At 41.5% G+C, this 69,781-nt stretch overlaps 6 protein-coding genes across 9 annotated transcripts in view; 2 read left to right on the forward strand and 4 right to left on the reverse strand.

Annotated features, from left to right (window-relative positions):
* Window positions 1-4,409: 4,409 nt before the first annotated feature.
* On the reverse strand, window positions 4,410-22,935 carry kdm5bb (lysine (K)-specific demethylase 5Bb). Of its 3 annotated transcripts, XM_041945031.1 has the most exons (29): window positions 22,599-22,935; window positions 21,060-21,137; window positions 20,475-20,597; window positions 20,215-20,385; window positions 19,613-19,669; window positions 18,619-18,774; window positions 18,364-18,457; window positions 17,725-17,837; window positions 16,516-16,674; window positions 15,667-15,786; window positions 15,422-15,580; window positions 14,610-14,791; window positions 14,274-14,436; window positions 14,008-14,127; window positions 13,156-13,350; window positions 12,642-12,823; window positions 12,332-12,456; window positions 11,072-11,222; window positions 10,837-10,951; window positions 9,920-10,275; window positions 8,945-9,083; window positions 8,676-8,855; window positions 7,779-7,940; window positions 7,176-7,661; window positions 7,002-7,086; window positions 6,671-6,879; window positions 6,311-6,580; window positions 5,416-5,530; window positions 4,410-5,325 (listed from the first exon to the last, which is right to left on the reverse strand). In XM_041945031.1, exons 1-29 carry the CDS (start codon window positions 22,749-22,751, stop codon window positions 5,306-5,308), a joined length of 4,638 nt encoding a protein of 1,545 aa, XP_041800965.1. In that variant the 5' UTR covers window positions 22,752-22,935; the 3' UTR covers window positions 4,410-5,305. The 3 variants fall into 3 exon arrangements, with proteins under 3 accessions (XP_041800965.1, XP_041800964.1, XP_041800966.1); XM_041945030.1 differs by lacking the exon at window positions 5,416-5,530 and having other exon boundaries at window positions 22,599-22,933; XM_041945032.1 differs by lacking the exons at window positions 5,416-5,530; window positions 19,613-19,669 and having other exon boundaries at window positions 22,599-22,933.
* A 2,177-nt stretch (window positions 22,936-25,112) lies between these two features.
* tuba5 (tubulin alpha 5) lies at window positions 25,113-31,904 on the reverse strand. The gene is made up of 5 exons (XM_041945035.1): window positions 31,762-31,904; window positions 29,214-29,439; window positions 27,202-27,350; window positions 26,098-26,778; window positions 25,113-26,022 (listed from the first exon to the last, which is right to left on the reverse strand). Exons 1-5 carry the CDS (start codon window positions 31,762-31,764, stop codon window positions 25,732-25,734), a joined length of 1,350 nt encoding a protein of 449 aa, XP_041800969.1. The 5' UTR covers window positions 31,765-31,904; the 3' UTR covers window positions 25,113-25,731.
* A 2,082-nt stretch (window positions 31,905-33,986) lies between these two features.
* LOC121612265 (kelch-like protein 12) lies at window positions 33,987-42,065 on the reverse strand. 2 transcript variants are annotated; one of them, XM_041945033.1, is made up of 13 exons: window positions 41,771-42,065; window positions 41,562-41,672; window positions 40,769-40,995; window positions 40,289-40,442; window positions 39,386-39,603; window positions 38,353-38,502; window positions 38,116-38,230; window positions 37,925-38,031; window positions 37,646-37,841; window positions 37,331-37,489; window positions 36,043-36,141; window positions 35,772-35,958; window positions 33,987-34,970 (listed from the first exon to the last, which is right to left on the reverse strand). In XM_041945033.1, the coding sequence occupies exons 2-13, from the start codon at window positions 41,617-41,619 to the stop codon at window positions 34,844-34,846; spliced, it is 1,797 nt and encodes a 598-aa protein (XP_041800967.1). In that variant the 5' UTR covers window positions 41,620-41,672; window positions 41,771-42,065; the 3' UTR covers window positions 33,987-34,843. The 2 variants fall into 2 exon arrangements, with proteins under 2 accessions (XP_041800967.1, XP_041800968.1); XM_041945034.1 differs by lacking the exon at window positions 41,562-41,672.
* Window positions 42,066-42,129: 64 nt separating this feature from the next.
* ptpn1 (protein tyrosine phosphatase non-receptor type 1) lies at window positions 42,130-50,670 on the forward strand. Its single transcript, XM_041945720.1, has 10 exons — window positions 42,130-42,201; window positions 42,332-42,630; window positions 43,291-43,381; window positions 44,956-45,056; window positions 46,284-46,382; window positions 46,494-46,631; window positions 46,758-46,967; window positions 47,133-47,294; window positions 47,488-47,648; window positions 48,436-50,670. Exons 2-10 carry the CDS (start codon window positions 42,574-42,576, stop codon window positions 48,728-48,730), a joined length of 1,314 nt encoding a protein of 437 aa, XP_041801654.1. The 5' UTR covers window positions 42,130-42,201; window positions 42,332-42,573; the 3' UTR covers window positions 48,731-50,670.
* An 11,189-nt stretch (window positions 50,671-61,859) lies between these two features.
* Window positions 61,860-63,344, reverse strand: cebpb (CCAAT enhancer binding protein beta). Its single transcript, XM_041945721.1, has one exon. It carries the CDS (start codon window positions 63,157-63,159, stop codon window positions 62,284-62,286), a length of 876 nt encoding a protein of 291 aa, XP_041801655.1. The 5' UTR covers window positions 63,160-63,344; the 3' UTR covers window positions 61,860-62,283.
* Window positions 63,345-66,515: 3,171 nt separating this feature from the next.
* Window positions 66,516-69,781, forward strand: part of peds1 (plasmanylethanolamine desaturase 1) — a 5,891-nt gene continuing 2,625 nt past the window's right edge. The window contains exons 1-6 of the mRNA XM_041945722.1: window positions 66,516-66,699; window positions 67,706-67,825; window positions 67,959-68,050; window positions 68,157-68,301; window positions 68,387-68,599; window positions 68,727-69,781. The exon at window positions 68,727-69,781 is cut by the window's right edge and continues 2,625 nt beyond it. Of these exons, the coding sequence (XP_041801656.1) occupies window positions 66,564-66,699; window positions 67,706-67,825; window positions 67,959-68,050; window positions 68,157-68,301; window positions 68,387-68,599; window positions 68,727-68,848 (828 nt within the window). The 5' untranslated portion in view covers window positions 66,516-66,563 and the 3' untranslated portion in view covers window positions 68,849-69,781. The remainder of the gene's footprint in view (window positions 66,700-67,705; window positions 67,826-67,958; window positions 68,051-68,156; window positions 68,302-68,386; window positions 68,600-68,726) is intronic.

A 69,781-nucleotide genomic window follows, 5' to 3' on the forward strand; every position in this document is an offset into this window, starting at 1 on the left:
CTGTTACTGTTGGCACAACAAAGACCCACATCACAGACGCCCTGCGGATCACAGCCCACTGACTGCAGGGATTAGATGAGTTACTCTTACTGCATATCTTCCTCATTACACTGGCTAAATATGGAGCTCATGACGGATGAGAGGCCGTGCAGCATCAGATGACTGATGACTGCATGTATCATTTGATGTACTGCATACTGGGAGCAGCGTTGCTATGCTTCTTTAACAAAATGTTCCTGCCCTCATTCAAAACAAACAAATTAAAGAGTGATTACCACAGTCAAGTCATAAAATACAGATATGGAAGTTATAATTAACAGCTTTGACATAAGTAATCTACAAAGAAATCTGCAGTATCGTGTCAGTGTTGTCACTCTACAAACAGATCCTGTGACATAACATCCTGCCACCCCATTATATAAACTACAGATTACCCTAAAAACACACACACACATGCTATTTATTCTCATCTGACAGTTCGGTGCAGCACTGGTGAGTCACATTAACAGTGGTATAAAGTAACTAATTACATTGACTAAAATACTGTACTTAAGTAAAATATTAAGCCACTTGTATTTACTTTGAGTATTTTCATTTTATGCTACTTCATACTTGTACTCGAGTACAATTCAGAGAGAAATATCTTCTATACTTTTTGCTGCACTACATTACTTGACAGCTTTAGTTACTTGTTTAATTAGTAGATTAATGTTTTACATGCAAAAAAATGAAACGGCGTACTATCAGGTGATGGTATTTCTCCTTGTACTTCAGTAAAGGATCTGAATATGCGAATAAAAGAGACTTTAATAGATGAAACATACAGTTTATAACATGAGGAAGAACACACACCACGTCTGATCTAAAAACATTTAATAATCAGCTTTAGTCAGTTTCTGCTCCAAGAGTTCACCAGTTACACCAAATCAGTAACAAGATGTTCAGATTCAGGTTTAATTCCCTTGTTTTCAATTCACAATGTGTATTGATGAGAATCCATCCAATCCAATTCATGCAATTTATTATTTGCCAAATTTTCTACTCCTCATTAAACATCACAGCATCAAATAATGTCAGTTTCAAAAGCTTTTGTTATGCTGTTTGAAAGGAGGCCAACAACTGTAATCCCTGTAGTTTCTCCCTCCACTCTGTCACGATGTCTGCCAACCTGCTCTATTTGTCAAACTGGGATCAAGAGACGTCTGCTGGACAGGTGTGACGCCGGAGGAGCAGAAACACACCTGGACTGTCCATCTTTTGTGTGACTGCGGTCAAAGTGAGGGTCAGTCGAACAGAGAGCAGGAGTCTCACTGATGCTTCATTTGACCAGCTGGTTTGTGTGAGACTGAGCCTGATGCCTTCAGGGCCTCTTTCTTCCAAGTCTGTTGTTAGAGCTGCTGCAGCGGTGGTAAAGTATTCCGATCGTTTACTGAAGTAAATGTACCAATACAACAATGAACCATAAGGATACTCCATCCACTACAAGTAATAGTACTGCAATCAAAATTCTGCTGTAAAATGGCCATTAGCCTGGCCAATGGCCTGTTAATACTGATGCACTGATGTGAAAACAGCGTGTTGCCTTTCAAAGGGTCACTATGAGGGTCAGTGAGATGATTAAAAGAAAAGAGGAATAAAATCTGCTGCACAAATGATAATTTTTTCTAAATTGTTTCTTAACTTCTTTGTAAAATATTTGATATTTTCAACTTTTTGGCTGTCAAACAGCTCATTAAATGAAACCGCCTCTTTTTGGTGGAACTGTTCAAAGACATCTGAAGCATCATAAGCAGACCCAGCCACTGTTTTTTATAGGCGACCATAAGCCAAACAGGCTGCAAATATCTGGTCTAATTTCTAACTTTACACAGTAGTCTATAAGATTATTATATGTTTTTAATGCAAAATGTTATTCTAAAAAGTAACCATTAACTATAGAGTTTAGTAGAAAGTACAATATTTCCCTCTGGCATGCAGTGGACCAGGAGTATAAGAGCATTACATGGAAATACTCCAGTAAAGCACCTCAGAATGGCACTTACAGGAAGTACTTGAGAAGATGCACTTAGTTATTTTCCACCACTGGCTGCTGGTCCGCAGGATGTCTGTCAGCTCACTGTGAACTTGCTGCTGTTTGTCAGGAGACACCCAGTGATGGTTGTGCTGCAACCCGACAAGATCCAGAAGCTGCTTCAAACGAGAGAAAGCCAGTATGACTCGAGAGCAAGGTGCATGTTTCAGAAGCAGAAGAAGAAGAAACACTGAAAACATGAGGCAAACCTAACTTTAACAAAGATAATAGCATATCTTTAAATGACATTTTGAGATTAATACAGCTGGGATAATGACGTCATGTCACTTTTTGATGGTGAGAGGTTGTATTTTGTAAAAAGCTGCAGGCACAATGAACTGAAGCTTTTACCTTTATACTACGTTTTATAGTTTTCAACCAGACAACATTTTTGACGCTTGCCTTTATTTACTCAATCCCAAATTGTTTGTGCATTTCATTTAAACTTTTCAAAGTCGTCCTTTCTGTTCTGGATCGTTTGAGTTTGTCTTTAATCGTCCCTGGTGTCTTTTCTGAGATTTACTGGTAGGATTTGTGCTGTTTTATCGATATTTTATTCATATTCTCTTTCACTTCTCACTTTCGTTTCTTCCACTGTAGCTCCTCACAGTTTGGACAATTCTCACTTGCTGTGCATCCTCATTATTTCTTACATCCTGTCTTGCTCTTGCACAAAATGAATGGGCAATTTTCACAGCTGGAGAGCAGGTGTTACTAATAACATTAACAATGGCTCGGTTCCATTCAAGTGTCCCAGTTAGCCATGACAGTGTGACAGCGAGCCAGTGAAGCTGGAGCAGTTAAATGGAATTCAGTCATATTTAATTATATTTAATTTAAATTATTATTTACACCTGTGCTTTTACTGCTGTGGCATGTCAACATGACTTCAGTTGAAAAACGGGTCTGTTCCAGTCTTTTTTTATCCTCCTCTACTTCAGCGTTGTTCTCCTTTGTGATTTTTATGTAGGTCATGTTTTTACTGCCACACAATTTACCGTACAATCAAACCACTGGAGTCAGCATTTAGCGTGTGGCAGCATTATTGAGGCGTCTCAGCAGTCATGACTTCCTCTGTGTTTATCATATTTTGGCTTCCTCTTCTGGCTCTGCTGGTTTTGTTGTTGCTCCCCTCCTCAGCCAGAAGCAGATTAAGAGTCGAGCGCCTTAAAGGATCTCGCACCGTCAATCAAAACAGCAGAGACGAACTGCAGGTGGACAATGTTCATGAGAAGCAAATGACAAATCATGTTAATCTGTTGAGACGGCCACATGGTCTGTGAATATGTTGTGTGGGTCAGCTGCTGCAGGCCAACTGCTGCAACTGACAACACAGAACGCTGGAGGAGACTGTTCAATAGTCTCTGAATGTGTGAAAGGCTCTGCGGTTTGGCAGCCGCTTCCTGTAAAGGAATTCAAGTTTTCACAGTCAAGCCACATGAGATGTTTCACTCCCTGAGCTTCTCTTTCTGCTGTTAGACGAGGAAATTCCCCCCAAGGCGGTGGCTTTATTGACGTTTCACAGCGTAATTTTGATTATTATGAATAAAAACACTTGATGATCACTGCTGTGCCCTGAAATAAGCTCCATTTAAACACAGTGTACATGATCACTGCTCCTATATGAGAGGCGGCCTGAAGGATGCAGCTGGCATGGTTCATGGGGTGTATTTTTCACACCTGTCATAGATGCTTTATGGTCACACAGTAATGGATCTCCCCCTGCCAGTACCTGCTGTCATCTTCATCCTTTCATTCACATTCAGTTTTGAAGAGGAGGAGTGGGCTGTACTGTGCAACATGGAGCATTCAGACCGTCTGAAGTCTTAAAAACATGTCATAAATGCGTGCAGAGCTTTAGCTGTTAAAACACAAATATTGATTTTTTCCTTTAATTTGAAGTCAGTGGAAAAATAAAGTTTGTGACCCCACAGTCAGCAAAAGAACCCATTAAAGTCATTACTTCTTATTAAGTAAGCTGTGAAATCCACTTATGAAAAGCTGAGGAAGATTATCCATCAGACTGAACTCAAAGCCTCAAACTGCTTTTGTGAAATTATGTTTTGCCTGAGTGGTTTTTAATATTATTGCCATTACATTAGTCACTGGCAAGTGTCAATCTAGTACAGCCCACAGAAAGAAATCAAAGCCTCTGCAAGGAAACAATCTCGGCCTTTTGTGGTCAACATGTCAACAAAGATGATGAAAATAATTGGAGGAAATGTGCTCGAGACAGGAGGAAAAAAACTGTGACTGGAGTTCCCTTTGAAATCATGTTTATGAGGACATCTAGTGGTTTCTTTCTTCAATGTTCAAGTGAAAGGACGAGACTTCTCCATAGAACAAAAGGGCTTTATTCCACAATATAAACTTGTAACATCTTCAGCTACCCCGAGTCCTTCCCACAGTATCCTCTGCTGGGTTACACGCTGTGGCGGCACATGTCAGCATTGTCCTGCTACATCGCCACTGCAGAGCTGTAATCCACCCATCTGCGTAGCTTTCTGTACATCACACCATCGTTAAAGCACCAACACAACTCAGCCGAGATCAAGCCATTTAAGTCAATTCAGACAAAAATTATTGCTCAGATAAATAAACCTATTCTACAAAAAAAAGGGAATAATTATATTAAGATGCATGTACTAAACACTGGATTTCAAAGAAACAAATTGTAATAGTCATTTTTTGGGGGGATAGTGGATGAAAACCTTGACTTCTGTCCCCTTAGCTCTGGTTTAACATGCAAGGAGGTTCAGGAGAAGATAATAATAACCCTCGATTAACCCTGGGTGCATCGTGTTGTAAGACTCCTTCGGGCTGATGTAATGGAATCCCATGCAGCACACTTCACATCCTGTGTTTTTTTTCTTTTAGACAACCACAAACAAGTCATAAGAAGAAAGAAATATATATAATATATATGTAAAAATACAAAAAAATAACTAAAACATTATAGTTCTGGACAACAAGTCAAAGAGGAGATAGCACCGTTGTTACAAAAGGGTTGGACAGATGGGACGGGGTGAGGGGGGTACGGGTTCAGTGACACATCCAGACTGGTGGCTCCAACAAACGGACTGACGACTCTTCAGCCATCCTTCAGGAAAATCTCTTCATTTTCTCATGTGTTCATCGTTCAGTGTACACCTCATGCAAATGTAGTCCTCCTTCTCCGCCGTCTCGGCCGTAACGCCGACGCAGACTTGGTGGAACCACTGATTACAGCTGCCGTCACACTGGACCCAATCCACCTGCAGGCAAACACACGAGTTCATTCAAATTTAAATATTCAATGACTGATTTTTTTTTTTGCCACTTGGGGGCAGCAACACAACACTCACGTATCACTTTTTCAGTTGATATGGTGAACTCGTTAGCCAACAGTTGCTTATTTACACATCCAGCAGACGCAGAGCAACGGTATCGTTCTTCATCTGGAGTCGTGTTTGTGGCCACCTGAAGAATGTAAGGTCAATGCTGATCTTGATCTCAGATGAATCAGCTAAAACAAGAACAGCTGGAAGTGCAAGTTCAGTAAAAGCACCTGCAGTCATTTGAGCTTGTTTGATAAGAGCCCACATGAAAAGACAGCAAAGACATACTGCAACGGGGTTAAAGCCAGTAAGAGCCCTGAAAATAATTAAAACCCAGTGTGCATCACGTCTCACAGACAGAGAGGGCCCCCCAACCTCAACCAGCAGCTCACAACGATGAGTATTATAATTACGACCAGTAAAACAGTGTAGAGTAATAAACAGCATCCAAGCGCTTCACAGTGGCAGCTGAAGCGTGCATCTGTAAAATGTCACCATAATCCAAGACTGAGAGGAAAGTTACCTCAATATGCACATTTCCACAATGCAGAGGGAAATATGTTTCATTCTTATAGGAGAACATTTTTATTTTTTAAATGCTCACCGTATTACATGATATTTAAAAGCTACCGTCTCATTGATACATATTCCAAGACAAATGATAATACTGCTGCTGAGGCATCATAAAATCATCACATCCAACCAATCACCTTTCTGCCTGTATCCCTTGAGTTAGTTGCTCTTTGGATGCTTCTTTTAAAACAGCAGGTGGTCCAATCACAAAAGTGTTTCTCTTCTGCTTAACTCAACTTATTTTGCTACATGATTACACTTACTGTGCATATTTTAGTTTTACACAATGGCTCCCTGCAGTGGAAGCTAAACTGACCTCTGCAGAAACTATTTCAGACGTTTTTCTCACCTCATCTCCTTCTGGCAGCTGACACCTCTCCGCCGGACACACAGCCATTTCCTCGTCATCAGAGTCATCGGACTGAGAGAAGTCGGAGCGTGGAGACGATGAGGTCGAGGTTGGCCGGCGCTGCAGCTTCTTTTTATTCATCTTCTGTCTTTTGTGAGAGTGCTTTTTGTCCTTCCCCCTGCGCTCTGCGTCTAAATCTTCCCTCTCCAGATGCCGCTTTGCTTTCTTTTCTGAGCCAATCACAGTTCCCCTCACACCATTGATGCCATCCTGAAAACAGAAAGAACACAAATTAAAACTGATTTTGAGGCAGTGTCGAGGAGTGCTTTAAGCACTTCATTTGGCGTTAAGAGCTTGTACCTGGTTCATTGGCAGAGTGTTTCCCTGAGAGTTAAACTGCATGTGTTTGTCACAGTCTGTGGACGTGTCCTGTGGCGGCGACATGCATCTGTTTGTGTGCTGGCTGCTGGCTCTGTCCAATAAAACGTGGTACAGGCTCTGGACCTCCGGCAGAGACACCTGCAGCAGGAGCCCCTCCACCATCAGCTCCTCCAGATCCCGACTTAAGCCTGTCACACAGAAAAATACCCATAACAATCGATAATGAACAATTAACCACGAGTCACGCTTCCATATAATGTACAGAGGCTTCATTCAGTCACTACTGCAGTTAGAATAGGATGAGACTGACCCTGCAGCGGGATGCATCTCTGCTCGGTGTAGAAGACCGTCTGAGCATGGCTTGTCCTGTTCCACTCTGGAGTCAAGCAAGGAGCCTGTACCCAAAACATCAAATTCTAAACTTAACAACTGCAAATGATACTTTAACTGCATCAAACGGCGGCACAAGGAGATGAAGAGTGACCTGAGTGTTGTTTTGAGCGTCATGGCTGCCCGATGCCCAGCGCGTTAAGGTGGGAGGAGTCCCTGGCCTCTCTTCCAGTTCTGGTAGGTTACACGACTGTGAGATCTGCTGTGCTCGGTGCTGCCAGTTGACTGTCCTCTCAATCAGATAGTGCAGCGCGTCGCCCTCCGGCAGGCGCACCCCTATGTGCCGCAGAGACGCTAGCAGAGCGAGGACTTTGTTCAATGGGGGCTTTTCTGATCGCTGGCACTGTGGACAGAGCCATGGCTGTGTTTCGCAGGAGTCTGAGGGGTCTTTGACACAGACGCTGTGGAAGGCGTCCCTGCAGAGTTCACACTGTAGCATGGCACCCATGGGCGCCTTCTGACAGACACACACTCTCAGGTCCATGCAGTCTGCTGTGGGAAGGAGCTTTGATTCATTTGCTGCCCTGAGATTAGAGAACGCCTCCATCTCCCTCAAATGTAGCTCCTCCAGAGTTGCCAGCTGGTGAATAAAATACAGAGTCAGAACATTTCCTCATAACGACAGCGGATCAATCCCATCGACTCCAGCTCCTTATGTATTTATGTTTGCAGGCAACTCTTAGAATTAGACACTTACTGCAGAGGTAGAATCCTTGGTCTCTGAAAGCGCTTTTTCCACATCACTGACAGTGTTGAGCCTTGGTGTTTTCTTTTTGTTGCTTTTAGGTGATTCTTTCCCTTTCTTAGCCTTCCTCTTCAGGGAACCAATATTTCCAACTTCACACCTTGGACACAGGACCTGTGATGAACAAAATAACAGTCAGGCTTTTACATTAACAGGCCAAGATGTTAGCTGCTTTTCGCCAAAGCAGCTAACATCTCTGAAATATATGAAAACGCAAAACTACTATTTTTGGTGTTTGTGATTAGTGAGCGAGAGGGAGAGACAGAAGGACAAAAGCGAGAGTCTCTTCAAAGCTCCATCTTGTTCGCTCCTGCTCTGTATGAAGATAAGTACTTTGTTTTGATGCAGTCGGACTCATGACCTTCTGGCTCTCATTACATATTTTTATATTTCTGGTGTTAGACGCTGGAACGACTAAGAAACAGCAATTTAATCGCTCATAAATACTACACGTTAACCAGGCAGCCATTCTCAAGCTGCTGCGCTTCTGATCAAATCCTTTTTTTATTATCATCATTTGATAAAATGATCATAGATGCAGTTTGTGTTAGGGTATTTAAAAAGAGTCATCACAGAGAAAGTCACATTGTCTTGAAGCATCTGTCACCACATCTAAACGAGCTGCAAATGTGCAGTCAATATTCTTGTAAAATACAAAAAAAAAATGCTGGTATTAGAAATATGGCAGCTGAAGAACAGATGCTTCACCACTGAAACATTTCCAGAGGACGATAAAACCCAAAAGGAGCCCTAATGTAATCACATCCGGTGGACATGAGGAGTAAGTGAGCTGAACCCTCAAGGCCGCATGGTCTTACTGTTCATTTCAAACAATGTGTGGGATTTTACCTCCAGTAAGGTAAAAGTTGAGTCTTTCTGAAGGAAAGTTGTAGCTGCAGTTTCTTTCCATTCTTGCACTTCCACCATTAAAGACTCCAGCCTGTCTAAAGGCTCCAGGTGGACTTGAATAGCTTGTCCTCGCAGCACCATGTCAGAGAGGTTGTCCACCATCGGTTCGCCACCACTGGCCTGAAAAAAGCAGATTATTTCAGTGTTGCAATGAGTCTCAAATCAAACTGCAGAGAGAATGAGTCAGAAAATGTCAGGTGCGTCCTAACCTGAAGCTCCTCGGCTTCTTGAAGCCACTCTCGGGCTTTTCTGATGGTGTCTTTCAGGAGAAGACAGTTTGGGAGGTAAGCGGGGATGCCAGATGCCTTCTCAGCAGCAGCACTAAGAGTCTCTATGGAGTGTGGTGGTCTGTGGTGGGCAGTAAATCACAAATGACGTACTGTACATAATACACTTGGACACAATACCTGCATTAAGTTAATAATTCACTATGAGCAGAACTGTCATGGCATTTCCTTTTGACATCTTCACAGGAAGCTTTCTGACATTATTTTTCCAACCAGAGCTTTCAAAATGTTCAGAATATCCTACAAACACAGATTTTATAAGATACTTCAAAGCCTGCACTTAATTTTAAAAACAAGACTCTTTACATGGAAAAGAACTTGACTGAAACATCTTAGACAAAAAACTATAAAACACAATTCTAAACAATATTTTTAGTACAGTGAAACCCAAAAGTCAAAGCTGCAGGAAACTAAGCATGGAGAGGGAACATAAAACTTTGAAAAAATGTAGAAATTTAAGCCCTGACTTGAAATTAGTTTTTTTCTGACAATGGAGAGAAAAGATGCACATTACTGACAGCCATGCCATTAAAGCCTTTGAAAAGCACTTGTGACAGTTAATACTGAACAACACTGAGTACCAATGGAATGAGGGCAGAACTAAATATGATGCTCACTTTTTGTTGATCTTGTTGAATATTCTAGCAGCAGCATTTTGCACTAGCTGTAATTAAAATGAAGCAAAATCAGGAGCACTGACGTAATATTACATTATTCACTTACAATCAGTGCAAAGTTACAGCTATGATACATAATACAGATTTTTTTTTTTTTTGGATTAAAGCCACTACTGACAGAGCAACCTATCACAACATCCTCTTGTCGATGCTTTGGATGTTTTTCCACACTGTTGCTTAGATGCTAACGTCATCGTGGATCTGTCAGTGCTGCCCTCACCTGGCTTTAAGGAGGCTGCTCGCTTTGTCCTCCCAGTGCTCGGACACGGTGAGCAGCTCCTGCAGGCGAGCCATGGCTTTCTCCACGGACGGATGAGGTGCCAGGCCGACTCCCTGGTCGATGAGCCTCCTCATGGTCTCCAGAGTCAACGTGGCGGGCTGAGCGCTGGCCTGCTGCACCCCCTCCAGCCAGCGTGCCTGTTCCAGCCTCACTCTCAGGCGGGGCAGCTCAGGCAGCTCCACGTCAAAGTCAAAGCTGACATCTAAGAGGCTCTGGATCTCGGCGACGCTGGGAACTTCATCTGCCAGGACCTTTTCGCTGTGCTGCTGGAAGTCTTCAATGCGATTCAAGAGCTCCTGAAGAAAGACATCAGTTCAAACAAACACAGAGTCAAAATCTATGCTACTGCTTACCCGATTTCTGTATTTAAATCACATTAATTGCAGCCTACAGAAAACTACATGGTTGTCCCAACCCGGGCAGAGACTGTAGAGATTAAAGGGGAGGTTAAGTGTTTATCAAGTTTGTCTTAAAACAATAATAAGGCTTCAGCAGTCTGCCTTAACTGAATCAAATGAATATCTTCCAAAGTTACAGTATTTTTAATATCACATTCTCTCTCTGTGAAACTGTCCCTTAAGGCAGATTAATCTTGAATTGCTAACTTCCGACTGAACGTTGTGTTCTGCTTTTGTCTGTTTGTTAACACTAATGAGGATGCATACATCTTGTTTGAATAAACTCTATTGGAGCAGTCCCTGGTCAAAAAAGGTGCAGATTCAGACTGTGCAGAAAAGCCAATTAAAACAGAATGAGCTAACACAATGTATAAGACTAATAAAAGGCACAGTGTGTGGCCAGCTTGAATCTAAATGAACGTTATTGAAAAATCGCAGCATTTCTCCTCCACAGCCTACCTTCAACATGGGGGCTTGAGGGAGACTGCAGGGGAGGTTATACAGCTGCCTCACAAACGAACTCAGCTCCTCCACAGTGAGCTGGCTGCAGGATTTCCCATTACCGCACCGATACCTGCACGAGAGTGCCAAATGAATAACGAACTGGTATCATTTCCTGACTGGGGAAAACATGTACGGAAATGTGAGGACAGCTAATCTATGAACCTTCTCTATTTGAGTGTGTTAATCCTACCTGGTCTGCCTCTTGCCATTTAAGAGCTGCTGTGCCACCGAGGAGCACTTTTCTGTGTCCTGTGTGACCAGACGTAGCCGACGCAGCAAGTCGTTGTCGGGGAACAGCCTGGACTCAGATTCAGCAAGAAGAGAACGAAACACTGGCAGGCCTGAGAAGAAAGCATCTGATTAATCAGTCTGACACATAACGAAACATCCACAATTTCAATAACACATTGCTTTGACCTGCTTTTCATAATTTTTGGCCGCAGTGATTGTGTTGTTTCCAGACCAATCAGCCCAGTGAATACTAAATGCTTTTAACTTAGATTAATGACAACTAGTTCCAAATGATTTTAAGTGGCGCTGCAATTTTTTGACGTGTTTTTTCCAACCATCCATTCCAACAGCCTGCAGACACTTGAAATATGCTCACAAAAGGTAATGCATCATTTTGACTAGTTAATTTTTTCAGTTTTAATCACTTTAAGTGCTGCTGGCATTGAGTAATAGAAGTTTAATCACACCGAAGGAGAAGATTTTCATTTCTGTCTGAATATCGTTTTGTAAATAGATGCCTGCAGATCACTCTGTCGACATTATTAGCTGGAAAACACAATGAGAACATAGCATGAAGTCTTACTCTAGTCCAAGTTCAATAAAAACTCATAACAATACCACAGAAAGAGTATTTTAAATGTTTTCGATAATGGTATGTCCAGGAGTTCATCAAAAAAGCAATTTAGTGAATTTACCCAGATAAACATCTGCATTTAAAATAGGCAATCTATATAGGCCATATCTATTCATATTAGGCTATGCTGTATAGCTTTATATTTAGGCCATTCACCATATTTATCATTTCAAACCCTGTGTAATATCCTTATTTGCACTGAATTCCTTGGTCTGGCTTTAAATTACCTGCTGAAGCAGCATATCATCATACTCAGAATGATATTAGCTGTACAATTTACAAGTCGTTTGCACAACTGGTTACAATTGGCTCAATCTTTGCACAAAAGAAAAGGGCACGTCTTTGCAACATTAACTCTTGTTGGCTATTGGTGGCTGTGGAGATGACATGAAAGATCCTAACTGGTCAAGTGAGGTGTCAATCGAAAGGTCAGAATGTATCGGCCATCTTGAAACCAACATATCGCCTACGCGTAGGTGGAAACTGGAGTTCCACTGAATAAAACATGGACGTGCCATCGGCGTTAATTAAACCACTGGTGTGGTCCATTAATGATTTGTTTTCTTATGTGCTCTTGCTGTTTACCTTTCTTCTTTTCCAGTTTAGCCTCCAGAGTCTCTGTCACGAGGGAGGCCCAATCATCATACAGCTCAGCTCGCTGCTTCACAGCATTCATCATGGGGAACAGGTCGTCCAGTGTGTGTCTGTAACTGCAAACAAACAGAACCCTGAATTTCTGGAGGTATACAGTAATAATAAGACACAAATCTGCTTCAGGAGGTCCTTACAGACATAAAATATTCATCACATTCACACTTCGCACAGATACCGTGCTTTCTGATCTCTGTGGCAAAAGCCTGTTTACTGTCTCTGGATCAGCTCTAGAGGGACTTACTTCAGTGTGAAGTTGGTGACAGGGCAGGAGCAGAGGTTACTGATGTGGTGCAGACAGACCAGTACTCCTGGGCTACAGGGACAGGTGATGGCAGACAGGTAGCAGGTGGTCCTGCACTTGGCACACTGCCGCTCGTCATCCTGGAGGTGATCGTATTTTGCCTCCTTGCAATGTAACACCCCCTGAAGGTGTGGGACGGCAACAAAGGTGTTAAAAACAAATCAAAGTAGAAGACAACACGGTGAGCGTTTGCTCGCTTCACACTGTGTTTAACACGTAATTGCTGTAAAGAAACGAAACGTACACTGTAAAAGCAAGACATTATTATGTGTTTTTACTCACTGAGAAGAAATTTTAGCTTGCAGCTTTGCAGCTTGCAGTATTTGTGTGCACATGCAGTCTATATTTAGGCCAGAAGCAAGATAACAGAGTATCCCACAAGGAGAAACATAACCTACAGAAAACCTACACACCTATAATGTGTGTGCTGACATGACAATGAGGACTATCCTACCATTTTCTTAATTTTCTCTCTCAGTTTCTGCTCTTCTTGGATCATGGCGACCATGTCCTTGTGGACAGCTGAGGCCAGGACCACATCAAGCGTTTCTGCTTTCAAGGCCATGTTGCACACCATCTCATCGTGGGAGAACACATTGTACCGGTGCAGCATCCGATAGTGGTCAACGCACTGCCTGCCAAGTGGCATCTAGAAAGGAAAGACATGGTTTGTACGGACAATTCATGTTGTTTCAAATCCACAAACAATACAAAGTCACACGACTGATTGATGCATGAAGTTCACTGAAAATTAATCTGCCACAACTTTGATGACTGATTCTCATTTTAAATATTTTTTTAAGCAAACATTGTCAATTTTTCCTGGTTCTGAAGTCACTATGGTGTCTGGGAGCTTGTGACGGGTATTCTTCATTATCAGCTGATATTTCACAGACCAAATGGTTGGGAAAATAATCTGCAGAATAATTGATAGTGAAAATAATCGTTGCAGGCCTACATGAGATTAAAAAACTAACTGCACCAGTGTTTTGCCACCATTTAATATTGATGGCCTTTAAAAAAAATAAAACCATACGTAAAGTGCTGCACACTGAAGTTAATACTGATGCATTCACTAATAACAAAAACTCACAGCAGTACTGACAACTGACAACCACTGACTTTGGTCATTGTTTCTTATGTTGTTATGTTACTTATTAACAATTAGAAATGAAGGAATCACTGAAAATTATTTCCCTGTCTCTTGCAATCGCTGCCATTAAGTGCAATTATGCTTGAGGAAGTATTTTCATTACTTTTACAAACAAACTGTTATTAGGGACAACACAAATAAAGTGTTCCATACCCAGTCCACAGTGCAGAAGTTGACTGCCTCGGCGAAATTGAAGCCCTGATTGAAGCCACTGTGGTAGGCTCTTGGAAACGTGATGACAAACTCACCAGCACACTGGTTTGTTCTGTAAATCTGAAGGACGGCAGAGACAAAAGAAGATGATTTATGATCCTGTTTAAAAGACCAGCAGCTCGTTCTGGAAAGTGTCAGCTGGGCATGACTGCGTGTAATTGACAGAGAGCATCAGTGCATGTGAACGAAGCTGCATAAATACATACTGGGACCCCGTGGGCCATCAGGGTGTTGGGGTTCATGATGGTGACTAGCTGGTGCAGCAGGTCAGGCTGAGACTCAAACAGCTCCGGGGCCAGTTTCCTCATCACCTCTTCCAGCTGTTCTGCAGCAAAACCAGGAGCTCCGTACCAGGTTTTGGGTTCCCCCCTGGCAGTGAGTAAGATAAACATAAGATCTTAGTTAAATTGAAAAAAGAAAAAAGAAAATCGAAGTCTTGATTTGATCTTTGGCATCACAAACCACCATAAGTCTAAATCTCTTAGCTCTCATCAAGGAAGGTAGCAGAGCTTTAGTAACAGCAGGCTTTTCTTTTGAAGTACCAGTGCAGGTAGTTGATGGAGTAGCTCCAGTGATCCTCAATGTGCCAGCAGAAGGAGGAGAAGCACATGCCAACATAAAGCCATGGCAGCGTCATCCCACAGATGTCAGCTGTCACATGAGTCAGTACAGAAGGGTTCATCATTGCCAGGTTGTTCAGGTTCCAGCCACACTTGAGGTATTTCTGAAAGACAGAAAACACACTGAGTTTAATAACACAGGAATTACTGTTAATATACAGTTCACTGTATATCATTTAATTCTACATTAGACTGATGCTATCTGATAGGCTCAGATATGGCTGCCACACAGGGTTTCTGCAAATTTAGGACCTTTCAAGATCTTTTCTTAAGAAATGGAATAAAATTTCATATCCAAATCATGATGTAAGTATGATGGAAAACCAATGGAGACGATGTGGCTGAGAGGTATTTATTATTATAATATCACAGTTTTTAAAACTAGCAGTATATAACAAGAATTAAGTGGATGAATGAATTAACCAATGAGGAATTCTTTTAGGTTTTTGCTCAAATCAAGACTTGCCCATTCTAAGACAATGGGCTTTAAGCTACTGTAGCTAGTAGTCAGACGTTAGTTACAGGTCTGATGGTTTGACTGAAACTCTGCTAAAGGATTGAAAAGCATCCTGCAGCACAATTTACTGTCTACTAACTTACATTACTGCCAGCATCTGCAAAGAGAAAATGTGACTTGAAGCTGAATTCATTGCTTTTTTAGGCAGATAAGCCACATTTTGATTTCACAGTATCTCTTTGTATCAGCTTTGGGGCAGTTTGTTTCAGGGACATACCTCATCAGCAGGGGAAACCTTGAATTTTCCATTCGGAATAGGAAATCCGCTCCCAAACTCCTTTGAGGCAATATCTGCTCCATATTCTACAGTAACGTCCTCGTCAATGGCTCCCACCAAACGCCAGAACTCTTTCTCCACCAGCTCTGTGGGTACCATCTGTGGTGAATACAAGCAAAAGACATTCAAATTTAAAATACTCACAGCAAGAGAGACAGATTTAATTTGAAACCTCTTCTACTTACATGAACTGGCATGTTGAAGTAATCAGATTTGAATGCATCAGCCATTTGCCCAAATGCACGCAGGGAATAATCTCTGTACGCTTGTTCAAAGCCAAATGCCTCATGAGGTTTGTTGCATTCCTGTGAATAAGATAAAAAAAGCATTGAGCAGCAGACAGACTTGTTTTAATAGCTCACACTGGCCATTGCTCAAGAGTCAATTTGCATCATAATAAAGCAACATAACGCATTATTTTACTTTAAAATAACAGCTTCAAAATCATTCTGATGGTACACTGACTTGTAATAGTGGAATGGTGCCTCTTTCATTCCACTCTGCACCCTGAACGCCTGCTCTTGCACTGTGTAACTTGGGTTGAGCAGATACAATATCTTGCAATTAGTGCTTTAGGCACTTCGTCACACACACCAACTGGAAATATGACAGCTTGGAAAATGGCAATATGATGCACTGAATTTGATAAATGTGCTGTTTATCAGACCACAACTGAGAAAAGAATGAGTTTGGAGAAACTTGGAGTGTTTCCGGTGGACAGCATTTTATGGAGAAAATAACTGTGATTTACAGTTTCCTGATGGACAGCTTTACTTGTTGCTACAGTAACCGCTAATTTGTGCTAACTGTAGCCACTAGTAACCCATACAGATCTATTAGCTGCCTCTGTGACATCACAATGGAGGACCAGAAAACATTTTCTACATTGTATAAGATCCAGATCAGAGTCTGGGGATACTGTGAGTCACCTCAGTATGGCAGTGGTGTAAAATTGAATCGCACTCCGAAACTGTTGCAAGTAGCAAAAAAATACCAATTCTTGCATAAAGTTGCTTCAATCAGTTTATCCTCACCTGAGCCAGACACTTGGGGCACCTCCAGTCTCCTTTGGGGACGTCGTGCAGAGGAGGGATCAGGCAAAAGGTGTGGTAGCTGTCATCACAACCGTCACACAGCAACAGACGGTCTTCTTCTCCCCCACTGCCACACACCAGACACACAACCAGATCCACCTGGAGAACAAAAGGAGCAGTTTCAATGACTCTGATTCGGAGCCATAATGACTGATGAAAGCAGCTTCATGACAGGAATGAAAAGTAACACAAACTATCTGTAAAACATTCTTCTATGCAGAGCTTTTTCTATCAGGAAGCTGTTATCAACTCACACAAAATGAATTATTTATTTATTTAGAGATTTTCAAAATGCAAGTACAACATATGTTGCACAGTGTTGTCTAATGTAGGCCCCATGTGCACTGGTCATTTCAAGTGTCTCGTATCTGGATAAAATCCAGGTGGGATTTGATTCAGTTTCTTTCACACTCGGCCACGTATATGCTTCTCTGTTGGCTGGATCAGTTTCATCGTAGTTGTTTTTCTTGTTGCTTTAATCAGATAGAGAACAAACAGCTCACTTCTGTGCCATGTTTATGCAACTTTAGCTGCCGTTATCACTGGGACAGAGGAGACAGATCATGGATTTACTAAGAAAATCAGTGAATGGTTATTTGGACAGACTGCTTACTGATATAGTTAAGCTTTGGAAGGAGGAAAGATTCTCTATCCTCAATGCCTCTTGCGTTTTCACTTGGCTTTACTAAGAAGGGATAGCAATCCGATCTGCGCGAGACACATGTGACAGAGTGCAAATGGGACCTATATCAGACTCAAAAGGGCGCACCATTTTTCTGGGTTTTGAAACAGATAATCTTTTTCCTTATTTCTTCCACTTTTTACATTCCTCCTGTAAAGATTTCGTTCTCAACGTTTATGCAATCCATGCAAATGTTAATCTCTCTTATCTTTTCAATGCATTATTTGTGTATACTTGTGGACCCCAGGAAGACTACGAACTGCATTAACAGAAGCTAAAGTGGTTCCCATAAGCAAACTTCAAAAAAAACACAGAAAAGATATTTTACAGCACAAGTTTAATATTACGTGATTAAAGCTGAGCTTGGACTTCTGATGATGCATTAAATGGACTATCTTATTAATTTTTTAATAAGAAATTTGATATGTCGTGCAGATTTCGTCTCCTCCAAAGACATTTCTACTCACTGGACTCGGAGGAACAGGAGGGATGAATTTCTTGTACCGTGGTTTGGATTTTTCAGCTTCAATTATTGGTTCCTTACTTTCAACTGGTTCCTGTTTCACTGGAATTGGAATCTCTTTTTTTGCAAGACAAGAGGAAACATTAATAACATCATGACCAAGCGAAGCACATTTTAATAAGAACTGCTACAGTGAATTCACTTGACTCCAGTGCCCCCATAGCATTTACAAGCAGTTTACAATGCATGTAATAAATGGTTTATACCACATTATAATGCAGTTGTAGGTGGTTATAAGGACTTTTTCAAATGTTTATTCGTGTACATTTTTGTCAATAATTATAACTTGTCTGACAAAGATAAATTTTATATTTTTCAACTACCTTTTATTATATTGTTGTTTACAACACCAGCCTCCATTTATGGGTGCCCCCAGGAGGAGTTATAGTTGTTGATTGGTACATTAATCAAGACATATTTCTGCTTATAACTACATCATGGTGTTATGAACCATTTATTTATTCATAACGGTTTATGTACTGCTTATCAATGCTAAATAGGGAGCGGGAGGGATTTGTTACTGTAAATACTGTAAATGCCATTAAGTGTAACTATTTTTTCACTCTGGGATGGAAAGCCTGACCTGGTTCTTGCTTGGCAACGAAAGAGCCCATCCTCCGCCTCAGGTTCGGCTTGCTCTCACCAGGCTCACCCGGTTCAGTCTTCACACAGAAGGCCTACAGAAAAAAGTGGGATGTGAGACTGCGGGCAACTTAAAACTACTAAAATTGTGAAGTAGGTGTGGAACTATGTGGAGAACAGTGAAGAATGAAGTCTGGACTGCTTATTTCAGGACAGTTTTAGTCAGGTGTGTGTTGTGTTCTTCAACAACACCCACCTCACACTTCATGCGCTTGGCTCTGCGAGCACTGGGACAAGTGTCTGGCGTCTGGGCAGGCTGCCTCTGAGCCTGATCCTGCAGCTTGTTCTCCTTGGTGTCCATGCTCTCCATGCTTACTGGACTCTCCAATGGCTGGACTGGCTTCTGAACACACTGGAGGGAACAGTGTGACAGTTTAAACGCACAGCTCACCAGATATTTAAAAATGCAAATGTGCCTAACTGGAAATACCTGTATGCTCAAATGTGGGGAACAGTAATATAAAAATGGTCTGAGTGTCTTAGAGAGGAAGTGTGAGTGCACATGTATCACAGCCTGCCTTTCAAACCGATCTTCTTATTATTACTTCAGTTTACCAGCTGTAATAAGATATATATAGGACAGTATGTGACAATAACTAGGAAATATCAGAATCTACCAAATACTGTTGAAAGACTGGGACACTCTATCAAAGACATTAGTTGATATTACCATGGTTTCAATTTGAACAGCCAGAAGACAAAAGAGGCTGTAAGTAGGATGTGGTTAGTTACAGTTTGTCAGCTTTAAAAAGGAGCACAGAAACGAAGGAGGAACATGTTAGTGTCAGTGGAAGTGTGCAGGTGATGAATATCAGACTCTCAGGAGCTGCGTGTGCATTGGTTTAAATAATTAGCGTAGCATTTTCGAAGGACAGAAGAGAAGAGAAAATCTACTACATTATTTAAACTGACACATAATTAGCAACTGACTGCTACCTGGCACAGAAATAAAATAATCCCATTTTACATTTGTCCCAACATACATGTTATGTGCAGATTGAATTATAGCAGTGAGGATCGCTTGTTTGAAGTGAACATTTTGCTGTAAAGCTGGTAAATGACTGTTCTAAGACAGGTTCAATTCACATTACAGTGTCTGCAAATACATACAGTACACTTTCCAGCCACAGGTAAACGTGCATTTTGTTAATTGTGAGGCAGAGTGGCCTCTAAACATGACACAAACATACCTTTTCAAGTTCAGGATCAGCCTCCAAACACATCAGTTTGGAAGCTGGCTCTGGTGCCTGAGGCAAGAGAGAGCTTGGGTAATTAAACAATTTAGAGTGACCTGTCCAGAAGGTCACACAGTACCAATCCAATGACCTTGGACAAGCTCTCTTGCAATATGTTATTAAAAATATTAGGGTACAAATGCTAGTAAATGACACGATAAGACACCAGATAATAAACTGACTCTCAGTATATTAGTCAGACATCAGTTACCCTCCCCCACAAAACAAACAAACTTTTATCTTTAAATAAAATACAACATAAAAACATAGCTATAACCAACACAGAACACGCATATCCTAATAATGCTTTTGTTTCTATTAGTCTTTATGGTCTTAATGTCTACACATCTTTGATTGGACTTGTTTCTTGTTCAAAGTGAAACATAATGAAAGTCTATTTCACTCTGACTGCAACATCCAATAATTTTCAGTAATCAACAGTATGGATAAACATTATTAGGAATTTGTTTACAGATTAGCCACACACTGTTGTATGTGTGACATGCTCTGTGCATATGATCAAGAACAAGTCACAGTGATGCATGCGTCCAACTCACCAGCAGGTTTGTTCCACTTTGAAACACATTGTAGGGATAAAGAATTTTCTCATAATGTCCTCGCAGGTGTGAGCCGACAGCTTTGCCGGGGGCGAAGCCCATTTGTAGTGCAATCTTGGTCCATCGCCTGTCCCGACAAACAATGTCAAATCCACCCTCATCTGCTACCAGCTGAAACGACAGCAGTTACGTTGCTGATTGTTTAATTGTATCTAAAAATAAGCGTAAGAAAACACTGTGCAGTAATGTCAATTATCAACCTTATTTAGTTTATATAAATCCAAAATCTTCCGCTCCACATGCGGGATCTTCAGGGCACATCCCTGCAAATCCCAAAATTTGGCAATCTGGTCCAAGAAGTTGAGCTTGACTCTGGTCTGTGCCTGGGACAAAATAGAAGAAAAGACAACAATCAGCTGCGAATAAATTCAATTCAAGGAAATTAACTCAGACTAGGAATTCAAGGAAAACCAAGATAATCACTGGTAATAAACTGATAATCACTATCAAAATAATATAGGGGTCAAAAATGATCCAAACAGGCTGATATGTATCCAAGATCATGAGGTAATTAAAAAAAATCCACTTTATTTTATTTCCAAATGTTTTGATTATATAACAATTCTGCATTGTAATTTCCAGTATAAATTTGCAATTGATCCTTTGTTACATAACAGTATCACAAGGCATTAATAACACTACTGTTCTTTGTTATTATGAGACTAGCCTTTATGGGCCCAGTAATTATAATAACGGGTTAAAAATAAGGCAATTAATGCAGAATTTTAGAGTAAAAATGGACACAGTGAAGTAATCACTGGTATAATCTGACTAACAAAACTCACCTCGAGCTCATTGAGCCTCTGGATCCGAGGGACAAAGTGAAGTTTGTCAACATCACAAGCAAACGGAGGCTGCCAACCCTAAACGGCAACAAAAATACACATGATTGCACATGAGGGTCATCATAACATGTAGCCTGGGTATGGATTCGTAGTTGGCAGTTTTAACAATTTTCATTCCAGCAACGTTAAGTCACATTACTATGTCTATTTGTTTTTCCTTCCAAGATGGCTCCCTTGTAATCACTTTTTTATTTTTTTTTACAGCATGGACCCAAATTTAAGAAATGTTCCTATTCTTTAGCCACGGTGAAGTAACTATACTGAAATTGGGCACAAAAAAGAGGCATATAAATACACGGCTGCAGGCTTTTCAACTGACGTTAGTATCAAGGTTGGCTGAAAAGCAAGGCCTGCTGACACTGTGAGAACACAGTGATCCTTTCCAGCTTATAACTCACATCAATCAATCAATATGTGTGTCAATACTGCACAGGGCCTGGCACACACAATGACAACAGCCTACCACACAAGCAGGGACCCAAGTTCTGGTTTTAAGTCAGTAGCCAACATCCCCCACTGGCACACAAAATGGCCAGATGGAAGACTCACCAGCCCAGCTTACCACAAAGCCAACATGGAGGACAACACCCTACAACACAGGCTCATACATGAACAGTGGCTCATCTTCAAGAAACTTACATTTCAATAAAGTGCAACACAGCTGCACTGTTGTGCAATATGGCGGGTTAAACCACAACTTCAACAGTCACAACTTGTAATTTAACAATAATAGTGGTCTTTGTAATGAAGTAACCCAGTGTGCTTCTTGTCCCATTCATGTTGCAATTTCTCTGACACTACACCAGAAAGGGAACATTAATTTAGCCTGAGCCATAAAACACGCACTTGTTCACATGTTCGCCACAAGCTGTAAGTTGACCGTGAAGTGATGGATCACACCGACCCGAGCACACTGAGTGACCCAACCGCATCATGATGCTCTTCAACAAATAATCCATAATTAACGTCGGCTGCAGGACTTTCAGGACATTTAAGGACAAAAAGGAACCACAACATTAGCATCAATGTCTATCTAACGTTCACATCGTGTTGTTGTGCGCGGCCGAATGGCTTCCGCATAGCCACCTATATCAAAGCCGTGTGCTAAAAATTATGACAGGTTGGTTGTGTGCTGTTAGCTAGCATTAGCCTGCTAGCTAAGTGGCTCAATGACCGGACCAGCGAGGCTTTGTTGACACACGGTGAACCACGACTACAATCCACTTTTAATACGCGGCCACAGCTATATTGCTGCCAACTAGCTCAAAGTCGACCAAACAAAAGCGGTTACGACGTTTAAAACCACAAATGAGAGCAAGCTAGCTGTGGCAGCAACAAAGAATGAACATAGCCGTGTATCCGCCATGTTGAACAGTCCCTTTAAATCCCGAGCGCTTGGTCCATCTACAGCCGTCTTAACGGTGCACTAATTCAGCATCCGTGTCGGTGCGACGTTTTATCATCGTCTATCACACTCACCGGAGGCGGCCGGACTTTGCAAATGCCAGTTTTTTCGGCGATGGGACGGATCTTATTGATGAAGGCATACGGATCTCTAAATTCTTCCCAGCTGGGCTCGAAGACCGGGCACTCCGGAGGAGGCTTGAACTCGTCCGGCCGAGGCTCGCTCATCGTTTCGGACTGACCCGGTGGTGGCTTGGACAGGACAGGTCACCGGTTTTGAAAAAAGTATCGCCGTGTTACGGTTTTCCTGGAGTGTGTGTGTGTTTTTTTTAAATCCCGTTTGTTCACCGTCAGACTCGGTGGCAGTCAGTCGTCATCAACACGAGAGGAGGCAGCTTACACACACATACAGCCTGCACACACACACACACACTCACAAACATACACTCACACACACACACACATCCATGCACAGTGAGGAGAATGTTCCAAGGCAGTGAGCACGTCCGCTCAAAAAACTAGACACCACGCAGTTTGATTAATGCGGGTTTGATTTCTCCGTTTCCGCCATGTTTACTGTTACATCGACTTCTTCATGAGTAACTACAGCTTAATATCATTCCCATTTTCTCAGTATTGTGGTGCAATTAATGAGTTGTAAATAGTTTTTTTTAATTAGACCCTATGTTATATAAAGACATAATATTGTTGCATTTCTCTTCTCACAGCCTCCAACTTGAGCAAATAAACTATCTAGGCCTGAATTTATCTTAATTCATTGTTGAACTAACAGACTGGGCTCCAGTGGCGTCTAAATGTGAAACCACTGTGCTACAGCCAACACCAAGAAACTGCTAATAAACTAATTAGCCCTAAGGCTAATATATAACAGTGATGGGTATTTCATCCCTAAACCACACAGTATGCAATTACTTACATGCTAAAATCTGAAATGTTAAACAAAAACAAATATGTATTGAAGTAGGATGAAGGATAGGTGATAGTGTCCTTCACAGGCCACAACCTAACGTTTTGGTAAGACATGAAGTGTGCTTGACATTTTCATCATCACTCATCAATAAATTGCATCTAATTGGGATTAATATTAAAAGCAATTTCCCACATCGTGTTGTGCAAAGAGTAAATTGTACTCGAAGTCAAATCAGTTTCCTTCTTTGTGGACTGTCCTGTGTTTACACTTGCGCGGATGAATTCGTTCAGGTGACACCTTCACGGCTACCGGGACTCCTTGTTTAAATAGCCAGTCTGTGCGGTCTGATTGGATGTTTCTCATGGACGTTTTGTAACGTCCGCTGCTGCACAGTCAGAGGCACCTTGTCAGCTGCTCCAACGCCAAAACCCGGTCAAGCTCATGTTCAGACTTAGAAACACATTTCACCTCAAGTAACCGCAGTTTTAGAAAAGAAACTTAAATTGAGCCTTATGTGAACCATGGAGGTGTCAGCTCATCATCTTAGTTCATTTCTGTGTGTCTTAAATACTTTTCTTCAAGTTTTCATCAGGAATGATTTTATTGTTGATGATCACAAGTGGGAAAAAGTATTCAGTCGCTTTAGTTAAAGTTGCAGTACAACTGCAAAAATATACCGAATTACAGTCCTGAATTCCAAATTTTACCTTAAAAGTACAGAATTTTTGAGTAAAAAAATAAATAAATAAATAAATGTATTTTAAGTGTCAAAGTAAAATAACTTCTTCTGCAAAATGGCCCCTGCCTGTATTATGTTATATTAGTGAATCGTTATTAAAGTGTAAGCGGTGCTCATCTGTTGTAACCTGGTGAGTTTTCGGGTAGTATAATCTAGAAAAATGCATCATATTCTAGAAAGTGTTTGTTTAATTTCTATGTAAAATCTTTATCAAAGTAATAAGTTGCTTCAAAATAAAATAAGTACAGCAGAAAATGATATACACATATACAGTAAAAGTACCTCAAATGTTTACTCAATTACAGTACTTGAGTAAATATACTTCCTTTCCACCACTGCTGATGATTCATGCATGTGTTTTATGTATTGCATCACCTGGGCACCTGGACTCACTTGCCTTGACGTCCTGGACCACAGTGGACATAAGTTTTGGACGTCATTGTGTTGTTCTTGACATTTTGTCGGTGTGTGACCCGGTGTCCTCCATGTCACTGTGCCGAATGAACTTAACTTTACTTGCTAGATGAAGTATTTCCTTCCAAGACCAAGATGCAAATGTCCGGCACATTTTATAATGGGTGAAGTAAAAAAGAAAAATCAGATTATATGAAAAAAATAACCCTGAAGACCCCTGAAGGCCCTATTTAATAGCTCAAAAAGCATACGCAGCATTGATTTATCCCCTTGATTCTTCATGACATTTGCTTATTTGATGAGCATTGCCTTCTCAGAGACCTCAGCTGTAAAACGTGCGACTGTGATTAGTATTGACAGCAGTTTTACAAAGCTCCACTCTCCCAAATCTCAGATAAGTCCATTTGGTCTCAAAGTCTCCTGTTTGTTTATGTATTATTCAAGTTTTATATCCGTGTGTTCAAGAGAGGTCTATCAGAGAGTGACCTCAAACCTACGAAGCATCAATGTGTAGGAAGCATCCTGAACATTTCTTTGTCTTTAACTGTTTATTTTATTGGCAATACATAACCCGTGTAACATAAAGTTTTCCCTTCTGTAAAACTATTTCATTTGGTGTAATTTCAGTTTTTTGTTGTCTTTATCAGAAGAAAAGCAAACAAAGTATTAAAAGGAAAAAAATGGTTGACTACTTTTACAGGTTTAGTGGTGGGTCTGTGGGACCCTGGACTACGAGGAGATAAAGCAAACGAAAGTGTTCGACAGTGTTATGCAAGATTTCATTTCACCTCGTCTTTTTATTAATAGGCTCTCACGGTTATTTTGCCTGGACGTGTTTCTTGAGGTAATCTTTTGGGTATGTCTGCCTTCATTCAGTAGTATTCAGTGGAGAGGCAGACAGGAAACGTGGGGGGACAGACAGGGGGCAGAGGTTTCCTGCAAATGCATGTGCCAAAACAGACTTTATTTTACAGCACAATTCAAATGCAACTTATTGTAGGTCGTCTTCTTAATCTAAAGCTGACATTCTAAAAACATGGCGAGAAAGATCGTCGATCTGTTTAACTCTTGCTGAGAAGGTTTGCAGTGCAGCAATGCCGTCACAGCCCAAAACCTCACAGGGATCAATATTCGTCGTCATTTTCAGAATCGGGGCTCATGTCACCCAACTCCTCGTAATCCTTCTCGAGACAGGCCAGGTCCTCTCTGGCCTCTGCAAACTCTCCCTCCTCCATGCCTTCACCCACGTACCAGTGGACGAACGCACGCTTAGCGTACATGAGATCGAACTTGTGGTCGAGGCGAGACCAGGCCTCAGCGATGGCGGTGGTGTTGCTCAGCATGCACACGGCCCTCTGGACTTTGGCCAGGTCACCACCAGGAACTGCAGTTGGAGGTTGATAATTAATGCCAACCTGGTGAGACAAAGATAATGATCAGACAGATAAAGTACCCTGAGCTGCACCTCTTACCGTCATAATGTCTCTCACCTTGAAGCCAGTTGGGCACCAGTCAACAAACTGAATGGAGCGTCTGGTCTTTATATTTGCAATGGCGGCGTTTACATCTTTGGGGACGACATCGCCTCGGTACAGCATGCAGCATGCCATGTACTTGCCGTGACGAGGGTCACACTTGACCATCTGATTGGTCGGCTCGAAGCAGGCGCTCGTTATCTCCGACACGGTCAGCTGCTCGTGGTACGCCTTCTCGGCGGAGATGATGGGTGAGTAGGTGACCAGTGGGAAGTGGATACGCGGAAATGGGACCAGGTTGGTCTGGAACTCCATCAGATCCACATTGAGGGAGCCATCAAAACGGAGGGAGGCCGTGATGGACGACACAATCTGACCGATCAACCTGTTCAGGTTGATGTAACCAGGACTCTCGATGTCCATGTTGCGGCGACATATGTCGTAGATGGCCTCGTTGTCCACCATGAAGGCACAGTCCGAGTGCTCCAAGGTGGTGTGGGTGGTCAGGATGGCGTTGTAGGGCTCCACCACAGCGGTTGACACGTGGGGAGCTGGGTAGACAGCGAACTCAAGCTTGGATTTCTTGCCGTAGTCCAAAGACAGACGCTCCATCAGCAGAGAGGTGAAGCCAGAGCCAGTTCCACCTCCGAAGCTGTGAAAGACGAGGAACCCCTGCAGACCTGTGCACTGGTCCGTCTGATGAGGAGGACAGAAGGACACGACAGCCTCTGTTAGAGGAGTGGTGAGTTCAGATGAGAAGATGCACTCTCATCTCATTGATTCTCATTTGACTTGCCAGGAAGAAAACAGTGTAATCCCCCAAATGCTGAACTAGTCCTAAATACAATGTAGTGCAGAAAGTTAATGTGTTCGCTAATGAGTTAGCTTTAAGCTTATTCAATAAACAGTGATTATGAGATATGTAAGAGCATCATTTTTCTCACTGTTAGATTTCTTTTAAAAACAAATAACAGTAACAATGCATCTCTATGTCTTTGCAGCTCTTTCTGGAAAGTGCACAATAATGCTTATTCGTATAAAAGCCTTGTTAGCCTCGTTGAATTCTTCAGAGAAACAATGACAGTAATTCATCAATCAGGTTTTATCTTTATTTCTGACCATTTTACGAACACGCTCCATGACTGCGTCAATGATTTCTTTCCCAACAGTGTAATGGCCACGTGCGTAGTTGTTGGCTGCGTCCTCCTTTCCAGAGATCAGTTGCTCAGGGTGGAAAAGGTCCCTGTACTTTCCAACCCTGACTTCATCTGAAATAGAGGGTTTTTATACAGAAAGGTCAATACGATCAATTGCAACTTCACTTAACCAGACAGGCCAGACCAGTGCCAAATGTGGAAGTTTCCCACTGAAACAGACGTGTCCAGGTGTGTCGTTTATCAGCTTTACTGTCACATTTTTCAGTCCGTTAGACTCAGTGGTGGCACAACAGGCGGGCCTGTTAATGTAGGAAACACCTGACTAACTTTGCTGTTTTTCCTGTCAAAATCTGATAATTTCCAAAGATACGGACTAAACCTATAATATAACTGAATGCATTCAGAAATAATACTGGATATATGTAGAGTGGGAAACGGATGGAATGGAAAAACAGGGAATAGATCAATGATTAGAGGACAAATTCACAATTTTTCAAGTCTGTCCTAAAACAATAATCAGGTACCTGTATGAACATTAAAACAGACTTTACTTGCTGTAATCATTCCTGCTTTTCCAGACTTCAAAAATTGTGAGCCGGTCCTTTAAATGTGTCCCAAGACCTCTTAAAAAAAGGAAAACAAAGGAGGTGAAACAGAAAAACAGCCAATGAAAGATAAAATGTCCATATTTCTTTTTACACTCTATTTCAAATATATAACTAAAAGCATTATTTATTGATTTGTTAAGTTATCTACGCTTTCAATCAGTGGTCAGCATGTGAGATTTTGACAAAAGGGGGTGGTGGCCTATGCTGGTGATTGAGACTAAACTTTACCACGATTGATCTTTTTGTAGCAGCTGAGCACAGTGTGATCAGCTCAGGTTAATTTCCTCAGTCACATTACCTGCACGACTTCCAGGTTACACCAAACGCCAACAGTAAAAACTATATCTGTAGTCTTGTCTCCCCTAAAATATTCTGGTCTGGGGGGAAGTCAGCAGCACAGATGCTCCTGAATTATCATAAGAGTATTACAGGAATATTATGGGAATACGACAGGCAGCAGTCTGCCTCTATGATCCTCTCGCTCTTCCCTGACTGCTTGTTGCTACTTGTCACTTTGATCATGAAGGTGACTCTACTCTATAGAGTATATAGGTTACAATATAAAACAGAACTGAGTGTTTAGAGTATATAGTTTAGAGAATATTATAGATCCAAGATGAAACCGACAGAAGGGCAACAAATCTGTCTGCTCCTTCAGCACCACGGAGAGCACCACGGATTAATCAATACGCAGCAGCAGTTAGGCGACTGAGATTTCAGAGCCATGATCATGGACTTGTACAAACCTCAGTTAGATACACGATCAATGAGTCAGGTAGACTAGACTAACACATTCATCTAAACAAGCCTCTGCACCTGCACTTTGTCTGCTGTGAATGGATGGAGAGGGGGATGGCATCTCCCTTCAAATGTTTAACTGCTGTACTGTAGGTATAATGCTTCACTGAAACTATATCACAGACTATTTTAAGCAGAACCACTTGCATCGATTTAGCTTCAGTGAAAGCTGGGATGAGCAGGTTTAGACTGTGTGACGATGCTGAAAAATGTGGATATGTTGTCTTCAAGCTGCTTGAGCATAGACTGAGGGACATATTGGAATAAAAGGCTTTGCACGGCTGAAATCAATCCTGCACAATGCAACTTGCTATTTACATAATACACTTCTGTAAATGTTAGTCCGCATTGAATAAAAGGAAAGGAGTCACCACTGCACTTGTTGCTTGGATACCAGTGTTCTCATCTGCAGCTACCTGCATGACCTGTGTGGATGGTGATGTACTCACACTAGACACATACGACCACACATAACAGGACGGCGGGAATGGATATAAAAAAAATAGAGATATATAGATATAATAGATATAAGGAGGGTAAAAATAAACACACATACAGGACTACTCACCAACAACTGTGGGCTCCAAGTCCACATATATCGCTCTTGGAACATGACGCCCAGAGCTCCCAGTATTGAAGAAGGTGTTGAAGGGGTCATCACGAGAGTTTGGCTCTGCCGGAGTCTCCAGGAAGACGCCATCAGGACCGATGCCGTGCTCAAGGCAGAAGAGCTCCCAGCAGGCATTTCCTGTCTGGACACCTGCCTGGCCCACATGGATAGAGATGCACTCTCTCTGAACAGGAAAAAACAGATGAAAGTTAAGATGCCTGTCACAAAGTGCTTAACATTATAAGCAAAGTAAAACAACTCTGTCAACATTTCTGACACTCAAAAACATTCAAAAACATTCATGGTTTCCAAACACAGTCATCTACTGCAAACACAACCCGAAGAGAAATAACAAGGAGCTTTTCTTCTCATATTATTTCTGTTGGAAATATGTACTTTTGACAATAATATCCACTGTTTCAGACCTCTTAACTCACAAACTTACAAAGCTCTAAACTACTGTTGAAAATAAAAGCCATGGATGTGTAGATCTGGGCTGTCAAAGGTTGTTCCAAACAGAAAAAATACACATCTATGGAAGCAAAGAAAGGCCCTAAACATGTGACTCTAACAAGCAACTGAAATAAACAATAATGTTTCTCCATAAATGCTGGAAGTGTAAATAAGCAGCTGTTTTCAAGATATTGATTCTACTGCCCCCAAGTGGCCACATAAAGCAGTTATTGAAGGTTTAAAGCAAACTCCAGGGCTGAAAAATGGAGCCAATGCACAAGTACCAAAAACTGCAGTTCCTTGAATGGCCACATGAGGCTGGAGTTCACCCCATAGACCCCCATATCAAAATGCCCAACTTTTAAAATGACTCACTCATTTGAATTATATTAAGGCTTAGAGTTATGGAGAATTTTGGTAATGGCTGCTCTGAGTGACGGCTAACTGCTAGATTTCAGCAACCATGCTTCATTCTGCTGCCTCAGCTCCACCTCTTTGCCCATTTCTGGTTTAACTGGTAGTTTGGTGGAGTCAGGCCCTGCCAAGATGGCGACAGCCGAAGCCACTGTCGCTGAGCTTCACAGTGGCTCTTCAGAAACCTGTGGGTGACGTTACAGAAACTGTCCATGTGGTTTAAAGCACTGAAATAGTTTTGACTTTTCTGTGGGTTATTTCAAGTTGTGCAACTTCAAAGACAAATAAAAAGTTCTGGGTTTGTTTTTAAGGTTCACAAGTCAAGTCAAAATGAAAAACTGTCCAATACTCAAACAAGACTAAGAGTCTGTAGCCATGCTAGCAGCTCTGTGAGACTACTTATTCACAGCAGTGCTTGGAGCTTGGAGTAAAGCAAAATATGGGACAAGCTTCAGTTTTGACCCGAGTACGGGAAAGTTGAAGGATCACCGAAGTGACTGGGATTAATTGTCTTGGCAGCATTGATATCTGTGCTAAATTTCAAGGCAATCCACCCAACAGTTGTGAAGACATCTCACTAAAAGCCAAAAAGATCAACCTGCTGGTGGTGATAGAGGAAAAGTCAGTCAATCAATGAATCTATCTGACAGTCAATTTCTTTTTTCAATTTATTATATGATTATCCATAGAGGCGCGCTGATAGGGTGGCTAGAAATGATACTTAAGATGCACAAATTCAGTAAGTCAAAAATGTAATTAATCAAAATTAAAATTTCCTACTGGACAGTAGTTTTCATAATAAATAGTTGCTATATTTGCAATAAATTCAGATGGTATTGAAATTTCAGCAGTGATTCAGTTGTTGTATGAGGGTCTTTCTTTGCCTCCATACACACGGCTCGGTGTGCAGTGGAATCATGTCTTATAATTGGCTGCATTAGTCACTGTATTTGCACTGTGCTTTTCCAGCTGTTGAGTGTAAATAATGTCAGAAACAGGAGAGGCTTATTCCAGCGCTGCACTGTTACATTTTCTAAGTGATTCTCTCGATCATGTTTCAACGTGTTGAGAATTTCAGGTTTTGTTTTCCCTGGAGGAAGAACATCAACCAAGATGATTTTTTGCTGTTGAGTGACATTTGTAAGACATGAGCAGACGCAAGTTTGGAATTTGAAGATTGATTAAAACATTTATCATTAAAAAAAGGCTTTTCAAGGTGATTCTGAGGACCAGTTGAACCTGCTGAGGGGGAAGATGAAGCTTTGACCTCCTCTGGCTGACAGTCTACACTAAACAGTCTGTCAGTGATTGTAAACTCATAAAACTATGAACACTCAGAGTGTAAAGAGTGACATGAAGACATCATTCAAGCCATCACTTTTGTAGCTACATGTCTGTTAGCAAAAAAACTCCATGTTTTTTTTTATGTCCGACACATGCAGGAAGAGGTTTTTTTTGGCGGGGGGGGGTTGCAGCTTGGATGAAAATCAGATCTTATCTTGCACAGATTTCTCTTGCAGTCAAAAAATAGAGGAGATTTCAGAAAAAGTGAGATATATAATTTATGGAAACATTTGAACAAATATCAAACTTTACCTGGATAAGCGTCCCCATTTCTAATAAACTTTAATTGTCTTACCATGTTGCTCCAGATGTTGTAAGTAGCTGGTCTTGGTGCAGGTTTCTATAAGTTTATCTGCTCCGGACAGACCTGTAGTTCCTCTGCTCCGTTCTGGGACAGGTAATATGTCCCACCCGCTGCCAGCCGCCCTTTATATCTGCAGACAGGCTCACCGATGCGTCTGACGGTGCTCATTCTGGCTTAAGGTGGCGGAGGAGGGAGTAGGTAGATGGAGGGGGGAGGGATGATGAGTTTCCTCCCTCAAAATGTGGTTTTACTTACTTGATTTCCCTGTTAGAAGAAAGAAAGAGCACTTGAAGAGAAAAGTTCGACACATTAGATTTGTCATCTGTTACATTTTAATTCCTAATTCAATTCAGCATTGTGTCGCTGGCAGAGGTGGAAGAAGTCCTCAAGTCTTTTACTTAAGTAAAAGTACAAGAGTATTGGCATCAGTTTATACTTAAAGTACAAAAAGTAAAAATACTCTTTATGCAGAAAGGCCCGTTTCAGAATAATGTATATTGTATAATTATTGATGCATTAATATGTACAAAACTAATAATATGTAATAATTTACTTGTTGGGTATATTTTGTATTATTATTTGGAATCTGGAAAGTAACTGGTGGAATGAATGAAGTAAAAAGTACAATGTCTGAGAATAGATGAAGTGAGCTGTGTGATCGTGTGAGTCCCATTTTCCTTTTCAGCTGTACTGTTTGATGATTTAAGGACATCAATCGTCCATCAAATGGTTTGACAAAACCTTGAAATATTCTGTGCAGGTGATTAAAAACAGTGATGCTTGTTTCATTTTTATGTGTTTGAGTTAATTAATGTTACGTCAACATGGATTATTTAATTGGCATTTATTCAGATTTCTCCAGTATTATGCAGTTTTGCCACAAATGTTGTAGAAATTAAGGTCTGAAATTCTAATCGTGAAAATGAATTGAATCAGAATAATGTGAAAACGTATTTGCAGCACTCTGAATCTGCTTTAGATCAGTTTGTGGTGTTTTGCTTACGAGGCTGGTGGACATTCCTGACACAATGACACAAACTGATGATTTAATGCTGCAGCTAATCTAAGTGGGACTAATTTAAAGTTTATAGTCTACTGTTCTAGTTCAATCTATAACAGTGCAACATACTGTATATTGATAATGAATTTTGGATGAAACTTCTAATCTGCAAGGTAACAAGTAGCTACAGCTGCCAAATAAGTGTTGAGTAGAAGCAGAAAGTGGCATAAAATGGAAATGCTTAGAGTACAAAGTCCTCAAAATTGTACTTCAGTACTCAAGTAGAAGTAATTAGTTAGAACAGACCTCATTTAAGTTTCAAGTTATAATAAGATGAACAGCCAGTAAAAGAGCATAAACTCCTGTTGTGTCATGAGCCTTTAACCTTTAAAACTGTACATGAAAATAAGGTAAAATGTCTTTTTCTCTGAGATGTTCTGTCATCAAGAGAGATGTTCTGAAACGATCCTGTGTGGTAAGACAATTGATCATTTTTCACTGGCTGGAAAAGAGGCTGTTCTTAGGAAACAGAGAAGTATCCGCATTCAGGAAATCAGACAAAGCCTCAGCTTGATAGAAATGAGGTCACTGTCCTGTGTGGTGAGATATTTTGCCAGTATTGTTGGTTTGGTGAGCAGCAGAGCAGAAGCATCAGATAACGTTGCCTACAAAAGGAATAAACACACTCGGTGGTGTGTAGTGTTGAAATGAGACTGAGAGTCTCCTGCCACCGTGAGGCTGCAGGCACAGGGATGCTTTGAGCTAAACGCTAACACCTGCATTCATTTGAGATTTAGTTACTTGTTACTTTGCAGGTTCAAATTCTAAAATATAATGCATGCAACAGATTGAACCAGTGGTGCTCAACATTATATATATATATATATATATATATATATATATATATATAAACTGACTAGAGGCCTTGTGATGATTCTAATTTCTGTGGTAGAACTTTTTCCATCTTTCCTTGCTCATGAACCATCTCAGTCCCCTCCAAAGGGTTTTAGTGATCCCATGAGTCCCATAATGCAGTTTGGTGAATCTGAAACATGGAAATGGCTGGATGATTCTCCACATTTGCTCTGTGGATGTGAATGATGAGTTTTCTTACCTCTGACTCAGCTGACGACGTGTGAAACGAAAGCGTTTTGTCTCTCTGCATCACTAAACGGGCGTTCACAGGCAGAAAAGATGCACCACAGACATAACGATATCAGTTCTCAGTGTGTTTAATCACTTCCCAGGCAACAGTGATGGTATGACTCTGTGTCCTACATGTACATGTCCAAATCTAAAAGCTGAGGAAGAGAAACAAATCACATGCACCTCATACTTCGTAGTGTGATTTTTGAACTGTGCCAGATAGAGGGACGAAATAATCAAAGTAAACTGGTACAATTCAGTCATTTTCTAAAACAATATTTATCTCTAAATATATATTCTGAGAGCAACAATAAGTATTAAACCTTTTGTATTAAAGTGATTTGAATCTAAAAGCACTGTTTACAGGAAGAATTACAAAAAAGGGTTGAAATACGGACCCATTAATGACCCTGCAAATGCCAAATGAGTACACTCGATAATAAGCCAATGTACTGTAACTATCAAAGTCAAATGGGAGGCAACATGGATGTTCACGGTTTGATGTAGGCCAAAGTCATAAGGCATGTAGCAGCAACTGGAGTCTACATCAACTCCACCTTTTCATGGTATGATGAGTAGAAATATATTGCACTTTGAAGACAAACTGGAAAAATAATCTCACAGGTAACGACAGCAACAAGTACCACCGAAGAGAGTCATGCAAGTGGCGATGGGCTCCTTGGAGGCCTCTTTTGAGGTGAAGTCTACCACGGCGAAGCTGAATCTCTGTTGCACAGTCCGAGTGTCGGAGGGTTGACCATCCACTGGCGGAGGCGCCCCAAACTGCTGCACTTATTCATTTACCTATTTGCATACTGGCAAACAAACATCTCCCTTTGTGGCTCTGTTTTAGTGGCATTTTAGCAAAGTCTAGCTGCCTGTCCTCCTGTCTGCGTTTCCTCTTGTGGTTCTTGTTCTTGGCAAAGATCACTTCTCTCGTAGAACGCAGACGCCCGCGTCGCACCGCTGCGTCGCCATCGAGGTAACGACCTCCCAGGAGTCGATAACCGGGTCGTAACATTCAATACTGCTGAGAAGAGAGTTCCCATCATATCTAGAAAGATGTGAGACAAACGGGGAGGAAGTGAGCGTTTTAACCACAACAATCAGCTCTGTGTTGGTTACTGGAACAGAGTGTAAAGGAACCATTAACAGAAACACTGTAGTGACTCCAGCTGCCAGTGATGCACCTAAACCCGATAACTTCTCTCATAACAGGAGAAAAAGAAGATTAAATAAGCTTATTTAACATCAAAAAACAGATCATTACTTTACCTAAGATATAGATTTTTCAAGTTTGTCTAAAACGATAGTCAGGGGTCCACAGGGTTTGACTGTAATAATCACTCGCCCTGTTCACTCTGACCAGTAAGAGATTCCTTCAAAAGTTTACCTGAAGCAAACATGAGGCTTCAGCAGCCTGAGGTAAGTCGAGTGGGATATCCTTCAAATTTACAGTGATTTTAGCACAAAATTCCCTCTTTTTGTTACTTCAGCTCAACAGGAAACAAAGTGTGGTGAGACAATTAAACACGATCCATAACGTCCAGTTTGAGTGACAGATCCATGAGTTTGGAGGCTCATCAGTCACCAAAACACTGAACGGAGGTTTATAAAAGTACAAGAAGGGAACAATTTCATCTGAACGGCTGAGTAGCAGCAGAAATATGGTGATCACGTTAGTAATCTACTAGGATTGTACAGTTGCATGTATTTGATTGGTCCACCTGGTGGCTTGGATGTTTGAGCCTGGTTCAGCTTGTTTGCTTCATGATGTTTGGATCGAGCCTTCTGAGACAGACTGGGGCTGCATGTTTTCTCAAAGGAAGAAGGACGTTAGGACACTCTCTCTTACCCAGCGATGGCATAGAGACGTCCACGGAGAACGGTTGCGCCTACGTAACATCGAGGGGTGGTCATACTGGCTACAGTGGTCCAATAGTCCGTTCTGATGTTGTACACCTCAACAGAGTCGAGATGCGAAACACCGTCAAAGCCTCCCACTACGTAGATGTGGTCATTTAGCAAAGCGACACCTGCGCCTGAAAACAGCAGGAAAGTGTCCGATGAACAGTGACGCACAAAGCCAGCGGGAATGTTTTACTCCTTTCTGTTTTCTTACCTACCTGACCGCTTGGTGGCCATGGGCGTGACACTTGTCCAGTGGCCTGTGTGTGGGTCATACCGCTCCACTGAATTCAGGATATTTAGTCCATCGTATCCACCTGTGAGGGAACGGGGAAATGACAAGTGTAGAGAGTGATCGTTCCAACTTATCTTCTGTAAGGGTTTCTCTGCTTTTCCTTGTCTTGTGTAACAATACGTTAAAATATATTGAAAATATCATCTTAACCCTTCAGAAAATAGTGAAAACCAGAGGTAGCTGTAGCTGAGCTGAAATGATTAGTCAGTGACTGTATAAATATCTTTTTCTGGGAGCTGTGATTAAAAAAGTGGGATTGTATTATATTCTACGATATTCTGTCTTCTATTCACAGAGAGATGTTAGCACCAGGACTTACAGAGAGTGTTGCATTATGGGTTGTTTGCAGCTTGTTGCTAGGTTTGCGAGTGTCTTCAAGTCTGTTTACAGTGTGTCTTTTAGAGTTAGTCAACCATCAAACCCTCAAAGTACTTTGTTTGCCCCTAACCTACAGCAGTTTCTCAAGGCTTGTGTAACGTGTTTAACTTGAAGTGAACACGAGTCTGAAGTGTATCCCGATGTGTTTACTGCAGAAATGGACCGATGGCTGAATCATCTGTAAAGCTGCCAAGAAATACTGCTGTCACAGATGACAAGCAGTTAAAAAAGAGAAGAAGTCTTGCTTGTCATGCTTAATTTTGACCGTTTCCAAGAGCCTCACAGGGGAGAGTGTGAGTTTGTGACTGATCAACCTACACAAACGAGGGATTTATGTTTGCTTTACTGGTTTCGTTTCATGTTTCACTTTTGCAATAGAAAAGTGTTCTGAGGACGAGGCCTTTCTTCTCCTTGGATTAATATTATCTCAGGGGAAATTTCCAAAAAGGATTAATATGAGAGTGTTTCCCAACAACTGGCCTTTTATTTGAGACAATACAGTAATAAATTAGTCAACAGTAAGAAAACTACTTGGCAACTATTTAGATGAATGGATCATTTCAGTCAGTTTCCAGCTCCTTAAATGATTGTTTTGCTGCTTTTCTTTTGCTGATATGATGGTAAACTGAATGTCTTTGGGTTTGAATATGCCACATCTGGCTCTGGGTACTTGTATTCTCTCACATTTTATGGACAAAACAATGAATTGACTTGTTGACAAAATAATCAGCAATTAACCAATAATGCAAATAATCATAAGTTGCAGCCCTAATATGAGCCTAATATGGGTCAAAGTAATCAAAGACTGAGATGTCAAGCTTATCTGTCCATACCGAGACAGTATATAAGTCCACTGGCCACCACCAGACCAGCTCCTTCTCTAGCTGTCTGCATGTCTCCCAGCATGCTCCACTGGTCAATGTTTGGGTCATATCGCTCCATGCTGGTATGACGTCGGCTGCCGTCGAAGCCACCGGCGACATAGATCATGTCTGTTGAGAGCCAAATAAGATGCAGCAGGATGGAAAAATCCACAGCTGTATTGTTACTGTATATCTTCCAGAGAGCGGAGAAAACACTCAAAGGGGATTTCACAGAAAGGCAACACCGGTAAAGGTGTGAGCCATTTGGCACAGAAGCTCGCTCACCTCCGAGCGTTGTTGCTCCAGCGAGGCCACGGCGCACATTCATGGTGGCAACGGTGTACCAGACGCCATCCTCGTCCGCGGTGTAGTCCAGGCACTCGACGGAGCTGAGCCTCGACCGACCGTCGTAGCCTCCGATCACATAAACTCGGTCGTGGAGGGACACCGTGGCGACGTAACGCCTTTTCCGTGCAATGTTCTGTTGACGAAACACTCGTCTGTATGAGCCAAATTCACTGAGATAAAAAAAAATCACAAGGCTTCTACATGTTCAGTACTTACAGGGAGGAAGCTCCATTCTTGTGTTTTCGGATCATATTTCTCAACTATGTCTATTGGTGACTGCTGGCTGCCAAACCCACCTATAACCAACAGGACTTCTTTGGCACCTGAAAAGACCAATTAAACACTTTCACTATCAGTGTGGTTTATAAATATATGTATACGGCTAAATTGTTATTAAAAACAAATACCTAATCTAGCTTGTGTGCGAGGGCCCTGCATCTCACTCCTCAGTTCTGGTCTTAAGTGGAATTTCTTGGCTTCATCAACAAGGTCTCGACATGGCAGGCTACACCGAATGAGGGGCTAAAACATGTCAAGACTTGCTTAATTAAGGCGGTAACGATGATAAATACTTCAGCACATAATCCTTCATTGTAAGCTTGGCGTATGATTACACAACAACCTGATGTGTGCCGCCTGCTCACCTCAGCATCAATGACATCTGTAATGTAGCGGGGGGTCAGGAGTGGCATTCGAACAAACTCGAGCATGTCTGGCAGGTAGGGCTCTCGCTCTTTTCGGTTGTGTTTGACCCAGTTTAACACGGCTTCAAATACAGGCTCCTCTGAGTCCACCTACATACAGAAAGCATATACAGTAAGAAGGCAGTAAATCCACATATTAATTAAATAATTAGCTGACAACGGCGGTTAAAGATGTGGCAAGATATTCATTAGTGACGCAGCCATTTTAGCTAAACTGTCCAATCTATGACTATAATCAGTTATTTTTCAGGAACTGTAATTATTTTTCTAGTTACAAAGACACAACGTGAAACAATGCAGTCTGCTGAAGGTAAAACGAGCTGTAAATTCTCACCAGAAAATCCTCCCGAGAAAGATGACACAAAGAGAGAAGTTTTACTGAGGGCAAATTATGCGTGACTGTGATTTACATGTATGGTCTAGTTTTATTTTAAAAACAACAAAAATGACAGGAAGAACCATTTGAGAGAATTGATGATCCATAAATCTTTGTGTGATAATAACTGTGTTTTCACAAAGCAAGGCATGTGGTTGGGAACAGGAATTTCCTGAGCACAAAGGCGAAGTTCAATCAGGTTTTCTTCTCTGCAATTTCATTGTCAGGCCAATCCGCAAAAGTGACTGGAACTGGGGGGGCCCCACTGACTGAGATTACAGCAGGTTGGTACTTGCTTTTCTGTTTTTGCACTCAGGTGAAAGACAATAAGAAAGCTGTGAAACTCACTACTAACACTAACACAACACTATTTTAGTCAAGGTGCTCTTCAGGCACCCAAACACCAATTTTAACTATTATAGTTGTGGCAGGTTAATACTGTTCAAAGATGTATCCGGGAGCAGATGTTTCAATATGGTATCAGGAATTTCAAATAACATATTTAGTTATCCATCATATGCAATTCCAGCTGTCTCGACAGTACAAGTGACAATAACAGCAAAAAGTACAAAACCTCATGACATCCAGTTTTCCTACCTGAATTTCATCACATTTTATAAGCTTTTCAACTTCTGTCTGGCTGAGCAGCATGAACTCCTCATGCTGAACCACCTCGGAGAAATGCTTCTGGGAAAAGAGCTCGGCGGCCTGCATCAGGTCAAGGCAATTGTGAGTTTCGGCAAAGTCACGAATACCCAGACAGTTGGAGGGATCAAGCTGACTCTCCAAAAAATCACAACATGCTCTTTTCACACCTGAGGAAAACAAAGACAGACTTGTATATACACACACATCCTGATAGACACGACTCTTATTTCACTCAACAACTCTTAATTTATAGAAGATGGGGCCATTTCGTTTGAAAAGCGGTGCCATGCTGTGCCTCAGGGTTTCTGCAGGGCTCAAAGAATTTTTAAAGAACTTTTTAATGCCACACTGAATGCAACTTAATGCACCACTTCCCAGCAGTATACACCAATAATCCCTGATGATACAATTAATTAAATTAATGCGGCCTAGACTAAGGTAAGTGACGTTAAGTGGATGGATGGATTAACCTATTTCAAATGATTCATTCATTGAAGTTCATTTACGTCTATACTAAAACAGATATTTACCACTTGGCAATGAGCTCCTTAGCTACTGTAGCTAGCAGTAGTGACGCTGCTTGCTACGGGTCTTAAGGATCCACAACACACAATCTAATGTCGCGACGATCCCACATGTAGTTTATAATCAGATACAAAAACATTTTAGAACAAAACATTAGTGCCTACAGCAGGAAAGAGGCAAGGCTTTTGTAAATACCTTCTCTTTTTCTTTTTTGAGGAAACTGAATTTCAATTGCTGCAGATATCCTCTGTCCACACTCACAATGATATCCGCTGACTTATGGACACACTTTTCAACTGCTTGGACGGCAGGCACTCCTAAACCTACCTTTGAGCTGCAGCAGGCACGCTGCAGGGAGCAGTTCTTGGACGTTTTCCACTGTGACTAACACTGTCTCTGTGTAGACAAAGTCCAACAGGATCTCCATAGTCGCTGCAGTGAGCCCCTGGATGTCGACAAAAGATTTCCCCTTCTCTGCAAGCTGCAGAGCCACAGAAACAGAGGCTATCAGGTGCAATGGCAAGACGCGCATCACTGAGGGGTTACATATCCTGTAGCAATTCCCATATATATCTTGTCAACTATGTCTTGTTTAGTAAATTCAAAAACTTTTAGAGCCTCTCAGAAAAGCCAAAGGAGGATCGAAGAATAAACATATCATATTCAGATATGTAACATGGGCATCTTTTTCACTTATTCTCTTCATTCTCTTAAGACATGTGTAACATGCGTTGTAGAGACAAATAATTGCAACAACTTAATGTCTATCTTTGTTAACAATGAGTACACCAACGTTTTTAGCATTACCTCACTGGTGAACATGGCACAAAAGTAGTCACTGCAGGCAGCCAGGACAATCCGGTGAGCTGGAAAGTCTGTGTTCTCCACCCTCAGAGTGATATCACAGAGTGTGTTGCTCTTGCGAAGTGAGTTCATAGCATTGAGGATGGATTTGGCATGGGAATTGGTCATGATGTCTTTGGGAGCCATGCTGCCTTGAGAATCTCTCAAGGATCTCAAACTACTCCAGGAATCTACAACAGATAAGTCAGTCAGGTTACTCATCACTACATCGTTTGTACATACAGCACTTAGTATACGAGTTATCAAGTGGTGAGTGTCTGTGTGTATGCACATGCATTCAGTGGATGCGTAATGTGTGTGAGATTCCAGCAGAAGACTTGTGTTGCATAGTGACAGAAATAATGCGTATTAGATGTTAATAGTGTGAGTTAGAAAGCCTGAGCAACAAACATGTAAAGTATATTAAGGTACTGCACAGCATTCCTGATTGATACTTAAATATGTCCAATTTGAGAGATTTCCACTGCATTTTAGATGTAAATTTGATTCAAAGTACTAATTAATTCATTTGTCTTATAGCTATAGTCATCAGATTAAGGTTTTTTCATACGAAGCATATGGTAAACTAATAAAAAATGGACTGTCAGGGCCCTTTCTTCAGTAACAGGACTTTCAATTTTGATACATACAAATATTTTATTGCTAATACTTGAGTGATACTTTAGTTAAATTTTGAATGCAGGGCTTTTACTTTAATAGAGTAATTGTGCACTGTGATATTGCTAATGCAACTTACCGTTAAAAGATTGGAATACTTTTTCCACCACTGGGAGGCAATAACTATAGCTACACATTAGCAAGCAGCAGCCAACGACAGCTGAGGGCTAACGCCAACGCTAGACAACAACTAAGAAAACACAGCCATATAAAGTGAGCTGGTGGCCAGAGGGAGACAACACATGAAGCGACACACACAGAAGAACTTGTCAAGAATTTACATAATACCTGTCGCAGCAGTAAGGCTGATTCAAAACGTTTAGCTAAGTTGCGTTGCTAGCTAACGTTAGTAGCACCAAAGTCCCTTGTCCCAGTCCTTGCTGTCAGTCACACTGTCTGGAGAAGCCACTGAACTAACGTTACAGCTAATCCATGATGACCTCTGCTCGGTCAAACCATGCGCGGCCTCCTTGAGGACATACAGATCTACGATTTCAAAATAATTTCATATCATCCTCGATACGAGTTTTAACCAGCTAGAATATTTCGTTGACTAAACTGCAGCAGGTCACAGCAGCAGAGTCTCCACAGATTGGACGTAAACAGACCATTACGTGAGCGTACGCGCGCGCTCCAGAAGCAGTGGCGCGCTACGTTCCAGAAACAAGATGCCTTCCGCGCGTCCCCGCTGGCCTGTCTCTACAGCTGCCGTAGGAATGGTAAAGTGACTATATCAAACAAATAAAGTTACATATTCTGGCTTAAAAAATGTCCATAAATCCCGCGTAACATCCTGAAAACACAGAGCGGAATATTATCTCTTAAAAAAAAAACAATTTTTTTTTTTAGCCACCCGACGACGGCAGCTTTACCGTGTAGGAGGAGCCAGCGGCGTGTTTCCGCTAAGAGCAGGCCGAGAGAGGTAACGCTAACACGGCTATCTATGCCGCCGTACTGACAATTACAGAATAGTGGCGGAACAGTTGTCGGCTCCTGCGGAACACTGTTAGACTACAAGTTGTTTTATCACTGGAGAGCTTCGGTTGTCCATATCTGGACAAGAAGAAGGAGTGGCAGCTGGACTGTCAGCAATGGAAGCCGAGTTTCGGGAAATCGATGAAAACGGGAGTTGGAGCGCCATTTATCAGGTAAGACCTCTCGATAAATCAAGGTGGAAATGGACTGAGGGTGAAGCCGCCGCTCGATGGTTAATGTACAGCCAGTCTGCAGCCTTGTTCGCCCGGAGTTCGGCCCGTGTTCCGCCTGCTTGGACCAGTCCGGTGATTGATGTGTCTGCCCGGGTCTCCGGCAGGACGCACATCCCATCACTGAACCTTAACATTGAGTCGGTACAGACTGTACGCTTTAGTGGCCGTTGTCACTTTTCGTTGCACGTGTTTTGCCATAAATATTTCAGCTCTCGGTCCCCTCGTTTTCACGTATTTTATTTACTGGCTTGTCCACAGTTTCTTGCACGAAATCTCAATTAACACAGCTCAGTGTAAATCAGCTGATTTTGTTATATTTCTTGTTTCTCTACTGTTTATTCACACACACATGAGTAGGACGCTTTAAGGCACTTATATCCACAGTAAGAGGACTTGACAGGTGGTGTGTTTCTTTTCCACAGAATTAAATTTAAGGAAGGAACAACTACCCCTTTCAAGATCCTTAACACAGCTTAGCTTCTGTTTTAAAGCATTTCAAGCAATGGACATACAGCCTGCACACTCATGTTGCATCAGAATTTTAATGTGATGTAAATGTAATGTTAATGTAATGCTATTTTTTTTTGTATTCTGTCACAGGAGATTCGCCAGCAGTCATGTGAACTCCCTTGCAAGGTTGCCAAATTACCCGAAAACAAGAATCGGAATCGTTACAGAGATGTTAGCCCATGTAAGTTGCTCTGTTTTTTGCCCATCTGGACACAACAGTCCTTAAATGTTTAAAATATCCCTTTAAAGTGATGACAGGGCAGTAATCACCTGTTTATGTTCAAACACCAGCCAGTGGTGCTGATTCTTGAAGTTACAGCAGCATGGAGCTGAGTCGTCCTCAGCTGAATGTTACATGAACTTGCCAGCTCATCTGCTGTTCGACCTCAGGTTCACGCATCGTAATAATCACTAGAAATAACACAAAGTCACTATTACACAATAGGCAGGGCATTGCATCACTGTTGACGGACTGACGTAATAAAAGATGGTACTTCATATTCAGACCTTTTGTGCTCTTTTCAAGAGCAGCAGATTTATTACTGTGTAGGGTGTCAGTATGTTGTGATAGTACATGTTGGTAAAGCAACAGGACTCTGGCACAACATAATGATCGTCTTTCTAAAACTCAGTTGTATAGGGTGGCTTTTTTATGTAATCTTTGTTGCACCTATCGGTATATTTCTTATCTCATAAGTTAATTTTTATTGTATTTCTTTGTTTATTATAGGGGGCAGTGCACACTTATCAACAGTGACATTTAAAAACATCAATGCAAATGTGCCGGGGTTGGCTCAACAGAAAATTTGCACCTGTACTCCCAACAATTGCTAAAAAGCATTAGTACGTTGTAAAGGTGCAAAGAAAATAGGGGAGAAAAGAAGCACAACAGTTTGTCCTAACAGTCTTAAATCGACAGTACAGTCAGACAAGTATCAAACAAGCAGATGTCAATAACATTTTAGAAATGCTCATCTTGAACCTCCTATTTTCTCTCATTCAAAACATGAATTTTACTCTTTAAAACATTTTGTTAGCACTGTTAGGCCGCATGTAAATACATTTAATTGTTATCAATGTGAAAACTGCTTTTGAATGGTAAATGGCCTGTATTTATATAGCACTTTTCTAGTCTGCCGAACACTCAAAACGCTTTACAACACAAGCCTGCTTTCACCCATTCACACGTGGTAGCTAGGCCACCTGCTCATTACAAGCATTAACACATTCACACGCTGATGCACAGCATCTGGGGCAACTTGGGGTTCAATATCTTTTTTTTTTTTTGACTACTGATGTTCCTTTTCATGTAAGAATATCTTTTCAGTGTATATTTTAGTTTTAGTTTTCCAATGAATTATTGTTCAATAAAGTGTTTTTTCCGTAACGTCACAATCCAACAGCTGAACTATAAGTGGTTTCCTCTTTGTCACACTGAATAACATATGCAAATTGTGCAGACTGGCTTGCAAATAGTTACTGTATATGCCACATATTCTCATTCTGACAAGATGAGAAAATCAGTAAACTGAAACTTGTTCATGCTGTTTACTTTTTAACTGTTTTTACACTGAATGTCTAGAAAAGGTGACATTTTCCATCTCACCATTCAAGCCAAAAGCTAGCACCTGTGTTTTGTTCAATGACAGACTCGTCACATGTTCTCAACAGCTGTGCTGGTCTAGTCCCCTGAGGGCTGTGACATATTAACAACGCACCAGCATTTTTTCACGATTCTTTGTTTTTTCCCGTCAGTTGACCACAGCAGAATATGTCTGCAGCTGGGTACGAATGACTACATTAATGCCAGCCTAATAACCGTAGAAGAGGCACAGAGGAACTATATTCTTACTCAGGTAAGCATGGAGAGGACTCAGGTCACGCTTTGGAAATGTTGCTGTCGAACAGTGATCATCCTCCCTTACACAGGATTAAACCCTGTTATTTATATGACACAGGACAATATTTGGAATTGTGTCATTAGAAAGGAAGTGGGGAGGGGTGGAGGTGCTGCCTGTGCTGTGATATATACATGTGAAGACCTTACAATGAAGTCTGAGGTTTTTTCAAAAATAAATAAATACATATACAAAGAGAAAGTGAGAGCGAGACAGCTGTAGCATGCCGTCATTGGACAAAATAATAGAAACACCTGTCAGTGATCCAAATTGATCATTTAGTTGAATCAACATGTCTCTAAAACAAAAAAACGAACATCAGAAACATGAAGAGAGGATTTATCGCGGGACTGTTGTATTAGACGTGTGTTAGTTTTAGCTACGTGTACCTAATAAACTGGCACCTGCGTGTGTAAGTGTTTAATAATTGTTCATAAAATGTGACAATGTAGTTGTAAGCACATATAAATGTTGGTTAATGTATTTTTCAGCGATTATAATTCCTACTGTTGGCACTTGAATGACAATATAGTAAAGGTTTAATAATCTTGATAGGAGAAGCTATAATTGCTAACAAATACTGTACATTAATAATCTCATAAAATGTCCTTATAGCTTCAAACATCCACATTCTATTGTATTATAAACCATTTATTAAATCCTCTGTGTGAGTGCTTTTTTATCTTGACTACAAAGATGACTGTGCTCTACTGTCTCATCTTTGGTTGATGTGCATTTCCAGCATCTCTTTAGGAGACTGGTTAGTATATTTCTTTAACTCCAAAAACATGCACAAAATGTTGGCGAAAATGCTTTTAAAGGCTCGAAAGTTGCCTGCATTCTTCATCTCAAGGTCTATGTAGCCTGTGAGGCAAAACGCAGGGCAAGAATAAAGTCCACAACTCACTCATTCTTGTCTCTCATCTGGACAGCAAGAGGAAGCTGCTGAGACATTTTAGAGAGTAAATAAAAAAAATATGATTTTGAAAAATGCATATAGGTGAAGTTTAGAATTTGATGTGTGCCGGCCTACAGTATTGAGAGTGAAGATTCAGTACATGCATCTCGTCTTTTTTAAGAGTAGTATGATTAATAATATGACACGCCTAAATAGATGCACTGTTCTTTTTTAGTTATACTAAGAATAAAATCCACTCTTCAAAGACGGTATTCGTTCTTTTTCAGGGACCCCTTCCAAATACATGTGGCAACTTCTGGGAGATGGTGTGGGAGCAGAGGACCCGTGGTGTAGTGATGCTGAACCGAGTCATAGAGAAAGGATCTGTAAGCGGCGGCTTCTTTCCTTGCACTGTAACTTCTTAATAAGTGACAGTGTCAGTTTGTCTTGTTGTCCACAGTGACCTCACTGCATCTCTCTTCCTGTGCACCCTTTAGGTTAAATGCGCCCAATATTGGCCTCACAGAGAGGAGAAAGACGCCATCTTTGAAGATACCAATTTCAAGCTCACCTTTGTCTCAGAAGACATCAAATCCTACTATACAGTCCGACAGCTGGAGTTGGAAAACCTGTCTGTAAGTATTGATCTTTAGAGTGTAAAAGTAGACGTGGTTTCCGATTAGGACAGTGCAGGTGTGTCCCCGGTCTTTTCTTTGGTCTTTTAATTCTCAGTATGTTTTCCCTCTGATCCTCTTTTGCAGACTCAGGAGACTCGTGAGATTTTACATTTTCACTACACCACCTGGCCTGACTTTGGGGTGCCAGAGTCTCCTGCCTCTTTCCTTAACTTCCTGTTCAAGGTGCGAGAGTCAGGTTGTCTGAATTCGGACCAGGGACCCGTGGTGGTGCACTGCAGCGCCGGCATCGGACGCTCTGGGACATTTTGTCTTGTGGACACCTGCCTCCTGTTGGTTTGTACAGAAACATTGGAAATTAGTACAATTACATAGTACTTACAAAGTAGAATAATATTTACATTGGCTCTCTTACAATTCTATTTAGAAGCTAAAATTACTTAGTCAAGCCCTGAAAACTCAAGCCTTTAATATACGGAGTGTTCTTGCTGTTGTCTGTAGATGTCCCTCCGTAAAGACCCGTCTTCAGTTCGGATTCGTGACGTGCTGCTGGAGATGCGACGCTACAGAATGGGTTTGATTCAGACGGCAGATCAGCTTCGCTTCTCCTACCTTGCTGTCATCGAAGGTGCAAAGTACATCAAAGGAGACACGTCTCTGCAGGCAAGTCCTTCTTCCATTCTGTTGTTTGCTCTTAAAATACACATTTCACTTGGTGCATCTTCTTTTCAGATGAGGAAACTGTATATGTGCAGTTGGCTGTAAGGAGTAAAAAAACGTTGCGAAACTCCCAGTTTGCTTTTATTTAATATAAGGTATTTTGCAAATACTCAAAGGGATTTTGTTTTTTCTCAAGGAGTCATGGAAGGAGCTCTCAAACGAGGAAGACGATCCTCCAGAGTTCACCCCTCCTCCTCCTCTTCCTCCTCCCAGAGACCCACACAATGGCAAAGTTGAGCCATCCTTTTTCCCAGAAAATGATGAGGTCATCCAGCAGATGGAGATCCGCAGTCTTGGGTAATCATCTAAATGTTTTTGAAAGATCTGAAAGAAGATCGTCATTAGTTTAATTTATTTGTAAAAATCATAAAGCCAAGGGTGTAAAGTTCTTTATAAGGTGTTGGTGGCTGCACAACATGTGGCCATTTACTAAACATCAAGTGATGGGTCAGATGTGTTGAACGTCTCATATCAGCAAGATAACGTCAGTAGGTCCAGTTAGCTTCAGTTAGCTACACAGCTACACATGGCAGTTAGTGGATGTAAATACTTAGCAACAAGGAATCTCTACACAGGAACTAGCTTGTGTAGCTTAACCCATTTTACATTACATTGTTTGTTTTCCACAGCTATTGGGACAATAAATACTTATATAAATATATATTTTTTTTTATTTCTACACACCTTATTTTTCTTTTATACAGTCAAATTTCATTTTGCTTGTATAATATGTACATATATATAGTCTACTTTTATTTTGTATTTTGTTTTCTCTGCTGCTATGTTTCTTCCCGCTGCTACACATGCTGCTGTAATGCCCAAATTTCCCCGGCTGGGGATAAATGAAGTTTTATCTTATCTTAACCCATTTATTTTAGTTTTCATTCAGTAAACATGAACATGACATATTACAATAACATGTTATAAATAGGTTACATTTGACCTTTGAAGAGCTGGTGCAGACAGTTTCAGGAGTTTTGTCAAGGATTTCCCATGTCCCAATGTTACGTCAATCCAATAAACCCTAACTAAACCAAACTGCCCTTTTGGGACATTCAAGCACTTCTCTTCTTTCTTTGTTCAGGTCCTCACAAGAGCCGGAGCTGCGAAAGAGGAACATTGCTGCTCCTCCGCCTCCGCCTGATGGTGCTGATCAGCTCGATGGCTACGTGGAAATTCAAGATCATACCTCCAGAGCTCCAACCAAATCCCAGCAGCAGCAGCATGAGCCCGCGGAGCAGGAGCTGCCTGAGGCAGTGGAGCAGCCGAAGGAAAGCTCTCCTGTGCCAGGGACTTGGTCCCCTCTGCTAACCAACGTGTGCCTGTGCACAGCACTGGCTCTCAGTGCTTATGTCTGTTATCGAGCCTATTTCCACTGATGTCTGTCCTTCCTCCTCCTTTTTGTTCCCTGTCTCCCCACTGATGTTGCAAAGTGGACTCGGCCGGCCAATCAGCCTGCTTTGACTCTGGGTTTACTCTGCGAGTGAGTGGATTATTTGGACTTCAGCAGATTCAGGTTCACTCGTTTATTTTACAAATGCAGCGTGAGGCGTTGGCTGGTTAGGAACAGGCTGCCAATCCTTCCTACCCCCCAAACGTTCTTTCAGCATGTCATCTTGGACGCTCAGGGCCTCAGTTTTTCAGGTGTCACATCCCAAATACGTGTGCTGACTTAGACGCAGAAACAACAGACATTTAGTATCTTGGTCTGTAGAAGAAGAGGGTTTGTTTTAGCTCCCCTGTTCTGTGAACCAGGATGAATGGCCTGTCAGCCCATTTTACATGTATCTCCTCTCTGAATTCACAGACGTGTATGTGTTCTTCCATTTCATACTTTACTGAAGTGTCCGTTGGGATTTCACTTTCTCTTTCTTACACAAATGCATCAGAAATCATAGAGCCAGATTGTTTGACCAGCCTGTCTGAGAATATGCCAGTAAAAAGGGCATATTTTCAAAAGCTTTTGAAAATGTTTTGTACTTTCGTTATTGGTCAATATAAAACCCATCAGTAAGGTGAAACGTGTGAAAGTAAGAGGGAGGCAACCCTGTGCCCACTAGGTAAGAGATGCATGCTGGAGTGGGCACTGAAATGTTATCTGTCCTCACTAGTGGCCTGTGCAGGGCTGCAGGAGGCATGCTAGTTGAGTACATACAGTATGCGTGTGTTTTTGTGTGTTTGTGTACGTGCATTTGCGCGAGTGGTAGTTAGTGGAGCTTTCTACTGATGCTTGAGTTGAATCTACTCTGTGAGAAATATTAATATAACCTTTACAGTACGTCAAATGTGAGATGTAGACTGGGTTGCCTGCTGGTAACTCGCTCGCCCTGCGTTTTCTCTCCCTGGAGGCTCACCAGAGAACAGGAAAGTCTCATTCTCCATTCGCCTGGCATTCTCAAATTGATGTTGGAAAAATCTTGACCGCTTTAATTTTTTTTTTTTTTAATAAGGTTGTAACACCTGGATTTTACTTAGTTGCTGTTTGAGAGAGCATCTTTTCAGTCACAGTGGATAAATATGGGTGGAGGCTTTTCATGCCAACAGAATGTGTAACAGAACCTGAATGCAAGTCAGCGGTCAGCTGACTTTCGCACAAGAACGCCAGCTCAAAGAGACACAGAGTAGCGAACACCCAACTCTTTTCGCCAGCAATACAAATACTTAATAATGTGTCGCCCTTCACTTTATCAAACTCTGAGTTTGAACAGGGAACCAGGGATTTTGAACAAACCAAAAATCAAACACCAGCACAGGGATGAAAACAATACACTGTAGTGATGGTCCGTTGTGTCATGGCGTGGCCCTGAGCTGGCAATGTTGTTTTTTGTATGATTATGTTTCTTTGTTTTTGTTTTTTTTAGCATGCTGCATTTGTGAATCAACAGGTTTGTCCTAAGAAGAGATTAGCTAAGCTGCTAGCATTCAGTTTACCTTTGTGACTCGACAAAGTTCAGTTGAGTCCAACAGCTGTACCTTTCTTTAGAATGTATAAACGTCCTCTCCAAGGACGCACTCTTAGTAGATATATATATTTTTTTCAAGTCAGGTTTCAGTGTGCTGAGGTTTTTTTTTTTTTTTTTGTTAAGCTTTAGCAAGGGATTAAGTCTCAGCACCTGTGCAGCCATTACACCAGGTTTTTCCTGTTTTTCTATACTTATGCTGAAAAACATGTATTTTTTTATTTACTTTTGTTGTTTTCCTTTTTTTAATAAAAAAAAGTCTACTGTTGATTTGTTCTGGTTTGTAGAACAGATTTACATCTATAACCTCATTCTCAGTCTTACTTCTGAACAATGACTATGGTAATAAAAGGTCACATGTCACTGTGTTTTTATCTCATTGTTGAGTCATAATATGAACAGAAATGGATGATGTTTCCACTAAACCACCAATCAGCTGCACGAGCAGCCCACATCGCTTTGGACATTTCAATGGTTTCAGTTGTCTGGGTTTACTTTTCTGTGACCTGAATGAGCCAGTGTTGAGGCGGCTTTTCCACTTTTCTGTTTGTCATCAAAAGCTGCTTTTAATTAGAGATATTATAGTGAACATTCACTATTTCATAGTCACTTACTGCTCAAATATAAATATTATTTTGTAGTCTTTTAATCTGACACATTGCTACTGTTGAATAATGTTTGGTAGGTTGGCAAGGCTCCTTTTAAACCCAGACAATTGTAACGTACATGCCCCACCTTATGTAAGGCACTTAAAGAAGGTGGAGACATGGATTACGACAACATTTAAACACAAAAAAGGGAAAATAAAATCAAATAAGAGACTATACTGATGACAGAAATCAAATGAAGCCCAGACATAAAATAATTGACCAGAAATACAGTTATGGTGAAGTTACAGTGTGGTTGATAAGTTGTCCCAAATTCAATAAGGCAAATGAAAGCAGTGGAGAAAGAAATCAAAGGCCGAGGAGGACAGTAGAGTTATTAATTTAAAGTCTGAGAGCAGTTATTAAGGTCAACAGGAAGTCGGTTATATCTCTGCAGCTTCGCTGTCTTTGGTTCTGACCTGAAGTTCTTTGAGACAAACTCTGTTTATACTCATAGATCAGGTACCAAAACTAATTTTGGTTGCTTTACAACTAGCAGCACAACTTTAAAATATATTGTCAACTTTAAAATCAATTATCAACTAAATGTCAGAGAGTGTGAAGAGCATTGAGTGATGTGCTCAGCTTTCCTAGTTTTTGTCATTTGAATGATATTTTGTAATAATTTCAAGGATTAGTTAAATGCTGCTGCACACTGTAAACAAAACCACATTTGAAGGTTCAGAACTATTGATGCCACTTTCTAAGAATTCACACTGTATAAAAGGCTTATAGGTTGACTTTATTACTAAGAAGTCATTTACTAATTCTTTATACATTAGTTATAAGCCATTAATTGGAGGAAAAAATGGGTTGCCAGATTGTGAAAAATCCTGTTGGTAACAACAGTTACACATGTTGATAATTCATGAATACTTGCAAAATTAAGTCTGCAGTTATACATCTTAATAATTTCGATCGATCGATCGATGATTTATAACTCATCTGTAAAGCATTAGTAAATGATTTATTAAGAATGAATGAAGCCATTGGTGAAATAGATAAATAACTACAATAATGGATGATTGGAGTACGTCATTTGTACTCTTATTGTGCAATTTATATTTTCTTTAATATTGCAGAAAATGCAGAACCCCAATTCCAAAATAAGTTGGGACTCTGTGTAAAACATAAATAAAACAGAATGTGATCACTTGCTGATCCTCTTTGACATGCACGCAATTAAAAACAACAATATATTTAATGTCTGACCTCATCAGCTTCACTGATTTTTGTAAATATCTGCTTATTCTGAATTTGACGCAGCAACACTTTTCATACAAGTTCGGACAGGAGCAACAAAAGACTGAGAAAGTTGTGGAACGCTCCAAAAACACCTGTTTGGATCATTCCACAGGTAAACAGGTTGATTGGTAACAGGTGATAGTATCATGATTGGGTATTAAAGGAGCATCCTGGAAAGGCTCAGTGGTTCACAAGCGAGGATGGAGCGAGGTTCACCACTTTGTGAGCACGTGATTGGATAAAGGAGATTAATACATGGGCTCAGGAACACTTCAGAACACTCAGGGTTTTACTGAACATTGTGAGTACTGTTAATTCTCTGTGTCCAGAGTTGCTGAGTGAAGTGTTCTAGCAACACCACAAGGTGGCTCTGTGGGACTGTGAGACTCGCTGGTTCCTGGCTGCCATGGCTTGTATTGCAGCTCACTCTTTCTGTTTTCTGTATGGCACCTGGGTTTGCTCATTAATTGTTTTTATTTACAGTGAGCCGGAGTCGGGAGCGTTCCTCTGCTGGCAGAACATGCAGTGATGCTGCATTCCACAGACGCTGCGCTCATGTTTTTCGAAATCTAACTGCTTTCAGCTACGTGAAGAGTATTTTTAATGACAACGTTCTTTAACTTCCAAAGATAAGCTGGACTTAACATCTATTCTGGCAACTCTAACCGCAGCAATTACAGATGTAAAATTGTTTCTCAATAGTTTGTTGTGAAAACACACCCAGTTCCTTTTAATCCACAGGCCCACAACACGTTAAGGCTGATGTCCAAACTGTTCCACTAAACAAAGCCAAAGAATGAGTTTAGGTGTGTTGTAGTGAAAGATCACGGTAGCGATGGCCAGTGAACTCTAAAGGAAGGAAGAACATGTCTTGAGACATTGCTTGAGTAAATTCCACCACACTGGTGTAGTACAGATGATTTGGCAACACTCTTGGCTAGAACTTCCTGTTTGGGAAATAAGAGGCAGGCACTGGTACGGGCTGTACAGGAATGCAACTTAAACAGAGTGAGTAATAGCACTCCCAACCACCGCTCTCTGCTGACGTCAAAGCCGGCAGACAAGATGGAACACGCTTGCAGTAGGAAAACTACAATCAAGGTGTCACCAGGGACCAGAAGTCATCTCAAAGCCGCAGCTGTTTGTATTGAAACGACTGATCTGAGCTCAACAGTGTTGTCATGACTCGTGCTGTCTGTGGTGAAGACTTTTGTCACTTTGCTACTTTACAACTTATAAATAAGTTAAATGTAATTTTGAATGTACAGTATGGCACATTTATGCGTGTCATCTACCAGACCTAAGCGTTGTTTGTGAGATCTGTGTCAAAAGTGCACTCTGTGTCCTCTCAGCCTAATTGAGCAGAATGCTGACTCCGCATTCATGATCGACCAAAAAGGGTATCTGCCCTGCCTTGCTGAGTCCTCCGGCATGCGTCCACAGTTTAGTTATTAACCTGGAACTTCCCAATAGCTGGCCAGCTGTGAGGGTGGGTGGGACGATCTTTGACTGTAAGTCTGTCTTGTAGCCTGCAGATCATTTTAGCAGGGAGCAGAGCAGGGATCAGGAAATTCCTGAATGCGAGGGGAGTCAGATCTTTCCAAGTGTGACTCTGCAAAGTCTGAGTCACCACACACACCAGTGGTGTACAATGGAAGCTCGATACCAGGAAATGTGAACACACTGTCAGGTGTGCCATGTTTCTTCATGTCCTTATCATTTCAAAACCTGAAAAAGCCAGGGGAGTGAACGAGTCTAAGACAGCTTTCAGTATCAACAAGTGGTGAGAAGTAACTCAGAACATTTACCTTACTCACAAGGGAATTTTTCTCTACTTCATTACATTTATCTAAGGAGCTATAGTTACTAGTTAGATTTCAGATTCATGTTGTGCATGAAAAAGCTAATAAAACACAACCTTCCAACCTCCACTTTGACATTTTCTGATACATGCTTATTTGCTTTCTTGCCTAGAGTTAGATAAGAGAATCAATATGAGCCTCGTGCCTGTACAGTACATATGAAGCTACAGCCAGCAGCTGGCTAGCGTAGCTTAGCATAAAGAGTGGAAGAGGGAAGCAGCTAGCCTGGCTCCATTCAAAGGTAATAAAATGCGAGAAGAGACTTGGCTGACACAACGCTCTCATGTCTATACACTTTGTTTTTTTGTGTGAGATGTAATGTGTTAATTATTGAGCTTTGGATGTGCTGGCAGATGGATTTTGTTAGCTTTGGATAAAGGCAAGCTAGCTGTTTACCGGTGGTTCTAGTCTTTGTGCTAAGCTAAGCTAACCGGTGGGTTCACATTTAGTAAACACATGTGCGAATGGTTTGGATCTACTCATTTAACTCTTGGCAACAAAGCGAATAAGTGTATTTCCTAAATGTCAAACCGTTTCTTTAAAATCTTTAGTTGGGCCTCTAGTCAGCAGTTTCATTGAAGAGAGATTTACCATCTAAACTTCTCGGATGGCTTAATTCAAGTTGCTTTTTTCATGTATCAAATACATGAAAAAAGCAAACATTAAAGAAAAATCATAAAAAAATGAATGCAGGTTTGTGCAGCTGAACTTTGTTTCTTCTTTATTCCTCTTTCACTGAGCATCACACCACCCCTCTGGTTTATCTTGTGACCCTCTGGAGGGGCCCACCCCTAGCCTGGGACTAAACTACCTAACTGTATATGACTTAGGTAAAAGCAGCTACATATCAACCAGCTACAACAGTTAAATGCTACTTAGACATTAATGCATCAGTACTAACAGCACTTTAGCTTTTGATAATTTAAATACATTTTGCTGATAATACTTGTGTACTTAGTTATGGTTTTGAAAGCATGATTTGTACTTTTGTTTTGCATTTTTTTTTACTGTGATATTGGTTCTAAAGTGAAGGACATAAAGGTCACAGTGTTCTGTTGTAAGAATAAAACCTGTTTTCCTGACCAAGCAGCATTATTGTTTTGAGCTCTTATGTAAAAAAAAACTGTTTTGTTCTCATTAAACTGCAGCGTCTCAGTCAGAGGTTGATGTCTTTGGTTACGTCTGTTGACACATTCACGCCTGAGTAAGTTCCTGTTCCTGTTCCTGTCCCTCTGGGTACTGCTGTTGAGGACCAACAGACACAGACATCCGTGTGACATATAGTACCTCGACTGTCATAGGCTAAGTTCATGCATATAGGTCATGGCGTAACACTAATAGTCGGTGCGCTTCAAATCTCCCGCATCCTTCCTCTTGTTGAACGCAGTAGGGAGCGATGACGTCGACATATTGTCCGCATGTAAACAAAGTTGGCTGACCTGCCTCCTAACCACAGATGTCTCCACTGTGTTCTGTTGGGTTTTTCTGGTTGTTTTCTTCACACCGACTGTGGAAAAAGACGACAACTCGTTTCATCCGATTGTTTGTTTGATTTACTGATGCAACACTGAACCCGTGATAGAGGCGCACACATGCCTGTCAATGAGGTGAAAGGTAAGACGTGGTAAACGTGAGGATGGTCACATTGTTAAGCTGGTGTGGGTGGTGAATATTTTCATGGTTGCCGCCATCAGCAACACACCCTACTTCCTGTTGAGTAATCTGTACATGTCAAAGCCCACACATGACTACTACTATTACAGCGAGCCAGTTTCTGTGATTTCATTAGTGTAGAGCTGAGTATTTACAGTACATTCTGATTTACAGCAGTGTCTTAACAAAACGGCGCTCTTTCATTTTTTTTTAATTCTCCTCCAGGCTGTCTGACATGCAGTCACAAGATCAGCTTCCCGCAGTTTTATCTTCCCATCTAAATTCCCATCTAACCTCTCTTAATACGGAAGATGTTTTATTTTTTGCCTCCTTTAGGTGGGACCTTTGGTTTGAATTGGGTTTAAAACTTTGAATATAATGTTTTTACCTGCATATTTGTCAGCGACATTTCACACAAAAAAAACCTGTATTCCACTTTCATAGAGAGCTGGTTCAATAAAACAACATATTTTCCCTGATTTCACTTTTATGCACAATTTACAGTAAGTGCCCTTCCCATGCCTTATGTTTGCACAATTAGCTAGCAGTAGCATGTCTTGAATGGGTAGATTTTCACTTCCATAAAATTCACAGTTCTAGGGCTGGGTTGTCAAAATAAAACAGGATGTTTGCTTAACTGACAGGAAGGTCTGGTAATCTAGGAAAGTTTTAGAGGAGAGCTTTGAGGAATAGTGCAATGGACTGAACTTTCTATATTGATATAAACTTCAGCGCCTTGACATACTAGTTGAACATCTTCCTTTTTATAAAGTCCTGCAATAATAATCTACATCAGAAATCACTGAGGCCTACCGGTCTGTGTGGAGGAGCCGGAATGATATATCAGTGTATCAGTGTCATCAATGTTGGCTTATATCTGGTGAGATGGGATTTGTTGACTGTGATTGATTTCATTCATGTGAGGTGACCCTGAAGGACTGAAAGAACTCACATCCACAATTTTACTGAATTTTATCAGTTCATTGCTTCATATGAGTGAAACAATGAGTATTAAAAGCCATCTTCTGTTCAGGACTGGAAAACAGAAGTAAATATACATCTGATCTTCAGTAAAAATGTAGGTACTTGTACATTTTATGCTACTTTACACACTACAGTTCAGTAGGAATTATGATACTTTTGTACTCAGCAGTATTTTTGACAGCAATAGCTACTTTTTACTTACATATTAGGATTTTAGATACAAATCATATGATCTTGTAAAGCTTGTAAAATTTACCAAATACAACATTAAAATGTGTCTAACCATGCATCCATAAAATTAATCCAAGGACCCAGTACATGTAATGTTACTAGGGTACGTTAGCATTCACAGTTTGCTCATAATATTTATGTACCTTTCTTAAGTTAAAATTTAAATGCAGGATTTTTTTTAAAATCATACTCGCATTGTGGTATTGTGACTTTAAAGTAAGCAATGTGAGTGTGTCATCTACCACTGCTTTCTTTTATCTATACATGACATACTAATATTGAACAATAATCACGATTTGGTCAAATTCTAACATTTCGTAAGAGCAGGTGTCACTTTGAAATGGTTTGTGCTGTATAAAGGTTTGTAATATATTCAAATGTATTCTAGGCGATCATCCTCAGAGGCCTTTTTAGCTCTGGTAAGCAAAATGTTTTTGGAGCGGAGCCGAATGGCGCTGCACATTTTTCAGCTTCAAATAACAATTTTCCTGTCAGACTGCAAAACTGTGTGAGAACCATCAGGCTTCATTTACATATTAATGTATAAATTGGTTTGTCCATGATACATCATGACAGTGTTCAGCACGCAGTACACAAACACCTGTTGATCCCTCTGCACAATGCCTAAACTAAACCCTCTCACACTGAGTGCCATGAAATTAACTCTCATACACCACTGTTGCTCTAATAATTAAGCCATTACTCATTTTGCAAGGATGGCCTAGTGTTGCACAAGATATGGGCAGTGATACTTGCTGTGTAGTGACCGCAAGTCACTTCTGCACGTCAGTTTTGTGTTTTTCACAGTCATCTACAGCAAAATAGCAGAAGTGAACGAAGATGTCGAAATCTTGGTGCGCTTCAAGAGAGATCATGTTCTGGTCCATTTACCGTAGCTCAGGCGGTCTGGCTTCCCGTCACAATGGTCCGGATATCCGGTGTCCCTTTCACTTGGAGGAGGAACTGTAATTAGGCAAGCAAAATCACAGTGTTAAAATCACCAGTACGATCGCATTTATAAAAATCTGTTTCAATTGTGGCGAGAGAGGACATAAATTTGGCTACTCTTCAGTATTTCGGAGTTTCGGGGCCCAGACATCTTGACCACCTTTTGGTCAGACTGGAGAATCATTGTCAATCATCTTTTGTTTTAAACGTCATGAGCAAATGGGGTCTATATGATATAGATAAAAGAGTCTTTAGGATGATGTGACACTAGAACAATAAAGATATAAAGTCAAACTTTCTGAGAGATGATCTACAGCTTCACGCTCAAATATTTCTGCCCAAACCATTTCAACATCTGAGTCGTGTAATTTCTCTGAAATCAAACCAAGTCAAATGGACTGTATTTATATAGCACTTTTCTAGTCTGACAACCACTCGAAGCCCTTTTACAACACAAGTCTGCATTCACCCGCTCACAGAAGGTCGGTAGCTGCTCATTACGAGCTTTAACCATTTACACACCAGCGGAACAGCATCGGGAGCTATTTGGGGTTCAGTATCTCGCCCAAGGATACTTCCACATGTCGAGGTCAGGGATCATACCACCGACCTTCTGATAAGAGGCCAACCGCTCTACGTCTGGAGCCACGGCTGCCCCCCCCCCATCAAGCAAAGTGTTCCTTTATTATAATGAACTGTAGTTCATTTTGGTTCAGTCTCACATACACCATACATTTCCCGCAGCACCAAATGTGCATTAATCCATGGCTGAAAATAGTCCCCGACAAATCTATTCTTGTTTGAGTAAAGTTCACTAAAAACTACAGTGCCCAGGTGTTTTAGGAAATTATTAATCAATTTTTTTTTTAAATGGACGCATGTGTTAGTCCTCTTTTTAAAGAGCTATGTCTTCAGTAAGAACCAGTGAATGCGGGGCTGAGTTCCACAGACATGGTGGAGAACTCAGAAACATATTGAGAGACAGACAACACATCGTTAGTTTTGCTCTTTTCGTGGGATTCGGTCACTGTAATAAAAATATTCAGCATTACCAGCCTTTAGATGCATTGATAAACTATACCAAGAATTAACAGACAAGAGCAAGTGCTGTTACTGCAGTTAAGTAACACAGCAGTACAGCTTTGCAATACGTGTGAAGTTGATCATTTAGACGTTATGAAGCAGCACTGTGTTTATTAAACCAACAACAGCTAAATGTTGGTTCAGCATCTTTGTTAATATGAAGTACAATATTAGGGCTGCGACTAACAATTATCTTCATTTTCAATTAATCATTTTGTCTGTAAGATTCCAGAAAATAACACAAAATGTCTGTTGTCATTTCTCACCGATCAAGGTGACATCTTCAAATGTCCTGTTTTGTCTGACTAAGAGTCAAAAACCTAAAGATATTCTGTTTACTATCGTGCGTGAAGAAGAAAATGATCAAATCGTCACATTTGGGAGGCGAGAAACAGCAACTATTCAACTTTTTTTGCTTAAAAAACAACTAAAATGCTTGTTCTATGATCAAACTAGTTGCATTTACTTTCTTGTTGATGGACTAATTAATTAATTGACACTTTGTTGCAGCTCTATACCATAAATTCATTTAAACGTGTCACACCTATTTCTAATGACTTTATCTGTGGAGATGCAATAAAACCCTGATCCATCCGTTTTGTTCCATGTTCACAGTGTAATTTCGCTCATCATGCTTCTGTTGGTTGTGCAATGTGGTGCTATCAGCCATAAAATCTGGCCCAAAGCCAGATTAAATCATTAAAAGCGTTAAATAATATAATTCCATTTTTTTCTTAATTTGGGGAAAACAATCTGATACAACGTAGAAAAGTGTTTTAAGGAACAAACGACTAGAGAAAAGTGTCAAAAAAACAAACTGACATGACTCATAGGTAACAAAAATTCTTTAGTTTCTCAACAGCCGGTACAGAGTGGACACTAGAGTGACAGGTGTGTGTATGTGTGTTTGTATTGCTTTATCAGAGGAGTTTTTAGGAGGCCAGTGGGCCTGTGGAGGGGGCTGTGATGCAACAAGGAGTTTACGGACAGACACTGCCCACTGACGGTAAAATGTGGAAAGGAGGTTGGGCTAAACTTTCAAGAAAAGAGGTCATCCTGTGTGGGAATTTCCCTCTCTCCTGTCAGCATGAGAGCCAGGACCAGGGAAAGACTGCGTGGGGCTCCCGATAGGAAACGAGGGGTCATCGAAGAAAGAATGCCTAGAATGTTGGAACGAATCTGTGCCAACGCCGACGGCTACGACGAGAGCATCGAGAGCAGGATCTGTGCTGAAAAACCGAGTGCTGGATGTTAAATGATAAACACCTTATTTGACACATGACTTCGCTTCAGCTTCTGTGTTGATCATGTTTTGAGTTTTTCTTGAAATCAGTTATAAATGATCAGTTTTACTGGCACTGTTTTGTACCCAGTGAGTCTCACAGCCAGGCCACAAATACGTAAGCTATTGTCCTGTACATGGAGGATAACAATGTCTTATTTAAATGTGGGTGTAGCATTCTTCAAGTGATGATGTGTTGGAAAGGGAGGATATTGCACAACAGTTTAAAGCTAAACTGTTCCATCATTGAGTGTGTTGAAATATCCACTATGTTCAAAATGTCATCCCTCACTGCACAAAAACAGCAACAGCACAGTTTTTATACTTTATTTAGAGGATATAACTTCTCAGTGCCGATACAATAAACATGCCCCCCCTTCCCGAAAAGCAAACAGTGGTGAATTTTCCTCGTCTCTGCTGTTTGAAATGAGAGTCAGAAAACATTCTCCACCCTGAAATGTCACGGATCACATACAAATCCCACCATGCCTCTTTCTTTATCCTCTCTGTCTGGGCTTTGCTTTGCTCATGACAGATACGTTTCATATTGTGCACACGGTGAACTGCAGTCTCAGGGCTTGGTAAATTCCACTGCAAACCAATTGTCAACTTATCTACCATGTCTGGTGTAACCTCCTTTGTCACTCCCATTTTCAACTTCTACATTTTCTGCTGAGGGCTTTCCACTTGAGGGTTAAACGAGGTTTGCTCAGGATTATTCGTATCTCTCACGCGCTCACTCCCAGCCAGGTCTTGGCTGTTGGAGCGAGACCTGAGGTGGTGTGAGGAGGTTAGTTGCTGATTAATTTCCATGCAACCTTGAACCCCTCTCTGGGCCAGTGGACCCAGCAGACTATTGACAGAGCCGTGTGCTAAAGATAAAACCTTTCTGTGCTGCGTGCAGTTTGATCGAGCCTCTTTTTTTTGCTGCTCTCAGCAGTATCGTTTCAGTATAAATTGGCTGGTTGTATTTCCTGATCTGAGGACTTTTTGTCGAATCTACGAGTAAAAACAGGAATGCATATGGAATTAAAGAGTTACCCAATAAAACTGTGGAGAGCTGGTTTGTTGCATTGGTTAGTCAGACATAAACCCACGGATACTGAAGCGTCACCACACCTTTCTATTGCGTTCAGTGGCGAAAGAGAAACTTCACATATCAATCCTCATTTTATATTCTCAATTCAGGAACTGAGGAGGTTTCTATCGCTGTGCTGATCAAACCACTGAATGCAACTTTCTGCTTTGTGGAAACCATAAATGATAAAGAATTGCGACGATGGTGATCTGAGGCATTATTGAAACGCCACTGGCGGTGACTAGATTCATAAAATTCAGTCTCTACCGAAGGAGAAACATCATACTCCTCAACTTTGGGAAATCAGCCTGAATTTAAAAGATTGAAAATTTGCCTTATAGTCAAGCCAGTTTTTATCTAAAACATATTTCAGCTGACATTACAGACGGCCTGACTATCACCAGCGTGAATATTTAAGGCGAGCATGTCTGTCTGTGCCTGCACCTGCTTCAAAAGGACAGAAAAGAAGAAATTACGAATGAAATTGTTTAAACAAAGTATAAATCTGTTTAATTCAATAAAATATCAAGTACAATTAAAGCATTTTCCCTTTTAATATTAAATAATTAGACTTATTTCATTCATTGCCAATACTATTACAAAGAGTTGCATCATTTCACTGCAGCACAACTCTTCCCTTGACAACCATTGCTCCAGATACACAAAATGTAGAAATTCACTCGCATGTATGTAAAACCTGCACAGAAATACTGCATACACAAAATTACATCTGAGAATAAAGCTACGGTGACATGTGAAGAATCGTGAATGATTGCGCAATCCATGCACCCACTTCTTCAGTCCCATTCAGAGTGTCCTTGTAAACTGGTGGTCACTGTCTTCACCTGTGAAGCGTACCGTTTTCAACATTTGCTCGGTTGATCACCTCCGGCTCTAAAGTCCATCAATGATTAGACAAGCGGCCCACGGATCCGTGTGGGGTCTCCGGCGGAGGCTTTTTAACACTGTCCGGTGGCGGAGAGCAGGTTGCGCAGGGTGGCCAGCTCTCTGGACAGCTGCTCTACGCGCTTTTGTAAACGATCGTTCTCAGCAGCCAGTTCCAGCACTTTGTGCTGAGTCTCCAAGTTGCGCATTTTTGCTTTGTCCCTGCTCTTCCTCACGGCGAGGTTGTTCCTCTCCCGCCTCACCCTGTACTCTTCACTGTCCTTGTCCAGGCGTTTCTTTGCTTTGCCGCTGGACATTTTGGCACTGTGCGATGGTGACCTGCTTTTACCTGACGGGGCAGGTGTGCCGGGCGGGCTGGAGCAAGTCGAGGACGCGGTGGAGATGTTTCCAAGACTGCCGCTGGTGGACTGGTAGTGAAGGTAGGACCTCATGTCAAAACCAGACGACCCGTTCTCCATCTTTGCGTCTTCCTGGCTATCGTCTCTCTCTGCAGCGGCGGCGGCGGCTCTGTAGCGGCTCCCGACGAGTTCCGGGCTGAGCACACTATCCACACGGGTCTCCTGCAGCTCAGTGTAACCCAGCGCGTAGGGCTCCCTGGGGTCCCTCAAGTTGTCGCACTGGCTCGTCTCCAGCTCGCTCAGCAGAGAGTAGTTCTTGTAGTTCTGCAAAGCTGCAACTCTCTTGATCTTGTTCTCCGCCAGGAAATCTGAGAAAACGTCCCTCTGCTGGTGCTGCTGCTGCTGCGGCGGACACTGCAAAGCCGGTTCCAGGAAAACGCTGAAGTCTATCGCTCTCTCCCGCTCTTCAATGCCCAGCTCCGTCATCGAGTCGCCGAGCCTCCAGTATGCGCCGCCGCTGACGGGACTGATAATGCTGTCTCTACTGTGGATAGCAAAGCTGCCCTCGTCGTAGAAGCCGGCCACTTCCATGGATCTTAACACCCGCCGGATTGCAGGAGCATGGAGGGCTGAGATAAGACGCCCAGAGAGGTTTTGCGTCTTTCGCCTCAGTTGTGAAATGGCTCAAGTGTCGGAGAGCTGCTCGTTTAAATCCCGTGTGTCACCCACCGTGACAACATGCAGTGAAAGTACAGAAGAGGCTGCTCGTGCAGACAGGGAGGAATTGACAGCTCTTCCTGTCTCGGGGGGGTTTTATTAAAAAAACGAGGGGCGGGGTTTAGCTGGGCAGGTGTGTGACGCGTGTTCGGACATAATAAAAAACGAACTAACCTGTGTTTTTGTGGCATTTGTGACAGTTAGCTGTGGCTCAGACTTTGAGCTGCAGCGCCAGAGTAAAGAGGATGAAACCTAACATTGGTGGTTTTCATTAATTTACCCTAAAGGGAACTAAAACGCAAATGAAAAGTGAAAATGCAAACACCAGTTACTTGATCCGGAGCGCTAAAACAAAAAAACAAAACAGCGTTTGGTGACAGCACGTCCACTCACGCCCTCTACAGTCACATCTCATCACCCCGACTATAATGGGAAAATCCCAGTCAGTGGCAACCATTTTCCGAGTTCATGCCAAATCATTTCATTTCATAAGAAAGTGCTGATGAAAGCAGCCCATCTTCAGACAGCTGTTTCCCCACCACATCCAGGCTCACATCACAGACTGGTTGCATCCACTCCAATACTGCATAAGGGTCAGGGTGGGTGTTATAGATGTAGCCAGCCTGGTTCGCTGTGTTTTCAGTTAAGTCCCAAAAAGTTTTTTTTTTCTGTAAATATCTCAAGGGGCATCACGATTTTCCTATAAGTAATAATAAGTGGATGCAGTGATTTCTTGTTTCTATATACACAGGCTCAGTAGGTCTAATGAGCCTAAATGCACAAATGCTGTTCATAACAGGACTCTCAGCTCCTGTTATATACACAACAACTTGAGATCAGAGCACAGTGATTTGCAGTCAATGTGAGGTCTTACTGCCATCTTGTGGTGAGCCGCAAGACTGTACATAAGCATGATTGCAGTGTACATATAAAGCAGGCATCTCCACACTATTCCATCAAGGGCCGTGTGGCTGCATGTTTTTGTTCCAAACAGTCAAGTGGTCACCTTATTATCAGCTGAAGCAGTCTTCAGCTGATTGAATGAGTGCAGCCTGGTGTGCACCTCCTTGGTTGGGATGAAAACCTGCAGCCACATGGCCCTTTATGAAGTGGTTTGGACATGCCTGGTATAAAGGTTTCTCTCTCGATAAACTGTTTCATTGGTGAGCAGCCAAAAATACTGTTCTGTTTGGTCATGTGTTCAAAACTTTCCCAGAAATATGCACTCTTGCCTTTTACCGAGTAACCCCAGCGCGCCGGTGTTACCGTTTACTCTGACTCATTAGAATCCGCAGCTTCATTGGTATACTTTCTTTTTTGTTTGGATTAACTGCTGTTTCCAAAAATGGCGACTCCATAGATCGGACACACACAGCGCCAAATCAACACATTAGAAGGCCCTGGGGGAAAAAAATTTGCAACTGCAAACCCAACTGACCAACCACTCAGAATGTGCTGTGTATGTGTACGTGCCCTGTTGCTTCCAAGTTTCAAGAACAGTGACACAGCAGATTACACATGTCAGTTTCATTATGTGTAACCAGGACTCATGTGCTGGGATGACACCGCCTGACTTTAAAACTGTAAAACTACTCTATAAATTATTGTTTGGTTAAATCTACAAATGTGCATAATTTCTTATAAGTGGATTCGATGGTTTATATGTAAAAGTAAGTATAATGTAGTATAAAATGGAAATATTCCAATCATGCACAAGTATTGCAATATTCAAGGTAAGTGTAATTACTGTACTTATTCCACCATGACAAACAGTAAACCTTTATAGTATTTAGTTACTGTGGGGTCACAGTGTGTTAGCTGTTTGCTAGTGTTTGTTAAACAGTAACTAAGTACATTTACTCAAGTAGTTTACTTAAGTACAGTTTTGAGGCTCTTGTACTTTACTTGAGTATTTCAAATTAATATTACTATATACTTCTACTCCACTCCATTTCAGAGGGAAATACAACACCTTTCACTCCATTACATTAAGCTGATGGCTATAGTTACTGGTTACTTTACAGATTCGTACCTTTCATAATAATACAAGATTATAGAACAAACGCCAATGAATGAGGCTTTTCAGTATGGACCAGTGGTAGAAAGTTACTGAGTACATATACACCAGCGCTGTAGTTAAGTACAATTTTGAGGTATTTATTTTACTTGAGCATTTCCATTTTATGCTTTAGTTTTACTCCACTACTTTCAAAGATTTTACATATTCCACTATATTCAACAGCTACATTTAATTTTAAATCCTCATTTTAACTAGCTACACCATTAAAATGCTGATCACAGAGTAATGAGTACAGTGTATCTATAATACAGTATATAACACTGCCAGGGACCATTCTGCTTTCATATCTGGTACTTTTGTGTACACTTTCCTGACAATACTTAGATACTTTTAGTTCATTAAAATAATTAATAAAGGACTTTTAGTCTACTTGTAATGGAATAGTTTTTCATTAGTGTATCGCTAATTTAACTTGACAGGAAAAAACTCAACTTCTGCTGCACAGCAACTGTGGCAACAAGTGGAAATTACAGAATAATGGAAAATGTTAAAATGTCGGATAAAAGTAACAGAAGTAATGTTAGAGGAGAAAACCACGAGGTCAGCAAAGTGACGCAGAACTGTCAGTGAGACAGAAATATCGGCCTAAAGTTAGCTAACATTAGGTAGCATTAGCCACCAAAAGCAACTGGTCATCAGTGAGGCTGTGGTAGCAAAACCCCCTGACTGTAATGACTTCAGAGCAGCTTAGTTTTAATAAATTAAACACTTAATTTGCATGTGTTTGCTTGTTTAAAAAGTTACATAATTTAACTTTAAGTATAAGGTTTCAATATTTCTTCCACTGCTGCTAACGCCTCACCTCATTAAATGTTGTCAACCGTCGCCATACTTGAAGCGGTCATGTCACACAATGTGACAGGTGACAGGTGTCGCTGTAACACCTCCGGTTTTCTCGTGTTTCACATCATGTAGACACGGAGAGCGCCATCTACTGTCCGTCCAGCAGTAGGACAGAGAGCAGAGCGGCCACCAGACACGATGGGTGGGGTCAGGAAATGCGGTCTTTCGCCTCGCAGCTCCCGTTGGTCACTCGGCAGTCTGTGGAACGGTTTACAGAACGGTGATTGGCTGCGGAGCTCAACGACTTGCTCTTGATTGGCTGAAAACGTTGTGCTGTCTGTGGGTGAGAAGTTGATGATTCCGTTGGTTCCTGACTGCGAGTAGAGATCGAAGGGGCTGGGCCCACAGTGGAGAAATGGCGAGAATGGTGGACGAGAACGGCCGTGGAGCGGAAATACAGAACCCAGAGCCGCAGGGACCGGGCCGGGGGTCGGCTAGATGGGGTCCGCAACACGCCGGTGCGCGAGAACTGGCCAATTTATACTCACCAGGTGAGTCGATCCCTTCAACGGCTGCGTCTTAACGTGCTCGTTCCACCGTTTCAAGTGTCCATGTGTGGCGTGACATAACGCCAGGCTTTGCACAGCGTAGTTATCAAGTAAACTGGAAAAAAACTTCTAAATTCGCAAGCAAGAACAAACGGATTATCCAGAACTGCGACAAAGAAATGACAGCGGACAATCAGCGGCGGTTCCGCGCTTGTCACAGTCACACTTTTGTTGTTACACAATAGGAATCATGTGAGATCGGTGGGATTTGTGTTTGGATAGCGGTCGTCCTTTGACATTTCGAGCATCAGGCAGAGGTTAGATGAATCCAGCGCTTCGGCTTTAGGCTCCGGAGCCCGGTTTGGCCACGGAGCCGCTGTGACCTTTCATTACAGCGGTGTTGCTAAGTCAGCCCCATACAGTGCAACTCGGGGAGCAATGCAGCAGCCTTACCAAAAACTACTGAGATGTTTCGGCTCTGTCCTCACACCATCTCTCATGCTTTTTGAACTTGACCGTGCAGAGTGAAAGGCCTCCACACCCATTGGAAAAATACATGCTCCTCATATCAGCTGTGGACGTTACCAGATCTGAATCTGACAGCTTTGACTGTTCAGTGATCAGACTTTTTCCTGCCAGAGGTTCTTCTTCTTCTTCTTCGTCTTCTTCTTCGTCTTCTTCTTCGTCTTCTTCTTCTTCTTTAATAATTGTTTCCTCCTTTGAGTTGTAAGACGTGGACAGGTATTTAAGGCGCGCCAGTCATGCAGCAAGCAAAGTGCAGAGGAATGTGGCCTCATTGTTGTGAAGAAGCATTCCATAGTGAATTATACTAACCTGTTTATTGACCTTTGGACATTATGTGGTATCACGTTAAATTCAGGTGATACAGACTGCAGACATAATATAATGTCTAATCTTATCAGAAAGGTGTCCAAATCTGTGCGTGTAAGAACTGTTGCTTTTGTGTTTAATCCTCCTCATATATATATGCTGGTGTTTTTCCTTTAAGGCAAAAGATGTCAAGAATGGATCAGTGTTGTCCTCTGCTTCTCTCTCATGGCCTTCAACTTCATTCACCTACTTGCCAATTTCCATCTGGGACATTTGTGGTACATCCTGCTGAGCATCGGTAAGCGCTGACACTGTTCTGCTGTTGTATTGTCGTCAGTTCTGCTGTTTCTTTCAGGGCTGCAGTCCAAACAAGCGTTGACTGCTCTCTCATCCTTTTCCTCTGCTGCTCTCTTCCTCACGCTCACTTTCAGTGGCAGGAATACTCACCGCAGACTTTGCGTCTGGACTCGTTCACTGGGGGGCTGATACATGGGGATCAGTGGATCTCCCCATCTTTGGAAAGGTATCATGAGTGGATTTCTCATTTTTACTAGATTCTTTTGCCTGCCTTCAAAGCGCGTGTTATTTCCTGTTTTACACTCTGTTCGACCGTCTGATCTGTCCCGCAGGCCTTTATACGACCATTTAGAGAGCACCACATCGACCCCACAGCCATTACCCGTCACGATTTCATTGAGACCAATGGTGACAACTGCATGCTGACCCTAGTCCCTCTAGCAAACATGGCCTTCAACTTCCTCACGCTCTCCCCCGGTGAGTTTTCTATCAACAAACTGAACCTGACATTTTCTTCGACGTGGACACGCTGTCTCACCCTGTTTCTGTTTCCTTTTTGCAGCGGAGATTTACCATATCTACCCCTGGTACTGCTACTTGTTTGCACTGGCCATCTTTGTGACCCTTACCAACCAGATTCACAAGTGGTCGCACACGTACTTCGGCCTGCCTCGCTGGGTGGTGCTCCTACAGGACTGCCACATCATCCTCCCCCGCAAGCACCACCGCGTCCATCACGTCTCCCCTCATGAGACGTACTTCTGCATCACGACAGGTTCGTGTTCATTTCCTGGTGGCGGTTATAGATGGAGGTCGGCCGGCGTGTGGTGTTTTGAAGACGTGATCTCCGAGTTTATGCGATGAGAGTCGAGCAGATTCATCACTGAGCTTTTTCTCTGCAGGTTGGCTGAACTACCCTCTGGAGAAGCTGGGTTTCTGGAGGAACCTGGAGGATCTTATCCAGGGTGTGACGGGGGAGAAGCCCAGAGCGGACGACCTGAAATGGGCTCAGAAAGTCAAGTAAAGCGGCAGGCTAACTGCACCCTACCTCAGAAGACGCTGGTTCCGTCCAGCTCATCCCCTTTTTTGCCTCCCTTAATCCATAAGAGGAAAAACTAACAAACAATTTCTGATGCCATAGCTTTAAGTCTTGCACATTTTGTCTGTTTTTCAAGAGGAGGGCTCTGCTGATGGATTTTTTCATTCCTAACTCGTGGAGATCATCATTTCAAATTGCAATATAACCTTATACTCTTCGTATTCCACACACAACTCATCACTTATTTCGAGGTGATTTACAAAGGGGCTTTGGTTGGAAGGTATGGTCAGATACAGAATTTGCAATCGCTTTCCATCGAGATGAAAACATTTCCCTCACGTCAGAAAATTCAAACGGTTCCGAGAAAGAATACTTGAAAGAGTGAACCCTCACAGCTGTTTCTTTGGAGAGCTGATAAATGGCGTTATATTTAGCACTGCTTTATTTTCTCTGGATCAGTCTTTGCATCTCTTTCCAAGGGTCTACTTGATGTGCAAGTAATAAAATTGGATTAAGGCCATGGTGAGTAGGGCTGGGGTGATGCAGGAGTTTTGGAAGCTTTACCAATGTCAAAAGTTAAAGTTAAGTTCATTAATTGCTGTTACATTTGTTGGCCTCTCGCATGTTTGAGTTTAGCTGAACACTTTTGGGACTATTTTTCAAAGAGAAGTGATGAAAAGATGTTCATGAATTAGATTTTTTTCAACTAAAGTCCATCATTGTTTGAAGTAGCTTGCTACGAATCAAGATGCAGCCATATTGAACAGTTTAGTCATGGACTTGTCAGTCTGAGACAATGACTACAGTAACAGCGGAAGAGTCGAAATCTTCCCATCAGGATGAAAAATGACGTGTGCAAAAACAGGTTTTAAAGCAAACAAGCCAAAAAGTAAAAACAAACCAAATTGCGCACATTGC

Source organism: Chelmon rostratus, chromosome 10 (genome assembly GCF_017976325.1).
Source record: "Chelmon rostratus isolate fCheRos1 chromosome 10, fCheRos1.pri, whole genome shotgun sequence".
NCBI lineage: Eukaryota > Metazoa > Chordata > Actinopteri > Chaetodontiformes > Chaetodontidae > Chelmon > Chelmon rostratus.

What these genes read in the sequence shown, in the direction of transcription:
- kdm5bb (XM_041945030.1), bottom strand. Translation starts at nt 22,751, where the DNA reads ATGAGCGAGCCTCGGCCGGACGAGTTCAAGCCTCCTCCGGAGTGCCCG. An exon ending in AGAGGCTCAATGAGCTCGAG is followed by an intron (nt 20,598 to 21,059) that starts GTGAGTTTTGTT and finishes ATTTTGTCCCAG; the next exon opens with GCACAGACCAGAGTCAAGCT. An exon ending in AGCTGCCAGAAGGAGATGAG is followed by an intron (nt 5,326 to 6,310) that starts GTGAGAAAAACG and finishes GTTTGCCTGCAG; the next exon opens with GTGGATTGGGTCCAGTGTGA.
- tuba5 (XM_041945035.1), bottom strand. An exon ending in CTTGGAGCCCACAGTTGTTG is followed by an intron (nt 27,351 to 29,213) that starts GTGAGTAGTCCT and finishes CCTCTATTTCAG; the next exon opens with ATGAAGTCAGGGTTGGAAAG. An exon ending in GGTGCCCAACTGGCTTCAAG is followed by an intron (nt 26,023 to 26,097) that starts GTGAGAGACATT and finishes TTGTCTCACCAG; the next exon opens with GTTGGCATTAATTATCAACC.
- LOC121612265 (XM_041945033.1), bottom strand. Translation starts at nt 41,619, where the DNA reads ATGTGTAGCTATAGTTATTGCCTCCCAGTGGTGGAAAAAGTATTCCAA. An exon ending in CAGATGTCATTGATGCTGAG is followed by an intron (nt 38,231 to 38,352) that starts GTGAGCAGGCGG and finishes GACATGTTTTAG; the next exon opens with CCCCTCATTCGGTGTAGCCT. An exon ending in CATGGCCACCAAGCGGTCAG is followed by an intron (nt 35,959 to 36,042) that starts GTAGGTAAGAAA and finishes TGCTGTTTTCAG; the next exon opens with GCGCAGGTGTCGCTTTGCTA.
- ptpn1 (XM_041945720.1), top strand. Translation starts at nt 42,574, where the DNA reads ATGGAAGCCGAGTTTCGGGAAATCGATGAAAACGGGAGTTGGAGCGCC. An exon ending in GGAACTATATTCTTACTCAG is followed by an intron (nt 45,057 to 46,283) that starts GTAAGCATGGAG and finishes GTTCTTTTTCAG; the next exon opens with GGACCCCTTCCAAATACATG. An exon ending in GAGTCATAGAGAAAGGATCT is followed by an intron (nt 46,383 to 46,493) that starts GTAAGCGGCGGC and finishes TGCACCCTTTAG; the next exon opens with GTTAAATGCGCCCAATATTG.
- cebpb (XM_041945721.1), bottom strand. Translation starts at nt 63,159, where the DNA reads ATGGAAGTGGCCGGCTTCTACGACGAGGGCAGCTTTGCTATCCACAGT.